This window comes from Notamacropus eugenii, chromosome 2 (assembly GCF_028372415.1).
Source record: "Notamacropus eugenii isolate mMacEug1 chromosome 2, mMacEug1.pri_v2, whole genome shotgun sequence".
In the NCBI taxonomy this organism is placed as follows: Eukaryota; Metazoa; Chordata; class Mammalia; order Diprotodontia; family Macropodidae; genus Notamacropus; species Notamacropus eugenii.
Genome location: NC_092873.1, coordinates 61,983,462 through 62,055,550, shown reverse-complemented (window position 1 = coordinate 62,055,550; position 72,089 = coordinate 61,983,462). Strand labels below are relative to the sequence as shown.

Sequence of the window (72,089 nt, the reverse complement as noted above, 5' to 3'; positions counted from 1 at the left end):
AAAGAGGGAGGTGAGAATGATCAGGACACTCAGTGGGGGAAGAAGTGATCTGCACATACAGAGGTAAGACGGCAGCCACCGATAGTTCTGACTTCAGGAAGCAGGAAGGGAATCTCTGCCTAGAGACTAGAGAGGGGTCGGTTCATCATCTAGAAATTTAGAGCTTGATCCTAGCATCCAGACCAGACAGAAGGCTGCCAGAATCTGAAAGCATGATGATGATGATGGTGGTGGTGATGGTGATGAAGATGATGATCCCATTGATATAGGGCTTAAACATTTTCAAATATATATAGATGCATGCACACATACACACGCATCTGTGTGTGTATATACATAAAGCCTTACCTAAGGCTCATAGCTACCAGGTACGTTCTAAAGAAATTATTGTCTCCATTTTATAGATAAATAAATTGAGTCTCATAGACGTGAATTGATGCAGTCATGGTCACACAGCTTGTGAGTTTCCAAGATGAGATTTGTACCTAGGTCTCTCTAAAATTCAAGTTGATTGCTCTTTCCACCATAGAAGAGAGCAAAACATCAGTTAGGGAAGAGTGGGAGAGACAAGAAAGTTTAAAAATCTGGCCCATGTATGTTTTAAAGGACCAAGCAAATCTGTATATTAACAGTTGCTTATTTGTTAGCTCTCTAATCAGTCATAGGCTGAGTTCTCGTTACAGCCACTGGTTTTCCTGGAAGGAGTCCTGGAATCCTGTTAGTAGCAGAAACCTAAAGAGTGTCTGGATATCAGTCCATGATGGTCTGATCATCCCTTGCCTCCCTTTGAATACCTGAGCCATAGTATTCCAGTCTGACTGTAATCCTCTGCAAGTATGGCAGTCTGTCTCAAAGATGTCCAACTCTAGTTAATCCTTCTTTGTGACAGGGACTTGCATTGAATCATGAAGAATTGGTCATGGGTTCTGATACTAAAACCAGAGGAAACTCTGTCACTGCTCCACCCTCCTTTTAGGGGGATCCGGTGTCCTTGATCCCAAGCAGCATAGAACCAAGTGGTAGACTCCATGTAACCCCCATGAAAGCCCACAGCTTGCAGCCTATATACTGCCCTTACAGTGGCATGGCAGAGAGGACCACACCCATCAAAACCTGGAAGACTGAGAGGGGAAAGCCTCAGACCTCCAGAACCCCTGGTCTCCTCCATCTTACACTAAAAATGCCAAAAGAGTTGGGTAAGTCTGATCAGAGGACATTAGCACCGACAGGACTGCAGAGCCACCTAATGGTGTGGAGTCCCTCATGTTCACATCTGGCATGCACACACACACACATCAGGTTGGCTTACTCTACTCACTGTTTGTCACTAATAGCAGGGTCTCCTTTCCCTACACAGTGGGATGTGGAGGGAATTAATAAGAAAAACAGTAGCTAAAAATTATGTAGCACTTTGAATGTTTGCAAACTCCTTTGCCTACATTATTGCCTTGTTTGTAAGCACTACAGGCATTATTTTCTCTGTTTTACATAGTCATAAGAATGAGATTTCAGTTTGAAAAGAATCTTCAAAGCCTTCTACCCCAGTCCTTTTATTTTATAGAAGAAAAATGAGGCCCAGAGAGACCAGGTGACTTACCTATGTCTACTCAGATATTATGTGATTTTATTGTCACCAACTATTGTCAAGTAAAGAGGATTTGAATTCAGGTTGTAGGGTCACAGATCGTGAACAGGAAAGGGTGTCCAAGGCCATTCAGTCCAACTCCCTCATTTTAGAGCTGGATTAACTGAGGCCCCTAGAGTCTCATAGGTAGTAAGCATCAGAGGTGGTATTCAAACCTAGGTCCTCTGATGCCAAAGAGCTCTGGATTTGTGCTATGCTACCTGTCTGGTGAAGGGATGCTACCATGGTCACAGAGGTAGGAGGGTCCAGACAAAAGATTTGGACATTGGTCTTCCTGACCCCAGCCAACTGTTCTATCCAAGCTGCATCATGGCCCTTGAGCTAGGGTTCTACCCTGAGTGTCTTGGTGCAGACCAGGGGATAAGAAGTTATGATCAGCTATGAGTTTTTGATCCAGGCCATGGCTATCTCTTGCCTTGGTTCTGCCTACAAGAGGTAATAATTGCTTTGTCCATGGAGACCCCACACCAATCTGTCTGGTCTTGTCTGATATTGCTTCTCCCTTGTGCCACATGACTTGGCTGTCATAAACTCTGGGATTCATGGTATTTTACCCCAGGCTAATCTGTGGCCTGACCTTGTCCATGACCTTTGGCTTCCTGGGAAGGGAGACTTTCAGAGTCTGTCAGGGAAGCCTTGCTACCCAGGGACACATTGGAATGATATTTTTTCCCAGAGGACTTCGACGCATTAGAAAGTAAATCAGATCACTTTAATTCCACAAGGTCAAAAAAGATACACCAGAGGGGTAATTGAGAAAACTTCTTAATAGCAACCACATGTAAAAAGAACGAAAAAGTAGAAATGAGTCTGTAACTGTAAGACTTTGATTTTATTTTTTCCCCAAAACCCATCTCCATTTCTCCCCCCAAAATTCTAGCTATTTCAGGAATTTCATTGTGTCCTCTGAATTCACTTAAGCCAATCCCAGCAGAAAGAGACTTGGTATACACTATCAGGGTGACTCTTACCACTAACAAGTCTGGTAATAATAAAAGCTACCATTCATACAATGACTCAAGGCATGTAAACTACTCTGTAGAGCACATACCTCATCTGAGCTGGTAACAGCCCTGTCAGGGTGTGCCACTACTATCTCTATTTTACAGATGAGGAAACTAAGTCTCAGGGACATAAAGTGATTTCATCAAGGTCACCCAGGGGCAAGAGTTGAAACCAGGCCTTCTTGACTAAGCCTGGTACTCCACCCATAACACCTTTATCTTGGGAAGGGAAGAGATGGTCACTTCTCTGTAGCATAAGGAAGTTTCAGACCCACTAAGGAGAAAATGTGCACAGAAAATCCTTCATATGGCCACATGGACTCGAGCATAAAACTTATTTCAACAGAGAGGCAAAAACTTTGTGGCTCCCAACATCCTGCTCTGCCTGACCCCTCTGAGAAGCAGCCTTTATGCAAAGGCCTGTTATCCACATCAATTTCAATAATTAGACATAGAAAGTGGGGCCCCAAGTGTCCCCAATGAGGAAAGTGGGGCGTTTATCTGGACAACAAAGATCCCATTGAGTCAGAGGTCCGATCACATGACAGACTGCCACAGAGCCATCTCCATCCCCCACTATTCCTTTGTCCCTCAGCATCAGATAAGGGGCTCTGAGCATGGCTCCATTTCCTTCTTGTTTTCTAGCTTCTCTTTACTGATTATCGGTGGAATGACAACCCTTGAACTTGGTTTTCTTCGCAGGGTCAAGAATAAATTCTGGGAAACTCTTGGAGTTTTCCCCATTTTCCACTCTTCCAAAAGCCTCCCCACCAATCTATTGAATTGATACTGGCCATTCAACAAGCATTCTCTGCCTTAAATTGGAAGACAGTTTATTCCTCTAAATTCTGTGACATTCTTTTTATAACTATATCAAGGAAGAGTGAAACATAGGAGAATGTGGAATCAAAGTGCTTTGTTTTAAGATGAATCCAGTGTTTCTATGTTGCTGCATCATTCATCAGTCAATCCACAAACATTTATTAAGAGCTTATTATATACCAGACACTGTGCTGATGGTGGGGGATACAAATCAGCAGTGGCATTTCTACAGGGCTTTCAGGTTGATTATACACTTTACATTGATAATTTCATGAGATCCCCCAGAAAACTCAGAAGGTATCAATCTGGGCATAGTTGTACCCATTTGACAGATAAGCAAACTGGGCTTGGAGAGCTGAGATGACTTATTTATAGTCACCCAGATATATGTGTCAGATTCAAACCCAGATCTCAATTCATTTCAGTCAGACAAATATTTCTGAAGCACCTACTATGTGTCAGAAAGTGTGCCAAGCACTGGGCTACAAAGATAGTCTTACAGAGCCTTTCTAATGGAGAGATGCCATGTGAATACCTCTCTACAGATACAATAAACAGGATACTTTGAAAATAATCAACAGAGGGATGGAAGGTGCTAGCTCTTAGGGGATCAGGAAAGGCTTCTTGTAGGAGGTGGGATTTTAGGGGGGACTGAAGGGAGCCAGGGAAGTCAGGAGGCTGAGATGATGGAAAAGCATCCCAGGTGTGGAGGACAGCCAAGGGAAATACTCAGATCTGGGACATGGAGTATCTTGTGCAAGTTATAGCAAGAAAAAAGTTGGCATCCTTAGAAGGCACAGGATAAAAAGACTAGGACTTAGACATCTGTCCAGGACTATTTCATGGAAATGTTGTCATTTGGGGCTTTGATAGTAGAAAAGATGACTATTTTTGCTAGAAAAGATATTTTAGTTTTTAAAAGGATGTTAATGTCCTTTTACTCCTATCTTTTCTTTTTATAGTTGAAGAAATTGAGACCCAAAGAGACAAAATTCCTTCCTCGAGAGAAAGGACTATGGTGCAGTTTGAACATAGTTCGTATTCTTTCCATTGTAGCATTCTGCCTTTATTATTTCTATTCCCATTCTCTTCATCATTATTATTTAAATCAGGCTGTGTTTCATCCCTGTTCCAGGCACACTGGTTTCCAAGTGTAACCATTTCCTCTATATGATGAATTGGCATTAAACCTGCCTTGACCCAAATAGGATCAGGTGGGTGACAGCTCATAGCTCTGTAGTGGTTTGTACTTGTTAACACAGGAAAGGTTTCATTGATTGATCAGGAAGAAGCAATGAACAGTCTTAAATCAGAGTAGTCTGAAACATTCTTTGAGCTACTAGAAAATGTCATGTAGATGTTTACCTGTGTCCAGCTCCCAATTCTCCTAAATTAGTACCACTGTCGGCATCAATGGAGGGTGGCTCCAACCTCCAGTGGAGCTTCATTTCTCCCAACCCTTCCTTCCACCCCCAATAATAAACAAGTCCTGAGAACTGTGGGGAGAAAGCTCAGACATGTGGTTCATGAGTCTGTTGATTGCATTTGCTTTTCTTGATTACTTCCAGGACTTTCACATACTTTCTTTCTCAGGACTATAATATTGTTTGTTTGTTTGCTGAAGATCTCTGCTGACTCCATGGAACAAACCTGAGCTATAAAGATGAGCTCTGATGAAGGGCACTAATATAGATGTGAGGGGAGCTGTCCAAGCCATGGTACAAGAAGAAATCAAGCTTCCTGCTCATCGCCTGGTTGATCAACAGAAAATGACTCAGAAGCAAATATGGACAGACCACTTGAAACATCTTCTCACTTGATTCCATTTCAATTAAATATTTCTTTTATTATTTGCTAAGAGGAAAAACACAAAAACAAATCCAAAACTCATGAGTGGAAAGAATTATGCTCCCTTTTCTTTTCTTCTCATGATAAGAGGTTCTTAAACTGAGGTCTGTAAACTTTAAAACTTTTAAAAAGTTTTGATAGGTATTTCAATATAATTGGTTTCCTTTCCAATCCTATGCATTTTAGTCTATATTTTCAAAAACAATCTTCTGACAAAGGATCTGAAGGCTTTACCAGATTGCCCAAGGTACTTGTGACATGCAAAAAAGATTAAGAACCCCATCTCCATAAAAAGTTTAGAATTTTACCAAAAACTGTGGTCAAGTTCACTGATCTATCTTTGCAGCTTCAATTTTCATTATCCTTTTTTAAAAAAAATTGGAATATTTGCCTTTTTTTCTGATTATGCCATACCACTACCTTTCAATGATCACTGATAGTCATTCAGCAATAATAGAAGTCATTTCTTTCAAAACCTGAGAATGTCAAGTCAGACTAATAAACAATAATTGTATACTATGTGCTAAGAGCTGGCATTACAAAGGGGCAAAAATAGTCCCTGCCTTCAAGGAGTTCATGATCTAAAGGACTTGAACTCATCAAAGGTAGTTGGAGGCCCTCTTGTTTTATGTCATTACTTACCTTTGGCATTAATTCCCAATTGGCCAATTTTGTCCTGGCTTTTCTAGAGAAAAATATTTCTTATTGCCAAATAAAAACAAAGAGAATGATGCATTCTATTATGTGCTTCTTCCATGAGTTTTATATTGATAGTATGTTACAGCTGATTTATGTCCAAGGAGATTGGATTGTCATATGCATGTAAGCTGCATTGGATGGGGGAAAGGGATGGAGTTGATATAAAATAATTCTGGAAAACAGGCTGGAAGATATCTGGTGGACTGATTTGAATTTTTCAGATTTCTCTTTTTTCTAACATAGACCCATTCAATATACATTCCCACTGCCTTCCTTGTTTTTTTTTTAATCATCAATCAATGGCATATTGGACAGTTAGGATTCAAATGCAGCAGCTCAAAATTTCATTCATGGAAAGAACAGTTTGCTGTAGATGTCTGTGCAGATATTTACCATTTTTTGCCCATCCATGGTCTTCCAGTTTGATCCTTAAGTGTTCTCAAGTTGATTTGTATTGTTTAGGTTTCTTGTTGAGTTTTCAGTTTTCCCTGCATAGCCTTTCATTGTTTTACGAGATGATCATCCTTATAATCTCTCATCATTCTCCTCTGCAAGATTTTATAAATGAGCTTATGTTCTCATCTGGTGTTCTCCTTGGCAGTCCTCTCTTTCTTCCTGGCAAGGATATGCTGAAGTCTTCCCAGACAGTGGTGGTTTCAAGGCTCTTGGGGCTCCCTTGTTGTACTGATTGATTTACATCTGTTAAACTTCTGTAGGAAACAATCATCATTCATGACTTTGTTTCCAATTTTTCAGTTTCACTAAATGAGTCGATTGGATTGCTTTAATTACATGCCACATTTCATTTTTGTTCTTTCCTTTAATTTGCTCACACCCCCTTCTGTATGTATAGCAGTCAGCAAGGCTTAGGTGAAAGCCTTGTTATGTTTTCTGTCCCCAATACTTATTCCAATGCTAACACATGCTTAGGAAGTGCTTAGAAAAGGATTGTTTGCTCGACTCAGCTTGTTATGGACCAAATAATGAATTCATGAAGCCCTGAATTAGTAAGCAGATGGAACAATGCACAGCTATTTTGGTTTAGTGTTTCTAAGAAAAGGGGGTAGGTGGCACAATGGATAGAGCACCAGAACTGAGTTCAAATCTGCCCTCAGACACTTATTAGCTGTGTGAGCCTGGGCACATCACTTAACCCTGTTTGCCTCAGTTTCCCCATATGTAAAATGAGATGGAGAAGGAAATGGCAAACCACTCCAGTGTCTTTGTCACAGAAACCCCAAATGGGGTCAAGAAGAGTCAGACACAAGTGAAACAGCTCAAGAACAACCACAACAAAAAAAAGTAAGAAGAAACATCTATTTCTATTTCAATATTTTAAAAGATCTGGGGTTTTATTTGCTCTCCTCCACCTCCACCAAAGGTCATCTCCCTGCCTTAGTGGAATTTAGCTTAGCTGCTGAGGGTCCCTGAAATTCATCATATGGTAGTCAACTATCCAGAAAAGAGGATCTCTGTCCCTAGCCACACTGGTTGTTTAAAGATGGAAATGCTGTCTGCTGCTGAACAAGACTTGGAACCTTTCCTGCACAGAAGGCCAGGAGGACCTGTAGCAGCTGCCCTCTGGCCTCAGAGCTCACCAGGTTACTTCCACATCATAATGGGGTATCCAAGGAGGACTTTCAGGGAATGGGTAAAGAGAGTCACCTTCCAGGGGCCCTAGGGAAGAGCAAAGACCTGGCCTGGCCACTCTGCTAAATGATTGGCAGAAGAGAATTTTTCTAGCCTGCATTCTTTAGACCTATTCTTGATTGAAAGAGACAAAGACAGAGAAAAACAGAAAGAAAGAGAAAGGTGCAGACAGACAGAGACAGAGAGAAATACAGAGAAATAGAGAATCAGAGAGAGAGAGAGAGAGAGAGAGAGGGAGGGAGGGAGGGAAGGAGGGAGGGAGAGAATGGAGAAAGTGATTTTTGGCTGCTGCTATTTCTTTAGCACAATCACATGGATCTCCTTAGCAAGCCTGTGAGATTGTTAACTGTGACTCCTAACACCCAAGAAGCTCAGAGAGGTGGATTCACCAGCCCCAGGGTAACCCAGCTAATAAGGGGCAGGTGTGGGGTTTCAACAGTGGTCTCTTCTCCCTCCATGTCTACACTTTTTCCGTGACAACATTTTGCCTTTAGAGAATGTAACATCACTCTGTGTTTGTTTCCAATACAGAAAGTATTAACTTGGGTAAGAATTTATGTCTCTTCTATCTTTAAAAAAAATGCCTTTGGCTAAGCCTACCTTTTGCTGTTACTCTCACCCTTTCATTATCAAACTTCCTGACCACTTTTCATTACATGGCTGGGCTATTTACCACATGTAGCCTGGGGTTATCCTTGTATGGATCAAAGAGGCAGAATAGACATCTCCAGCCTCTTCCTACCTCAGCCTCCTCCAAGGGCCACTTGATTTCCTACCAAGATGGGAAGCAGGACGCTGAGGTCAGCTACCTGGCCACTCTGTTCTCCTCAGACAGAGGGAATGCTGGGCCTAGAATTATATTGATCTGCTTCTTTAAATATCAGTCTGGAAAGTGTGGTTTTCAGCTTCTAGCTAACTTCTGATCACTGTCTCTTAAAAGCAAGGTAGAGAGAGGGGACCCAAACTTTATACCCAAGGCTTGACTTCCTTCCCAGCAAATACTAGCTCCATGATGAACACATTCAGCAAATAACAAAGAAACCTATTTATCAAACTAGGTAGCCCACAGAAATCAGAGAAGATACATACACGCACACACAGATACAGACTAGACAATCTATAATGAAGGAGCTCTCACACTGAGAGCAAGATAATTCAGTTCAACCCAGAAAGTCTCAGATCTCACCCAAGGAGAGGTTCCCCAAGTCTCTAGCAAATCAAGTTGGGCCTAGAGACCTGGAGAAGGTTGCCGCCTCCTCTTCAGCAGGATTGGCATGGTACATATTCTTTCTCAAAGTTAGAAGCCAGAAGTGCCCAAAGCATTGTCAGAGCCCAAAGAGACTGAGGAAACCTGAAGATACTTGAAGGATGTCCCAAAGCAGGAAGACACTGGAGACCTGACCCCTTCCTCTCTTCTGCAGTCACCAACCCTGCCCTGCCCAACACAGAGGACCAGGTCATTGATCTCCACCACAGAGGAGAGAATCTCATCCCAATGGGCTTTGGGACTCAATTTACATCCATCCATTTGAATATTCATTCAACAAACTTTTTGAAAATTCCTGTTGTATGCAAGGCACTGTGGTATATCCAGAGAAAAAGACAAGAGAGTCCCAACCATCAGGGAGCTTACCCTACACTCTAGCAGGAAGGAAGGTATAAGTATGTGGAATAGTGACAATACAGGCAGAATTCGAGAAGTTCTCATGAAAGGTCTGAACAAAATGCCATGATCATTCCTTGGAAGGGGACTCAAATCTGGTGGGGAATAAGAAAAGGTTTCATGAAGGTCACTTTCAAGCTGGATCTGAAAAATGGATGAAATTCCAACAGGTGGAGCCTCGAAGCAAAGGCAAGGAAGGCAGAGCAGATAGTGCGGGCACACGCTAGGACATGGCGTAGCTTTTAGTTTAACCCAGGACTTAGCACAGTGCCTCATATAATAGTCAATTAATGTTTATCGAATGACTGACACAAGATTATTTGGGGTACAAGGGGAGTCAGGCAAGAGCAGGAGAGAGACTGGAAGGTTTGGTGGGAGCCAGGTTGGGTGGGGGTTCTTCAATGCCAGGCTGAAGTGGTCTATACTCTCTGACTCCATTTCTACACTTCCTTTACCCCCCTGAAATTTGGCTTCCATCCTTCCCACCAGAGGCAGTCACAATGAGAGGCTACATTTCAAAAGGCAGTTAGGTGGCACCAAGACCCTCCTTACTTTGCCTACTTGAGTCCTTCACACACACAATAAGCGATAGTGCACAGAGCCCTGGGCTTAGCGTCAGGAAGATCAATCTTCAGGAGTTCAAACCTAATGTCAGACACATACTGCCTATGTGACCCTGGGTAAGTCATTTCACCCTATTTGCCTCTATTTCCTCATCTGTACAATGAGCTGAAGAAGGAAATAGCAAACTATTCCAGTACTTTTGCCAAGAATTTTTGCCAAATGGAATCACAGAGAGTTGGACACAAATGAAATGATTAAGCAACAAGATCACCACTAGCACTCCCCTGAACTTAACTAAGTGATCATGGCACCGACAGAGCCAGGGCTTCCATCTGATGTCACAGCCTAATGCCCTTCCCCCCACACCACAGCTGCCCCTGCTTTCCAGTTGGTCCTATCAGATGGATTTTACCCTCCACAAGGTGGGTGGTCATCAAAATTTCACATCTTGAAAGGCTGAGTCCTTTTAATTTTTTAAAAAAGGAAACCAGACTCAAAAGGTCTCCTTATGGCTCATTGGAGCACTGATGATGGATGGAGTCTTTTACCTCCTGGTCAGCCATGAAATCTGGCTGTGGCCTAAAGTCCCTAGAAGCCTTTGGTATCCGCCAGCTGTCCGTGGGTCATGATAAAATGGGTTATTGGCCTCAATCTGTTTCCCAGGGAACAGGTGGCCTCAACACAGTTATTAACCTTATTGGCCATTTGACTTAAAAGTGGAGGGACTAGGTGGTCTGGGAGATAAATCATTATTTCTGGATCAGGCATCTGAGGAGTGAACTGGGTAGAATTTCATAGAGTCTCAGAATAAGGACTGCTTTTGCTGTTCAGGGAAGAAAAGTGCTAGGTCTATTTCCCAAAGACATTCAAAAAATGAGGAAAAGACCTATTTGTTCAAAAATATTTATAGCAGCTCTTTTTGTGATGGCTAAAAATTAGAATTGAAAAGGATGTCCAACAAGTGGGGGAATGGCTGAACAAGCTGTGGTATGTGATTATAAAGGAATATTATTGTGCTGTAAGAAATGACAAGATATTTCAGAAAAACTTGGAAAACTTACATGAACTGATGCAAAGTGAAATGAGCAGAGCCAAGAGAACATTGTACACAGTAACAGCAATATTGTTTGATGAAGAACTGTGAATGACTTGACTCTTCTCAGCTACATAATGATGCAAGACAATCCCAAAGGACTAATGATGAAGCATATTATCTGCCTCCAGAAAAAGGACTGATAGTGTTTGAATACAGACTGAATCATTCTATTTTTCACTTTTTTTCATTTTTTTTCTTTCAGTTGAGTCTTCTTGTACAAATGACTAATATGGAAAGGTTTCACACAATTGAACATGTATAACCTATATCTGATTGCTTACCATCTCAGGGAGGAGAGACAGAAGGGATAGAATTTGGAACTCAAAATTTTAAAGAAAAATGTTTTAAAGTTTTTTTTGAGAAATAAAGGAAGAAATGCCTTAGTTAGGATGGGAGGAAAAGAAATGGTTGTCTGGTGTGTTGTCTTCCATCACAGGTGCCCAGCTCAGCCTTTGGACTGGGGCTGTTTCTTATTTACAAGGTGCTAAAACCAATGGCTTCATGGACTGATTAATTATTGGAGAGGTCTTTCCAGGGGAAAGCTAGGTTTTTAAAAATTCTCTGCAGATAAAGCAGTGAGGAAGGAAAGAGGTGACCAGTGATCAGAAACCACCCCAGGTTCACTGAGAAGAGGCCAAGCCCGGGTAAGTCTCCCTCCCTTGTTTGTAAGGTAGATGGTAGGAAGGTCCCGGGTTTTCTACAGTCACCAAAGCAGAGAACTAAGTTCCATATCTTACTCCTGCAGACAGGATGCAGGCTAGATGATCTCACAATTGGTTGGATTCAAAACTGGTTCAACAATCAAACTTCAAGAGAAGTTTGGTCAACCTGGGATGAATAAATGAACAAGCATTTATAAAGCATCTCCTATATACCAAGCCTTTAGCTGGATTTCAGGTATACAAAAACAATGGCAATGGCTCCCCTGAAGGAGCTTACATTCTAATGGGGACAAAGTACATTGGGGATTGGTGGCCAAGGAAAGGTACTTTGTGTAGAATGTCACTGAAATGTGCAGTGGGGCCACCAGGGAGTGGATGGACAAGCTTTGTTCAGGATGGCAGAGCAGCTTTGATCATGGTTCATGATATCTTAACTGGGGATGGAGGTGAGGGATTGAGGAGGGGATGGCTGGAGAGGAGAGAGTGAAGTAAAGCATGGCTGTTGCTGCTCCTTCCTTCTCAAAGAGGAACAATAACATCCTAAGGATGACCTAGGGACCAGGCAGAACTCCCTCTAGTCAATGGACTCTGGCCATGGAGTCCATTATGTAGGGCATTACAGAGAATGTGGCCATTATTGGCAAAGAGTTTGTCTGATGCTAAAGAGGTGGAACAATGGGTGAGGGTACCCCAGGTGAGGGACATCTTGAGCAAAGGTAAGGGTTGTGTTTAGGAGTCAAGACTTTCCTTATTATACCTAATAGAATCTTTCACATGCCTGATAAACAAATAATGTTTCTATGCAGCATCTGTGTTAAAAAGAATGCACTTTTTAACAAAGGGTTAACCCTAACAGAGGGAGAAGCTGCCAAACCCCAGGGAAGCCCCTCTACCCTCCAAACAAACCTAGGACCTGCCAGGATTGAAAATCAAGGCTTCCTCTTTCTCTTTCATCTTGCTAGGCTCTTTCCTTGATGCCTGGCAGGTTAGTCGGAAGGAAGGGAGGGGAAGTGAGTCTGGGACTGAAGCCAAGCCCTGAGATGTTGTTTGGTCGATCAGTCAGTCAAATAGCATTTATTAAGCATATCCCATGTGTGAGGCCCTCTAAAGCAAGACAAAAACCAAACTATTCCTTGACTCAAGGAGCTCATTGTATAAGGGTGGAGACATCATGAAACAATTATTACAAATAAGACATACACAGGATAAATTGGGGGTAGTTTCAAAGGGAAGGCACTAAGATCAAAGAGGGCTTGGAACAGCTTCTTGTAAAAGATAGAGTTTCAGTAGAGATTTGAAGGAAGCTGGGAGACAGAGATGAGGAGGCAGAGTGTCCCAGGTTGGAATGGACTGAGTCAGGAGAGGAGCGACTGCCAAGGGCCAATGGTGCCGCAGTGTCAGTGGAATGAGAGGCAAGCTGGGCAGGGGGCAGACTGAAGGTGTACAAAGATGTCAGGCTAGGCAGGTCTTTGAAGGCCAAACAGAGGGTTTGATGTTGATATAGAGATGAGAGGGAGCCACCAGCATTTATGAGGAGGGGCTGACATGGTCAGACCAGTGCCTTAGGGAGGTCAATTTGCCAGCTGAGTAGGAGATAGCTTGGAAGGAGAGGGGCTCAAGGAAGGGCCTTCCTGCCAGGGACAGATGCAGGTACCCTGCCTGCTTTCTCAGGCATGAGGAGGAGAAGAGGGTCCCTTGGGCCCCCAGTTGGATGCACAGCTGCTGAAGCTGACCCTGGGTCTCCTCTGAATTTCTCTTCCCTTCCCTGTATATCTTTCCTCTCTCTCACTCTCAAACCCTCCTCCTCCCCTGATCCCTCCTAGTGCCCAGTTACACTCACAGGGTCTGCCTACAGTGATCAGCTGATGAACCCAGGAGACCTATTCATGCAGCCCGTCCAAGCCATCAATGACTCTACTTCCACTTTTCTCCTAAGTCTAGATGGGCAGGAGTAGGACAGGTGGAAACCGAAGGGAGGCAAGTATGGCTACCTAGACTGAGCAAGGTCACAGAGAAGGTCTCACCTGGTCCAGTTTGGCTGTACTGAGGCCTTAGTGAATGATGAGACCAAGAAGGTCAAATTCCAAAGAGCCTTGAATGCCATATTAAGAGGTTTGACCTTGACTTAGTAGGCAGTAGGGGAAAAAACGAAGATTTTGGAGCACAGTTGGATAAAATCAAAGGCATGCTTTTAAGAATCAATCCAGCCCTGAAGAAGTATTTACTATGTACCTACTGCCTGCCCAACTCTCTACTAGGCAATAGAGACAAAAAAGGAACATTTGAGACAATCTCTGCTATTAAGAAGTCTACACTCTCATAGGCACAATAAGATGTCACTGTAGTGAGGGGACTGATGGAGCCAGTCAGTTACCCTCGTCACCCAGTAGCCCATTCCTTTATCACGTGAGAACTCTCCACTAAGTTGATCAATGAGCTAGGAATGAACAGGGCCTCATTTGCCTAAGGGGACAGAGATAGCACAAGAGCCCTTGCAGGAGCTATCTGCAGAGGAGATACTAGCTCCCAGGAAAAGCTTCAAGGAGTAGGGGGCACTGGACTGAGATCTGAAGGAAGCCTGGGATTCCAAGGGGCAGAGGAGGGAAGGGCACCCCAGGTGTGAACAGTCATGACAAGCTCACCAGGTCAACAAGTGTTTATTAAGGACCTACTAGGTGCCAAGCACTGTGCTAAATGCTGAGATACAAAGACAAGGCCAAAGGCAGTCCCTGCCCTTAAGGAGCCCCCAGTCTAATGGGGAGATGATATGTGAATAACTGTATATACAAGACCCACACAGGATAAATGAGAGAGTCAGCAGAGGAAAGGGACCAGCCTCAAAGGACATAAAGGAAGGTTTGTTATGGAGGAGAGAAAGAAAGCTGAGGAAACTGTGAGGTAGAGAGATGAAGAAAATTCCAGGTCCAGAGGTGGCCGGTAAAACTGCCTGGTCAAGAGATCAAGGTTCTTGTTGGTGGATCAGCCAGGAGGCCAGAGTGTCTGGAGGAGAGCAAGATGTTGGAAGAATGGACAGATGGGAAGGGGATGATTAGGAAGAGCTCTGAATGCCAACACAGAGCATTTTATATTTGTTCCTGGAGGTAGCTAGGAGGGAGCCACTGGAGTTTATTGACGAGAGGAGCACCCAAGGCATGGAGATGGGAAATCAAGGATCCCATATTAGGAAAAGCAAAATGTTCAAAGTGGTGGGAACACAGAAGGTGTGAAAGGGAATCGTGTGACAGACATGGGAAAATGTGTTGGATTTAGTTTTGAATGCCAAGCTAAGGAGTTTACATTTGATCCTAGAGGTAAGAGGCAGCTTCATAGTGACATGGTCCATATTGTGCTTTGATATGGCTATGGCACATAGGGAGGAGACAGACAGAGAGATAGAGAAGAAGTAAGAGAGAGACAGACACAGAGAGAGAGACAGAGAGTAAGAGAGAAACCGGAGAGGATAAATACAGAGAGAGACAGAGAAATAGGGAATGAGAAAGAGGAGAGGAGAGACACAGAGAGAAAGACAGAGAGAATGAGAGGGGGGGGAGACACAGAGAGAGACAGAGAAATAGAGAGACAGAGAATAAGAAAGAGGAGAGGAAAGACACACAGAGAGAGGATAAGAAAGAGAAGAGACACAGAGAGAGACAGAGAGACAGAAATAGAGAGATAGAGAATGAGAGAAAGGACACAAATCCCATCTTTTACTGAGCCTCCAGTGCCTTTCCTCTGACATTACCCTCCCCCACTTAATCCATATATATATTTCTTGTTTGCATATTTTTTGTAGGTTGTCTCACCCTCCTACTGCCTTAAGATATTAGTTCCTTGAAGGCAGTCACCTTCTGCTCAAATATTTTTTAACCCCAGCACTTGGAACAGTGTTTACTATATAGAATAAACTTAATGGTAAACATGTAACAAATACTCAATAAATGCTTGTAGACTGACTAATTGAGGTGCCTTTCGAAACAGTGGAAAGGAGAAGCCAAGAAAATCTGATATACAAATTAAAAGAGGCACCTACCTGTAGATGAGGATTGGGAGTTTGGACACATGGATCCCAAGTACATTCTCCCAACACGTTTTAGGAAGGACATTGATAAAGCAGTCCTGAGGTTTAGAGCTGGGAGGAATCTCCAGGATCATTTGAGAGATGGGAAAAGAGAGGCCCACAGTGGTTAAGTGATTTGTTCAAGGTCACTTAGAAGATGACTGTTAGCCCAGCAGGGGAGGCAGGGTGCAGAGGCAGATGGAGCAGGTGGGCCTCTGTCTTTAGACTCAACAGAAGCTGTGAGCGTGTTAAGCCCTGTCTGCCATGCTCCCTTTCATCAGGGCAGAGGGGAAGCAAAGGGTGTGACAGTCAGGGATAAAGAGCTAGAGATAACAAAAGGAAGAAAAGCATGACATTCCCATTACTGCCCCATTTCCCTCCCACTGTGTGTCACTGGCAAACCTCACAAGGAATCTCTCCAGCCCTTGTCTCCCAGGAAGGCCTGTCCACCATGATTCTGCCCTGAAGGCTTTCTCTAGCTCTCTCATCCCTGTTTCGACAGAAATACTCAGGAGAGGGAAGTGATATCTGGGTTTTTGTAAATTACCTTCTGTCTTCACCAACTTAGAGTTCATGCTGTCCGCCAAGGTCTTCTGATGAGGCTTGGGGACCAGCATTGCCCCTAAATAGAACTAAGCATTAGAGATACATTTGGGTGTTTATTTTTGTTTTTTCTTTTCTTTTAAATCTCAACTCTACTCTTCTCTGTTCCTTGAGAAACAGGTGGTCAACTAAGATTGATCAATCAGTGAATATTAAGATTGACAGTGAAGCTGATTAAAACAAAATATTCTAGGTTCTTAACCAGAAACATGTTGAAAAAATCCCCAGACTTGAAAATAAAAATCTAGCCAGATCATTATTGAATTTAGAAATCTTCCTTTTTAAAAAAAATATTTTTATTCTGAACTCAATCACCAAATAAAGCAAGCATTCCCTAGATATATTAGAACAGAACAGGTTGTACATGAAACCATCTCTATGAAGTACAGTTTGCTTTTCTTTTAAAATATGTTTAACACACAGCTCTCAAAGTAATCCTGCTCATCTGTACTTCTCTCTGGACTTTTAGAAACCATTCTTTTTGAATAAAAAAGCTCCCAAAGGCTATAGGGGTATGTACATGAAAGTATGCGGTATACAATTCACTTAACTCTTGCTTCTAAAAAGTTTTTGCTTTCCCAATGTTGCTTTTGGAGGAATCATTACCAAGTTGGCAGTGCCAGAGCTGAGAGACCTGAGTACCCTGAGCATGATATCTGGGAGTAATGACAACAGAGACAATGGTACGTAGCATTTCTATAAAGCTATAAGACTCCACAGCCCTTTACAAGCATTCTCTCAACCAATCCTCACAACAATCCTGAGATGTAAGTACTATTATTATCCCCATTTTACAAATGAAGATACTGAGACTGAGGAGGTAAAAAGGCTTATATAGGGTCACATATGTATTAAATATTTGGGGCAAGATCAGAACTCAGGCCTTTCTGACTCCAAATCCAACACTATCTAGTACGCCACCTGGCTAGCTGCCTCTAGCAATCTGAAGGGTAAGACACCATGCAGGGTGGATGGCAAGACCCCTAAGGGCCTTCTGGGTGCCTTCTTCTATACAGGCTCCAGTTTGCCCATGTCTTTCCTAAAATGTAATGCCTAGAACCACACTCCAGATGTGATTTGATTGGGGCAGAAGACAATCATCTCTTCCCTCATTCCTCTCTGAGTAGACTATAGGAGACCTTGGGTTGGTTTCCAGTTTGGAATGGGGGTTTTTTGTCTATCATGTCAGACTAACGTTCTATATGGATTGCACCTTCTCCATGGATAGATACTAGTATTCCAAAACAATGGATCTCTAGGAAATTACAAGAAATGATGAGTAATTTCTCTACAAGATATTAAGCTTGGGGAACGTGGGTTTGAGACAGGCTGAGGTATTTCCCAACCTGAGGTTTAATTCATCTAAATAGAAATGACTGGGCAGGGGGGAAATCATATATTCAAAGACAAGAAATGAAAAATAACTGAAGGAAAATAGAATATTGAATTGCTTCTGATAAATGTTCCTCAAGCAAGAAAAACATTGTGAGAGAAGCCAGGAGAATTAAACCAGAGTGTGTTCATTACATTTATAGGTCTTGGGGAAAATAGAGCAATCAGGATTCATGGCAAAATTGAATGTATGCAGACAAGTTGGACTGAGTGATCAGCCCAGCCCTGGGAATTATGGAAATTATATAGTAGAACTTCACTGCAATGCATCAGCTTAATGCGGGATTGGATAGAATGTGGGTCCTTCGGTGTTCTCAGAGCATCACTTGTTCTACCAAGCTAGTTCAGGGCCTGTCACTGAGCAGTACTGAAGACCACAGAACAGTCAGTTCTACACCTCTCCCCCACATTCAATCCAATTCACTTCCATTTGGTTTAATTAGTTAGTACATTCTATATTCTAGGCACTGTGCTGAGCCCTGAGGATACAAAGATCAAACAATTATTGTCCTCAGGGAGTTTATATCCTAATGAGAATAAACACATGTGCCAATATCAATAAATGAAAAGTAACTTCTGCATTGGGAATAGAGGAGAATACCCCCAAATGTGCAGGATCAGGAAAGACTTGTTGTCAACGGTGGTCCTTGAAGGGAATAAAGGTTCCCAGAGGAACTTAAAGAGATTAAAGAGAGCAGTAGAGGCAAAGGAAAGGAGGCCAGAGATGAGAGACATTTATAGGAAATGGCTGGGACAGTGATTATGGGAAAGGCAGTACTGTGCAGTCAGCCTGGAAACAAGGGCAGGGCCCAGATTGGGTCAGATGAAGAAGTCTGCATTTTATCCCAGAGGCACGTGAACTCCCTGAGCAGGACAGATACACATCACATCTCTGCTTTAGGAATTTCAATTTGGCAGCCATGTGGTGGAGGGGTAGCGTGAAGGAGACAGATGGAGAGGGTGCTGCGATAGATCAGGCCAGAGGAATGGGGTCTCGTAAACCCATAACAGCAGTAACGATTACAAGAGCTGGCCCTTCTCTCCCACGTGAAGGTTAAAGGATAAGCTTCCTTGACGAGCATCGGAGAGAAACAATCACAGAGGGGCTTCGAGAAGGGGGAGTACTATAGCTGTTGGGAGCATCCCCAAGGCCCTGGGCACGCATCTAGATCTTCCTTTGGGAGTGCTCCAACCATCCCTGCCACCATGACAGAAAGCAGCAATCCCAAGATGCTGTACAACTTTGAGCACCTACCTTCCCCTTTCTGAGTCCTTAAAGCAGAGGTCTAAAAAGATGAACGCAAAGTTCCCTCATGGCTCTCCAGATATGAGTGAGTGTGTTTGTCCTTCGTTGCTGAAGAAGACCATGCCATCAGAGAAATGATGACATGACTTGCACTTGACTTTGTTTTGAGTGAGGGAGGGCTGTGCAGGTCACCAGAGCCATCTGAATCCAGTGACCAGATATTCATCAGGATGACTGGAGATAACCCAGGATGAGGCAGTTGGGGTTAAGTGACTTGCCAAAGGTTACACAGCTAGTGAGTGTCAAGTGTCTGAGGTGAGATTTGAACTCAGGCCCTCCTGATTCCTGCACTGGTGATCTATCCACTGCACCACCTAGCTGCCCCCAGATATGAGTCCAGTAATATAGCTGAAAAGATCCTAGGCCCCAAGGTCCAAAGTTGTGGTGAGTGACCCAATACAAATTTCTATAAGGAACCTCCGTTCCCTTGGTGGCCAAAGGAGCAGCCTTGGTTACTGGGGGAGTGGGGCTCATGTTGGGGGAGGGTCTTCACAAACTCCTTTCCCCAGTTGTTTGGGGTTGCACTGGACTCTGAGTCATAGGTAAGATGTCTGAAAAAGAAGGGCTCAAATGATATGGGTGGGTCCTTTGGAGCTAACTTGGAGTTAGTGAAGACCTTACGATGAGACTAACTTTCCCCTACTTTGGCCAACTGAGTTTTCCCCCTTTCAATCTTCAGATTCCTATGCCTCGATGTAATATCACTGTTAACCATCAAGAAAATAAATAAGTGAGCTACCCATGCAGGGAAAGTGATAGGGCATTAGCAAGGGGCCAAGGGGGAAAGGCAGCTGGGTCAAAGATAGGAGGGGTTAAAACAACATTTTCCTAAAGATACCAGAAGATGTGGCAGGCTTTTTCTTTCCTTTTTTTTTTTTTTAAAGAAAAGACATTTGAAACGGGCCTTTTATAAACATTTACAGGCAAGTAATTGCATTAAATAGCAGTCAGGGTCTGGCTTGAGATGTGAAGAGCCTGGGATTATAGAGTTAAGGCAAAACCTCCATCCTCCTTTCTCCCTACTGCGGTCAGGAACACCACTGACTCATGGAGAAATGTCTCCTTCCAACCTGAGGCCTCCTTGAGAGAGGATGGGGAGAGAGGAGAGCGGGGGCGATTCTTCCGAAGTTCAGAATTCTTCTAGGCCTGGGAGTGCAAGGCCAGACTCTGGCCCTTGTCAGATGTCCTCCTTTACACCTGTGCTTCCAGCCCTGAATGATACAGATAGAAATTTCAGAAGGGAACGTTGTCTGGGCACGTGTTTCTACAGGAAGCTGCTTCTACAGTGTGTCCTCCTTGCACCACAACTCTCTTCCAGAGCCTTGATTGATGAGACTCTGACAGGAGCTCCTCATGCCAGGGACCATGGTCCTCTCCAATGGCCTCTCCTCATCCCCTTATTTTTGGGGGGATTCTTTTTTCTCTTCAGGACAAAGCCCCCTAGCTAATTCTTGACTCTAAATGCCTCCTGCTTGGTAACTAAAGATGGTACTAATCAGTGCATTATCAGACAGACCTGTCTATGACACACCTCAACTCTCAGCAGAGACATGTGGGACAAAGGAAGGAGATAATGAAATTTCTCTAACCAACTCTCCTTCCCTGCATGCTGGTCAGCTGTTACCAATATGCTGGGCTTTCTGTGGAGAGGGCAGCAACCTTTTCCACTTGGAATGCATCCTGTGGCCATGGCCTCCCTGTCTGCATAGATGTAGGAAGGGTGGGGGACTAGAAACCTCCAATGGAAGGATCTGCCTTGGATTTGGGGAGACTAGAAACCTCCAACTAAAGGGTACATTCCCAGAGAGTGGGATAATCTTTACATGATGTTGGAATGGAAGATGATGTTCTGGAAAGGAAGGAATATGACTATTTCACTTTGGATTATTCTAAAGTGCAGAACAACTGTGATTGCTGCAGCCAAGGGGGCTCTGTGAGAAATCTCAGTACCGATGCAGTTCCCAACCCCATTTATGACAGTAAATAAGTTAGCCCTATGGAGTTTTCTCGAGGCATGTAGTGATTAAGCGCTTCATCTCCAGCTCCAGAGCTGGTAAGCATCAGAGGGAGGATTTGAAGCCAGGTTGGGTGACCCAGCCCCAGTCCCACCTGGCTCCTTGGTTGTCTGATACTCTGATCTATCTATCTTACTCCAGCTTTACTAGTACCACCCCTGCCACTGCCCCCTCCCAAGACATACCCACCTAGAGGGGTTTACTCCTCCCACTTCTCTGTTCCACTGTCACAGGTCCCTGCTTAACCCAGTCAGAAGGCCCTGATCCTTCCCAATAGCTCAAGAGAGATGCTGACTTTTTCTCAAAATGCCTTTCCTAGCATTTAAAGGGGAATCTCCATTCCCATCCAACCACATACATAGTATTGTGTTCCCATTCTAGTACCACAAGATAGAGAAGACACTGATAAATTAGAGTCTCTAGAGGAGGGTGACCAGAAGATCGAAGACCTCAAGACCTTGTCCTAGGATGATGAATTGTGGGAACCATGGAAGTTCAGCCTTGAAAAGAGACTTAGAGCCTCATGGCAGCTCCTATTATATCCCTGGAGGCTGTCATGTGGAGGAGGGATTCGATACGTTCCACTTGGCCCCAGGGCACCAGATGATCTCTTTAGGTTTGGTGTCAGGACTGGTAAGCATTGCTTCGTAGATTGTACCCCTGAGTCCAGAGCCTAGGAAGACAGTCACGCATTTACCATCATTTGTGACAGGAAATCATAAGAGCTGGTGTGCTAGAGAGGTGGATTTGTAGGCAGAGGAACAGGCTTCAAATACCTCTTTTCCACTTCCTTCCCACATTTATCTCTGTAGTCCTTATCTCTGCAGTCCTCAGTTAGTCCACTTGGTTTAAAAAACAAAGGGAAAGGAAGGGAAGGGAAGGGAAGGGAAGGGAAGGGAAGGGAAGGGAAGGGAAGGGAAGAGAAGAGAAGGGAAGGAAAGGGAGGGGAAGGGAGGGGAAGGGAAGGGAAGGGAAGGGAAGGGAAGGGAAGGGAAGGAAAGGGAAGGGAAGGGAAGGGAAGGGAAGGGAAGGGAAGGGAAGGGAAGGGAAGGGAAGGGAAGGGAAGGGAAGGGAAGGGAAGGGAAGGAAAACAAAAGAGAGGATGAACCAGGTAACCTCTAGAGAGCCTCTTAATCTGAAGCCTTCAGTCCTCAGATCCTACTTAGGAAATCCTTTATAGCAAAAATACCTGCCCTATTGAACTGATGGATTAGTCAGAAAACCCCAGCAAGTGTTCCAGCATCACTTAGTAAGGAACTCTGGCCAGGTCTTGTGACTAACCCTTGAGGCTGTTTTGAGACTTTGAATCACCTTCCTAGTAAGATATCTTAACCATCGGGGAAGCCCTATTTGTTGGCAGAGGATTTGGCCACCCTTTGGATATGATCTGAGAAGTTTTGAAAGGCTCAGAATCATTTCACCAACAGTATGACCTAGGGAAAACCACTTAACAGCAGCACATTTTTACATGACATTTTAAACAAAGAGCTTTCCTCACAGCCATCCTGAGACATCAGTGGCATAAGCTGTCTTATTACCACTTTTAATAGACGAAGAAATAGACTCTCTGAAAGGGTAAGAAGTTTGTCCAGGGTCACAGCTGCTAAGTGTGAGGCTTCAAACCTAGATCCCCTGTTTCTGAACTACTACTTTCCACCAAATTGCCTCTCCTCCATGGATCTGCCTCAGTTTCCCCATCTGTAAATGAGAGAGTCTGGATGGCCTCATACCAGGAAGGTATTCAGAGCCCAGAGAAGATTTAAAGGGAACATGATAAATGTCTTCAATTATTTCAAAGGCTGCCTCAGGAAAGGCAACTCTTAGCTCAGTCTTGTTCTTTTCAATTCTTAATGGGGAATGGAGGATAATGGGGGGGGGAGGTCAGGGAAGGAGGGGAAGGCAATGGGAAAACATTGAAAATAGGGAGATTTGAGTTCAACATGAGGGAAAATTTCTTAACCATTAAATGTCTGAAAGGGGAATGGTCTGACTACAGAACATAAGTTTCTTGAGGGCAAAAACTATTTCATTTTTGTCCCTGCAACCTGAACATCTGGTACAGTACATGGTACATTCTTATTGTTAGGTCTTTTTCAGACATGTCTGACTCTGTGACCTCAGCTGGGGCTTTCTTGGCAAAGATACTGGAGTGTTTTGCCATTGCCTTCTCCAGCTCATTTTACGGTTGAGGAAACTGAGGCAAACAGAGTGAAGCGACTTCCCCTAGGTCAGGTTGGATTTCAATTCAAGTCTTCCTGACTCTAGGCCTGGCACTCTATCCACCTAGTAGGAGCTGGTGGAATGCTTGCTAATTGATTGTTTGTCTGAGGAAGCAATCTCTCCTCCCTGGAGGCCTTTAAGGAATGGCCAAATGACATGTTTTCTGTCCTATTACAGAGGGAAATCTCTTTCTCACATAGATTGGGTCAGATGATTACTGGGAATTGCAAATTTTGTGATTCTGTGGAAAACACTGTTAACTCTATTTCCCCTTCAGGTTACACTGTGGTATGGTTCTTTCTTTCCAAACCAGTCCCCCAGGAATAAAAAGTCATTCTTGGAATAGAGGTTTTTGGTTTGTTTTTTCTCCAGAATATCATGTCATAAATGAATTAGGTTGGATAATAAGAAGAAAGAGCAGATGTAAATAGAATCCTTAATGCTTTATGTTGCCTCATCTGATCCACAGCAACCCTAGGAGACAAGTGCTGTTGGCCTTATTGTATCCATTTTACAGAGGAGAAAATGGAGACTCAGAGATACTAAGTGCTGTGCTCATGATCCCATAACTAGGAAGTGTCAGTAGTTTTAAACCTAGGTCTCTCTGGGTTCCTGGTCCAACTTTCTTTTTGCTATACCCAGTTATGTAATACGTCCAGATAGTAGAAAGGAGAAGGAGATGGAGCTGAGTGCTGGCTTTACTTTTAAAGATTTGTAATTAGGGTATGATGCACAGTGTAGAGGACCGACCCCTGGAGAAGGGACAAGTTACATCAATCACCCAGGACTAATGCAACAGCAGGAAACAAAGAATTAGATCCAGTACACACTTCTGCTTGGTCAACAAGTGGGCAGTTTGGGTGAGGACACAAATTCAGATGGTGGGCTGGGCCATAAGGCTGAAGTGGGAAAAGGTTGAGTCAGTGAACAAGGACCAGACTGGAGCCAGATTGAGAAGGTTCTAAAGACTAAACCAGATTTGTGTTCCATCCTCCAATGAAGTGGGAGCTTCTGGAGGAGAGTGACACGATCCAACCTGCCCTTCAGGAAAATCCTTTCGGCAGCTGTTTAGATGATGGATCCAACAGGGGAGAGGCTGAATATCAAGGGGTGTCCTGGACACAATGCTTTGGCATCACCTACTTTAAATGAATGCTTTGCCTGGCCCTGCCCTGTACATTACAGATGTACAGATAAACCTAATGAAGCATTCCAGCGACCTGCCAACAAGCAAGGCCCCTGGTGCATTCTGGTTTTTTATTCACAAGCACATGACAGGGATTCTTCTTCTCAGGCACTGGGCTCCTAGACTCGGCAAATGACCTCACGCAAATGGGGTAAAGGGTCCTTGGGTAATCGGGGCCCAGTGGTGGGCGTAGCCAGGATCCCACCCAGAGGGGCTTGAACTCAAGATGAACTAGCGGGGAGGAGTTCAGTTGTTCTTGTGAAAATAAAGCGGCTAATTTGATAAATATGTCCGAGGAGGGCTGAAGGGAAGGGAGTTTCCTTGTCCAAGATTTCCCATCTAAAGGGGCTCTTGGATTAATCTTTGCCGTTTTGCTCTCTTCTTTTGTAAAGACAGTGAGTGAAGGGGAGGGGAAAATCAGAGACCTTTGGGGGTGACTTTCTTCAAGGGGAATAAAGAATTCCACCCTTCTGGGAGGTGGATTCAGTAATCTAATGAGGACAATACCTATTTTTATAGCCCTTTCAAGCCTGCAGAATGCAGGGTCCTAGATTTAGAGCTGCAGGGGACCTTTGAGGCCATGTGGTCCAGCCCCCTCATTTTACAGGCTGGAAACTGAAGCTTAGAAAAGTAATCATTTACCAAGGAACACACAGCTCCCAGGGAGCAAAACCGGGATTGATGCCCACAGCCTCGCACCCCAAAATTCCAGCACCGTAAGGCAAAGAGATAAGAGGAGTGGGGACTGTGAAGTCAAAATTTCAACTCTCCGGAGTGAACAATGAGTGTTTCCAGGTTGGTTTGGTAGATGTGGCCAGAAAGCCACATGGTGATCATGGGTCACACATCCCTTTGGAGCCTAGATTGGCTAGGCTGTCTCTCTTATTAGTAATGATAATAACAAATAATCCCACCTAACTTTTCAAAGATTGCAGAGCACTTTATAATGCATACATTTCCTATTCAATCTTCAAAACAACCCTGGGACGTAGGTACTATTATTATCCCTGCTTTAGGGATGAAGACATTGAGACTGAATAAGTCAAAGCTCAAGGTCATAGACTTCATGCCAGAGCCAGGATGGCCACCACCCTCTCCACTAAACTGTTCTGCTGCTTCTACAGGGAAGCTGCGGCCGCTGGCTCCAGAAACTCTTCAGACAGGGAATCCTTTGGAAAATGACCCCCACAACTTACTCATGGTCTACTTCACTTGTCTACTTCAACATTTATTTCCCTGTGTGACTTAGGACAAACTACTTAGCCCATCCAGTTCTCAGATTCCATATGTTCAAAATGGCAGGGCTGGACCAGATGAACCAATGGATGTCCTGCTATGATCACTGTGATCAATCCTACATGATGAAAAAAGAACTGGTCAACTGCTTTAGCTCATTCAAGAAAGAAGAAAACATGATATTTGGTCACACCACTTGGTGGATGTCATGTAGAGAAAGCCACCAGGTAACTGAATGGGGGTTTCACCTTCTTACTGAGTAGAAAATGTGTGGCCACCCCCTCAGAAAGGTGGTAGCCAATAGACAAGAAAGCAGGTGACCAGAGGGGGTGTTTTGGCTTGGAAACTTACAGGGTGATGATGGGGACCAGAGCAGGGTAGAGAGGCACACCCTTTTCAGTCACAATGGAGTATTGATTCGATTCTGGTTTCAGAACTGCAAAGTTGAGGAGAAGAGGTAGACAGGGCAGTCATTCACTTCCACTCCCAACTTTCTAGGAAAGGACAAGTCTGGAGAATGAAGGGAATCTGGGTATAGACAAGCCCAGAGGTAGCTACTCTTCCTCAAAGGTTAAGTGTCATGTTCAAGGTCATAGATCAAGCATCACAGTTAGGACTGGAAACCATGGTCTCTGACATTTGAGCCAGAGTATTCTTGGCCACATTCTACAGATTCTGCTAGTACTAAGGGATCCCAGGAAGCTTTGATCAGCATATAAGCATTGAGCACAAGAAAACTGTCTGAATATGGGAGCTCAAGCTGATGGACAGTGACGGAGAAACCAGGATTACTCCCTCCTGGGCAGTGTGGTGCCATCGGCAGCTTATGCCTGAATCAGAGGACCTGCTCACTGTCACTTATCTGGGGAGAATCAACCAGCTTGCATGGGCCCTCCCTTTCCCCATCTCTAATCTGGGGCTGTTAATGCCTGAATTCTGTTCCTGGATCTAGTATGGTATTTATGACCTATGTGATCCAGAACAAGTCACTTCTGATTTGTGGATCCCAGTTTTCTCATCTGTAAAATGGCAGGATCAGAGCAGAAGGTCTCTAAGGCCCCTTCTAGCTTTAAATCTGTTATCCTTGGTTACTTCTGATCTGTATTTTGCTGAACTGTTTTTCCCACCTTACATTATTTTCTTTGTTATAAAGGCCAGCTCTAATGGAGAGGAAGGATATACTGGGGAATGTAGGCTTTGAAAACACAACCGTTATCATCGGTGAATACCTAAAGACCAAGTTAACTGAAGATAAGTGCCTCCATAATGGCATTCAATTGTGGGACCACAGAAGGAGAACTGGATCTAGACCTCCCAGGGCCCTGTTTGAGCCCAACTTTAGTGACTTCTGACTCAACATCCAGTGCCCTTCCAGTTGTGACACTGTCTAGGTCACTGGCATTAGTCCATGAGCACCTTGAGAACAGGCACAGCTATCACCCCTTTTTGTACCCCCAGCTTTTAACATGTACCTGCCACATAGTAGGTGCTTAGTAAATGCTTATTGAATTGACTTCCCTCTTGTGTTCTCTGGTTCAGCTAATGTATGGAACAGAAGTTAGAATTTTTGGTTTGTTTTTATGTCTGCTTTTTAAACAAGATGAAATGCACATAATCATTAAGTAGCCTATTGTTTTGAAAATAATCAGTGCCTTGACTGAATTCAACTAGTCGAATCTTCCCCCCACCTCCCTACCATCTTTATTCCCCAAATTATTAAGGCTTAAGACAGCACTAAGAGTTTTGGGACATTCTGCATAGTTCTGGTTTATTGTCCTTGGGATCCAATGATGATTATTCAGGGAAGGCAAGTATCCCCAACTCTATGGGTGTTTACACTTGAGTTTGTCTAAGAGTTGACCTTTCCAAATTCAATCTCATGGGAGCTGGACAGAGGGAATTGGACAGAGCTTCCATGTGAGACTATCTTTGCCCCTGACCAAACCCTGATTCCTAATTCTCTAATGCCTCCATCTCTGCCAGATGATTCATTTCAACCCTCTAAAAGAATTTCAGGCAGCAATCCTCTCCTGACCTAAAGAGAGTAAACAGATGTCCTCACACAGTAAACAAAACAGAGGCAGGACAGAGGATTTCTAGATGGTGAGTGGGACAATTTAACCTATGGCCCTTCGTTAGAGTTTGGCCCTGGGGCTTCATTGTACAATGGCCATGACCTTGGGCTGTCATTGTGCCATGACCAAGAGTTATGCCAGACCACAGACTCTGGAGATGTCAATCAAGCTCATGATATGTCTCTTGTCTGAGATACCCCAGGTGATGAAAAACAGCTTCAAATGCGTTGAGGAATTTGGGGGATCCATGTCTGTCAAGCGAGTAGTAGTCATATTGCTTAAATCATGGCTTTTTTCAAGGGATTCTTACTGTTATATGCTCTTGACTTCTTTGGCAAGCAATCTGGTGAAGCCTATGGAGCCCATCTCAAAACAATATGCTTAAATTCATAAAGTACGCAGGATTATAAAAGAAATCAATCATATTGAAATACAGTTGTCAAAAGATTTTTTTAAAAGCAAGTTCATGGTCCCCCGATTAAGTGCCCTATATTCTTATACCTTAAACTGTTATATTGCTCTCTCTTGCCATTTTTAAATAATGGTTTATAAATAAATCCTCTGGAAGGCCAGTAAAAGGAGAGATCATAGATCCAAAGCTGAAAAGGACCTCAGAGATAATTTATTCCAATCCTCCCATTCTACAGATGAAGAAACTGAATGAAGGAAGTTAAGTGACTTGGCCATCTCGCTAAACTAATAAATGACAGAGGCAGGATTTGAACCCAGATTCCAAATGAATCATTGACTGACTACATAGCACCAAAGGCTCCTTGTTATGATCCCTGGGTATTTTGTTTGTTTGTTTGTTTTTGGTTTGTCTTATTTTCACCATGCTCAGGTTCATGACACTACAGAGGGTAATTGTTCTTTCGAATGGATGTTCCTCAATGAAGCTCAAGCCAAACTCATTAACTCAAAGAAAACGACATTTAAACAGAATTGCAAAATAATCTACACCTCCCTCCCTCACACACACACACACACACACACACACACACACACACACACACACACACACACACATAGCTTTGGCATTTCAAGATCATAAAATCACTGATTTAGAGATGAAAAGAACTTTAGAATTCATCATGGAATGAGATAATACACATAAATCACTCCACATTCACAGGCTGCTGGGGCAACACTCCTCCCTACCTTACTCTTGAGTTTAGAATAGCATTCTAGTTGGAGCTCCCCCTTGCCTGGGAAGCTGCTGGTCACTACTTCCCCTCAGGACTGCTACTGTCATCTGCCACTTCCTTGCCCTTAGTTGATATCCTGCTCCTTTTTTTGAGTCATTGATGTCCTTCCCCTACGGAGCTGTTTCTGTCCATCATCAGCAAGGTTTCTTCTTAGAACCCTTTAGTGAGAAAGCAGGGCCTCTGGCTATATCAGCTCTTTTGTTAGTCAGTCACAGCTACACCTAGTCAGTATAGAGGAGTGTCTCATTCTTTGAACTGAACTCCCTAAGCCTGCTTAATATTGAGAGTGGAGTCAATAGGGACCTTGGGATACCTTGTGACTCCTGGTTCTGGGAGGACTTTTTTTCCATTTGGTGAGTCCTCATCAAGTCCATTTCTATATATGGGGTCCATAGTGAATGATTAGCTCCTTTGTTTGACTGTTATGACTCCTCATGAGACTCAGGGTCTCTGATACTGATTCTAGTGGCTACTGGGACCTCAGATAGTCCTTCAGATCTTTCAAATCTTACAGTAATATAACTTGATCAATTGCATCTCCAGTTATACATTAACTGGAAAGAATAAACACCAAAGAGACAAAAGAAATGGGCATCTGCATTCAAGAACACATGGTAGCCAAATGTGAAGGTAGAGTATCTCTTGACCCTCCTCCCCACCTTGATGCTCACAGCAGTCCTGTTCACCCAAAAGTTATCAGGGAAGAGAGTGGAAAGTAGTCCATTCCAATCTTTTTGTATATCCTTCCAGCTCCTCAGCCAACTAGAAGATATTTCATCATCCCTCTTCAGGGAGTTAGTGCTTGAGCTGAGTTTTGAAGAACATTTGGTATTCTAAGGGATAGGGGCAAGGAGGGAGGCATCAAAGCATGTAGGACAAAGCCTGGAGACGCAAGGTTCTGAACAAGGTTCTGAACAGCAGGCAGGGCAGTCTTACTGGAAGATAGATTATGTGAAAGGAAGTGAGTTGCAATAATTCCAGAAAAACAGTGTGGAGCCAGTTGGGAAAGGATTAAGTGCCCAACAGAAGAATTTGCATTTTATTCCAAAAGAAACAGGGGGTCACGGAACCTTCCTGAGCAGGGGAGTTACAGTCAGAGTATCCTGATGACATGTTAATTTTCTATGTGGTTCTGAAAATAGTCAGCCTCCTGTGTGGCCTCCAGTTTCACTTCACTTCATGCTTTTGATTAAATTAATCATTTAATTTCTCATTTTCTTCATTCATGTCAAAGAAGCATCATTCTTTATAATCAATGTCTTGTCATTGGATACTTTTATTTGAAGAATGAATGATTGAACTATCCAAGTAATACGTTATTTACTTTCTTTGGGTCCTTAGTGATTGTAAACAAACAAAAGGCACACCCTGGGCAAAAGAGAGGATGAGTGTCAAAAAGTGGTAGGGATGTTACCCAAAGATTCCTCCAGTCTTGGAGTCATTGATTTATTTTTCCTTTCCAATCTGTGTAGGAACTTCTGATATGGATACTCCCTCTCCCAGTGGAGGCTGAATCACCAAGGGGGACTGAGAGGTTAAGCAACCTGCCTAGTGACACATAGCCAGTATAAGACAGAGACAAAATTGGAACCCAAGATTTCCTAGCTTCCAAGACCACTTTCAATTCTCTGTGCCATACTGCACCACCAGCTATTGACTTTAAAAACATCTTTTTTTCTGAATATTGACAGCTACTCAGATACTTTCCCTAAGAGTCAAGGAATCTGAGACATTTCTGAATTAGACTTATTTTGCCTTCAAGATGAAGAATGATGCTTTGTCACATCTGTTGTTGATAAGACCAATTAGAATTTAATTCTTGGTTAAAATCAAGGACAGATTATTAAAGGAATGGTGAGTGATTAAGCAGTGATCTGCAAGTATTAACATGACTTCTGCAAGGAAAAGTCATGACATAATAACTTTGTTCCCTTCTGTAACTGGCTTCGTTGTTGAGAATATTGAGGGGATGCCAAAACTAAGACTTAATCTAGGTTTTAGTGAAATATTTGACAGAAGCTCACAGGAGAGATTTCATGAGGGAAAGATGGAAAAATGGACAGTTGGTTGGACAGTTACGTGAATTTGGAACTGGTTAGGCGACCAAACTTGCAAGAAGGTTTCCAGTGGAGTGTACTTGGAATTTCTGCTTGATTCTGTGCTGTTCAACATTTTTTTTTATCAATGACTTGAAAGAAGACATCGATATCAAGTTTACCTAATACATAGGAAGTTCCAGAGCTAAGTGTACTTGAGTAACTGTTAGGTTTCAAAACCTTGATCCATTAAGACACTGGGCTAATCTAGTAACATTAGTAAGTCAGACACATGGTCTCGTGGAAAGAGATTGAATCTGAAATCAGGAAGATCTGAGTTCAAATTGGATCTCACACATTTCTCAGCTGCATGAATCAGAGCAAATTACTTAATATCTCTCTGCCTCAGTTTCCCCATATGTAAAATGAGGATAACAATACCACTTACCTCCTATGATTGTTGTGAGGATTAAATGAGATAATATCTATAAAATATTTTGTAAACCTTGAAGAAATATATGAGTACTATTAACAAGAAATTCAATAGAAATAAAGGTAAAATCTTACAGTTAGATTAAAAAGCCAAACTAACCAATGTTATAAATACAAGACAGGAGAGGTTTGACTAGATAACTGTATGCTTGAAAAGGATCTCAGGATTAATAGTGGTCTAAATGCTTAATATAAGTCTGTTTTAATAGTGGGCCAACATAGTGTCCAGGAAATGAAATGTTATTTTTGGCTGCATGAAGGGAAGCAAGACTTCCAGAAATGTGGTCAATATTGTCTCTCTATATTCTGTTCTGCTCATACCAAATGTGGAATCATTTTTAATTTTGAGGATCACATTTTAGGAAGGCTGTTGAGAAAATGGAGGGTGTATCTCCAGACAAAAGCATTCAGAATGCTGAAAGACCTTAAAATTGAGTTAAGGAACTGCGGATATTTGGACCAGAAAAGAGAGGACTCGGGAGAGATGTGATGGGTACTTTAAAGCACCTGGAGATCTGCCACATGAGAGAGGAAAGATAATTGTTCCAGCTGACCCTAGAAGGCAGAACCAGGAGATTTGGGGGAGCTTCCAAAGCGCCAAATTTGGGCTAGAAAACAAGAAAAGTTTCCTAACACTTAGAATGGTGAAAAAGTGGAATACACTGCCTCAAGAAGGATTGCACTTTTCCTCAGAGGATGTCTTCACTCAATGAATGGCCTCTTGCCAAAGCTGCCATCCACGGAATTCTTTTCCAGAAATGGATTGGAATAGATGTCCTCTGAAGTCCCTCCCTAGGCTGAGATTCTGTAATTATATATAATCTGTAATTACAATAATCAAAATAGTTGATATTTATATGGTAAGTGACATATTTCATATCAATCTGTTATTAAAACAAACCTACGATGAATAATCAGAAGAATATTATCCTCAGCGTCTAGATGAGGATACTGAGATTCGGAGAGGGAAGATATCATGCCCAAGCTAGCAAATGTCAGAGACCTGATTAAAATCCATTTCCCTTGACCTTAAGTCTGACTTTTTCCATTACCCCAAACTGCCATGGAAATAAACCAGTAACAAATAGAAACAGTTAAATATTTGTTTTATTCATGTGGGCCACGGAAGTCATACATTAATGGGATGGTGAGTGAGAAAGTCAGGAAGGTTTCATATTTAGACAGATATTTATTCTCACATTTATGTGTGTATAGATGTGTACGTGAGTAGACAGATGATAATAATGTAATATATAACATAAAGGTAAATCATAATAATGATGAAGTGCTATATAAATGCTGGCAATCGTAGCACTTCTAAAGAGCATTAAACTTTGCAAAGTGTTGCAAAGCACTCATCTGATCTTCACAACAATCTTGGAAAGTAGGTACTATTATTATCCCCATTTTACAGATGAGGAAATGGAGTTAGGAAGAAGTAAAATGACTTGCCCAGGGTCACACCACTAGTCAATGTTGAAAATCAGATTTGAACTCAGGTCTCCCCAGTTCCAGTTCTAGTATTCTATGCCTTGCACCTATCACTCTGGATGAAAACATAGATTTATGTAACATTAAATTAGTTTTGCTGGAGCAAGGAGCTGGGAAACTGAACTCCACTTTTCTCTCTAAGGCACCTGCCTTCTCTAGACCCATGTGCGTCTATATGGGGGTTTAGTTTTTGAGGAAAACTAGTCTGTAAGGGAGAGTACATTACAGTTCCTTTTCTGACAGTATTTACCTCATTAAACCCCCAGCCAGGAGCCTTGAAGTCAAATTATTTAAACCTTAGGTTTAGGCTGTTTAGGTTTCCCCAAAGTGTAGAAGAGTATGCATGTACAATATGAATTCCGATATGGGACAGCTATTAATTTCTTACACCCAAAGGCTCATAGCACATAATGAAAGAATGATTTAAAACAGGATTCAGTAACAACTTGTGTAACCCACACTTTCTTTCTCTTATGGTTACGCTGAGATATCTTGCTCAACTAAGAGTCTTTAAATCCCACCCAATGGGTAATTCTCTTCATCCTCTAGTGTGGAAGCTACAAACAGGGACATGCTCAAGGCATCAGTTCTTCTCTATGTCAGTCTCTTCCTAGAATCTGTCTCTCCCTCTAGGACCTCTCTGTAAAGGAAGCCTATCTCTATGTGTCTCACATCTCAAATCTGCAAACCAGAAGAAATAAGCTCTCCCAGATTCCTGCCCATTCTGTTCCTCATGCAGGGAAAGAATGTTGACTGACCATTCTCAGTCAATGAGGAGAGCATTATGTAAATGAGTTTGAGCCTTGGCTCCCATTTATAACTTTCGTTACAGTCTCTCAAAAGGTTGAAATTTAAATCTCATCTAAATATGAAGCAGTTTGAAAGACTGATGATTAAGTACTTTACCTTTCACCTTAGTGCTGCACTGTCTCTCTCAAAATAAGGGCTTGAGAAATTCTCTATCATTTCCTCATTTTAGAATAGACATAGATATAACAAAACTTTGTAGGAGAGGTAGTGTGGCCCAGTGGATAGAAGAACTAGGTTCCAGTTCCACACATGACATAGACTAGCTGTAGGACTGTGAAGAATTTACTTAATCAGAAAGTTAACTTTGCCATTTTTCAGACTTCAAGTCACAGACAAGGTGTCCATCTATATTGGTAGAGGGAGTTTATAAACTTGGAAGTCCTTACTTTGAAAAAAATGACAGTTCTGATCCAAAGCCACACAAATACACAGTCATGTGCATGCATACGCGCACACACATACACACAGGCATACATACAGAGTAAAAGTTAAGAAAGAATGAGAAGAAAGGTGGAGGCACCTACTGTAAATATCCTTCCCAAGGAGTATGACCTGAAAATGGAAGAGATAGCTATATAGGATGATGGCTAGTGGAGATGAGCAATGAGTGGACATTTTTGAGGATGAAGGAGACATGATGTCTTTTGCCAAGAAGGAGGGGAAATGAAGGTAAATAAAAGTCTTCTCCACTAAAGTCTTCTTCCACTGTCTCATCATGGGTGGCCTGGGACGAGAGGCAGAGCAGGGAGGGATCAGAGGATCCTAGACTAAGAGTGGGAAGAGCCCACTGAGCATGTCTAGAAGTGACTTAGCCATCAATACACAGACAGCAGGTAGCAAAGGTCAAATTCAGCTCAGGTCCTCTTACTTTAAAATGACCCATATCTCAGGTGTCTCTTGTATCCTCAGTATTTTATCTTCCAAAGTGAAAAAGAAAAGCACTTTAAAGAAGAGTTCAAAGTTCAAAACCCACTTTATTTTCATCTCCACTGACAAAGGCCACAAGGTGATTTTGTTTGCAGGATTCAGTCCCAGAATCCCTGATTCTGAGCCACCAGTAAGCCCTTGAAAAGTTAATTAAATAGCCTCTGTATGGTTGTGCTGTCTTTTTTTAAAAAAATCTTGCTGTCAATATTATTTATACATATATTTTTTTCATTAATAATGCTTATGATAGGAATTAAGTTGGATAAATATTTATTTACCTCCTGTCTTCATAGGGCAGATGGATTAGCCATTTTCTGCTTGGGAAAAACTGCTTTTAGCTTAATGTCTGGGAACAACCTCTTCCTCAGTGGTATTTTAGTCAACAAATGGCAGTGTCTTATTTAAATTTCCCACAGAAACCATCATGCGTTGGTCTGCGGAGGGCTGACTGGCTCTGGGACTTCAACTTGGACAATGGGATGGGCATGTAGCAGGCACTGTCACCTTGAACATGGGGTGCCTCCTTACCTGGTCTATTCTCAGAACAGCCTCCAAGTTCTTTGGTTAGACATCGTGGTTTAATCAGAGTCTGTGGGGTGGAACTGACTTACAGACTATGCCAAATAGAATTATATACTTCCTAGGTTTAATATCCATCTTGCGTTCCCATGAAGAAATGGATTAAGAATGATTTTTACAATATTAGATTTGCATCTGCTCCATCCAGCTCGATGGAGTATGTCCCTGAAGTTCTGTTGCTATGAAAACTGGTGGTTATTTCAGGCCATTTGTCAAGGGCTAGCATACACTAAAGACAAAGCAGAAATACCAAGGATTTTGTCTCTGGCCAATACCAGCTACATGACCTTAGGAAAGTCTCTTGGCCTCTGTAAGCCCTGATTCTTCATCTGTAAAATGGGCATAACAATACCTGTAGAATGTGCCTCACCTGTTCATACTGAGCAAAAGCTTGCTAACCTGCATGAGGCTTTATAATTCAATTCATTTCAAGTCGTCAATTCAACAAATCTTTGTTAAATCCCTACTAAGTGTCAGGTACTATTCTATACAAAGAGAAATAAAATTAACAGATCCCCATGTGACCTCTCCAATCTTATTCACATAACTGGCCTTCTTTTACAATTGAAATCTGACTTCAGAGCCTCACTCATAGGTTTATTGTAAGGCTCAAATGAGATAAGGTCTATAAAAGCCCTTTCCAAACTTTTATGTGCTGGTATGACCTGCAATTGATACCATTCAATGAGTTGTTGATGGCCCCATATTGTCTGCTGTTGTTTCATTTATTATTATTTCCTCCTTAACCAGGCTGGAAGATCCCAGCTTAAGTTTTATATCCCCAAACAGTGACTAGTGCTATGTCAAGTACATAGTAAGGTAGTAAATGAGAATCGGTTGGTTGATCAACCCACTTTATCATGGTTACCTCTCATTCTCAGCATGTTCCTAAGACATTTGCTGAGACTCATTTACATCAATGATGTGCTGTTCCAGACCAATATCCCATTAAGTTTTGCTTATTTTTTTTTAAAGTTGGTACTGGGGACTTACAAGCTAGAAAATAATTCATGTGCAAAAGATCTGGGGATTTAAATAGATCATGAGCTCTACAGGTGTCAGAAGTGTGACATGGTAGCCAAAGAAAGCTAATGTGCTCCCAAGATTCATTGAGAGAGGGGGAGTGTCTAACACAGACAGACGTTGGTCCCTCTATGATCTGCCCCATCAGATCGCATTTGGGTACTGAGGTCAGTGCTGGGCACCTCAAGTTAAGAAGGGTGCTGTTGAGCTGGGGAGTGTCCAAAGGAGAGAGAGTTCCTGGGATGATGGACAGCACACAATGTGATCATTGGTTAACCAAAGTAGGCACATTTATCTTGAAGAAAAGCAAATGGGGGAAGGGGAAGGGGTAAGGACAACAGTCTTCAAGTATTTGGAAGGCTAGCATGTAAAGGAGGGATTAGCACAGTTCTGCTAAAATGCCTGAAGGCAGAACCAGGAGTAATGGAGGAGCTACAGTGGCTGATTGTAGTTTCTTGCCAGGAAAATCTTCCTAACAATGAAAACTATCTCAAAGTGGAACGAGCTGTTCCCTAATAAAATGGTGCTCTCCATCACTAAAGGTCTTCAAGTAAAAGCTGGATAGATTATTATTGAGGAATGCTGTTCAGGGGGTTCTGATTAGGTATGAGTTGGGCCAGGCTCCCTCCACCTGTGAGATTCTGTAATTCTGTGATTCTTGACTCTTTCCTCCACCCATATCCTAATAGAGACGCTAATCTCAGGCTTTGACCTACTGCAACTTTTTTCTCCTTTCACATGGTTTCAGATGCCTCCATCTTGCAGCTTTCTGAGACCTTGCTCAGATTCTTAATGGTGTGTAACCTGAGAGACCTCCTCTTGTAACTTGGCTGCCACTTCCACCATGGAAGCAGGGTGTGGGGAGATGTCTTTGAATAACACTGAGACAGTATAGTGGCTGGGGCTTTCAGTCTCTGATTCCTGAGAAGAGAAAGTCACATGAGAAACTTTCCCCAACCCAGACCCTTTTCTGGGTCAAGTAATCTAGTTTCTGGGGTTCCCCATCTCTACTACTTGAACACCTTTCCTATGATGGATTTGGGAATGGTCTTTGCATTGGCCAAGATTCCCAGCACCTATACATGGGGGTACCTGATGATTAGCTCTCACGGTCCTTTATGTCTTTACATCATAGGAACATAGAGGAGATCATGTGGTTCAGCTTCCTCATTTTTTGGTGGGGGAAGGAACTGAAGATCAGAGAGGTGCCCAAGGTCACATTGCTAGTAGAGTCAGGATTCTGTGCATAAACGGGCAGGTATTGTCGCTGTGAGTGACAGATGCAGTGTAATCAACCACTTGGCATCAAAGAAGAGCATGGGCACCTATGCATGCATGGTGGGTCCCACCTGCCTGGCTAGTCCTTCTAGGATGAGTACAATCTATCCTGGTTCTATTCTACTAACTTATAGAAGCAGAGATATTGTTTAAAGGGACCTGGTGTCTTTCTATCTTGATATCAGAGGTGAAAGTCTTGAATCAGTGCAGGATGGAGGAGAGTGAAAGCATCGGCCAAGAATGTCTTCATGCAACAAGAATGTTGAAATGTGATCAGATGGTATTCTGACCATAAACCATTCAGGCTCCTGGTTAGCTTCTGGGAACTGAAATCTTTGGGTTTTATAGAGAAAAAAAAGGAAAGAGAGAGACAGAGAGAGAGAGAGAGAGAGAGAGAGAGAGAGAGAGAGAGAGAGAATGGTCTGGGCCTCCTCCTTGGCTAGTCTGGAGTTGGAGCTGAAGTGGAATAGCCCACATCTGTCAGAGGCACCTTGGAGGACAAAGGTACATCCTTTGCAATGGGAACAGAGTATGGAGAAGAAGTATTCAGAAGAATCTGAAGGGTCCAGATCTGTGATTTCATCAGCACAGAAAACTCCCAGGTAAAGAAACTCCCTCTTCCAATGCAGACCATCAACTCTTCAGCAAGTTATACTCTTAGAAAACTGTCTGGGGTACTTAGAGAATGAGTCATCGATAAGCATTTATTAAGCACCTACTGTGTGCCAGGAATACAAAAATGCAAAACAAACAAAAAACCCAGGCCCTCCTCTCAAGAATACTCACAGTCTTACAGGAGAACATGCAAACACAACTATGGACCAACACTATATAGACGATGGGAATGACCTTCCAGGACTGGCCCTAGAATTCAGGGCAGTTGGGCAACTTCCTGAAGAGATGGGATTTTAGCTGAGACTTCACGGAAGTCAGGGAAGCCAGGAAGTGGAAATGAACAGGGAGAGAATTCCATGCATTTGGGTAAGCCAGGGACAATGCCCAGAGCTGTGAGAAGTGACTTATTTGATGATCAGCAAGGAGGCTGGATGGCCCAGCATCAAGCCTAGAATCAGGAAGATCTGAGTTCAAATTCAGCCTCCTGACACTTACTAGCTATGTGACCCTGGGCAAGTCACTTCACCCAGTTGGCCTCAGTTTCCTCATCTGTAAAATGCACTGGAGAAGGAAACAGCAAACCACTACGGTATCTTTGCCAAGAAAACCCCAAATGGGGTCACAGAGAGTTTGACAGGACTGAACAACAGCAGAGGCTGGGGTCTCTGGATCACAGAGTAAGCATAGAAGAATAAAGTATGAAACTGCGGAAAAGTAGAAAGAATCCAGGTTGATAAATGATCCTGAAGTTAATAGGAAGACATTAGTATTTATTGGACAAAGGGGTCAGATGTAGTCAGATCAATTGATAGATGAAAGGAGATTGGAATGGAGTGAGGAGCAACTGAGGAAAGTAGACTAATTAGCTTTAATTGATTGTTTGAATTAATTTAATTAGTAATTATTGAAGTAGTCCCTGTGTTAGGTGATGGGGGCCATACCAAAATGACAGCAGTAACAGCAGTAAGGTGTACAGAAGAGATGTTCTGAAGGTAAAATTAACGGGACTTGACAACAGTTTGGGGGATGGGGGATGGGAGTGGGGGTGGGGGGAAGTGCAGCTGGATGAGGCACACATTCAGTCAGTATGTGTTGAGGCAGGACTTGAACCCAGATCTCCCTGATTCATGGCCCAGGTCCTTATCCACCAAATCATAACTGCTTTTCTCAGACCCATTTTAGAGAAAGGAAATTGAGATTCAGATGCTAAGTGACAAGATTTTGTTGAACTGACTACTTGAAAAGGATTGAATTACAAAGCCTGATATGGCTTAGGAAGCTCATTAAGAGGAACAGTTCCTCCTGATTCCAAAGTCAAAGACTCTTCCACTCCATCTCACTGTTTTTAGAATACTGACCTTTGGGTCAGGAATTTCTTAGGTTAAATCCTGCCTCCAACACTTAACTAGTAATTAAACCTCCCTGAAACTCAATTTCTTCATCTGTAAAATGGGGATAATGAGATCAGTTGTGTGTAACTTGCAGCCTCAGATGGGATTTTCTGCCAAAAATACTTTTCTACCATTAAAGCACCCTGTAAATATTAGCAATTAATCATCTCCTTTGGGCAGCTGAGGCTCCCTTCCCCTGAACTAATTATGGTCATTTGGCACATATTTATCTGCTTAAGGAACTAAACCAACCAAGAAAGACAAGTCTTTCCATGGACCTGGAGAATATGGACCCATCCCCCATTTCTCCTGAGCTGTTTTCTCCCAGCACGAGCCCACTCTGGCTGTAGGGACCCATGGCTGGATACACATCAGAAATAGTTTATTGGTAGCAGCTGACAGAAAGATTGTTTCCACTTCATGAATGGGGGTGAAATTGTAGCGGACCCTCAGGAGTCATTCACCGGAGCAATGGGTTAGTCATGGTCTCCCACTGTCCCGTTCCCTTTGGATCGGTGTTATTGGAGGAGAAAAAGCAAACAACAGGGAGAAAGGGAATACATTCTTTAGAGACCGAGGGAAATTCTGTCCAGGAGAGTTCAGGTCCTTGTTTGTAGAAGCAAACCTCAGCAGGGCTGAAGGAGCCGTCTTGCTGAAGGGGAAGGAAATATGGCCTTGGAGTGCCCTATGTGGATGGAGGCCCCAAAGCTTTCTTCAGTTTCACATTGGGATGTTCCCATGGTGGCTTGGCCAAGCAATGAGCTTGCCTTAGTGAAGGGGAGGATATGCTGGAGTTCAGAGGGACAGGAGTCCAAGGTCCAGCCTCACCTCAGTCAATGACATGGGCCTTTCTTGGGGGATGACAACTTGGGAGAGCTTTGTGAGGTCTGAAGTGAGAAACATCAGCCGATTCTGTAGCCAAGAGATTCTCCAGGGGTGAAATCTGTTACTGGTTCTGTCTGAATGAAGTCTGAGCAAGAATGAGTGCCACTGCACTGGGAACCTCTCCTACCGTGGGTCACTGATCAAAGAGACAGCCTGATCCCAAGTCATGGACTTCAAATTTTAAGTTCATGAGGAACCTTAGGACAGTCAGTGTTATATACATTGGACAGAGAACAGCAGTGTGTCCTAGTAGATGGAGGACCTTGGAGTCCTGGGTTCAAATCTGACCTCTGTCACTTGCTACCTATGTAACTTTGGGAAAATCACTTCACTGGGCTAAGCTTCTATTTTCTCTTCTGTAAAATGAAAAGATGACCTCTGAGGATCCTTCTAGTTTTAGCACTAGGATTCAGACCTGAGAAACAGCAAAGAAACTGAGGATGTTGATAGAGCCATCATGGAATTTACCTTCCCCAACCCCAGAAGCAGGGTTGGCAGGGAGCAAGGAAGATTCTCTTTTTTTCACATTTAATTTTTATTTTTTCTCAATTACATATGGGCAAAAATTTTAAACAGTTTTGTTTAAGGTTGAATTCCAAATTCTCTCTTTCCCTCCCTTCCTTTCCCTCTTCTTAAGAAGGCAAACAATTTGACATGGATTATACGTGTTCAGTCATGCAAAACGTTTCCATTTTAGCCATGTTGCAAAAGAAAACTCGGACCAAAAAACAAGAATAATGAAGAAAGCTTAAAAAGTTTGCTTCAGTCTTCTACTCGGACTCCATCAGGTCTTTCTCTGGAGGTGGAGAGCATTCTTCATAAGTTCTTTGGAATTTTCTTGGATCATTGCAATGTTGAGAAGGGTTAAATCATTCATTAATCATCATAAAATCATCCAAGGAGATTTTCAAGGGTTCCTGGGGCTTTCTCTCAAGTTTCTTGGCTTCACTGTGCCTGTGGGTGCCCTCCAAGAAACACCCGACATTTCTTGCCCAAGACTGATAGTCCCCATTACTCTGTTCAGCATTCACAGTCCTTGGTAAACTACCTTCACCCCATACACATACAAACAACAGCATGCTCAAGAGCGCACACCCACACCCACACCCACACACACACACACACACACACACACACACACATCTTTCCAGGCTTCTTACACCTTGCTCCCTGCCATGTACTCTTTGATCTAGTGACACGGGTCCTCAAGCTGTTTCTTAAACAAGAATCCCCATCTTCCAGTTCCAGACAATCTCTCTGACTGTCCCCCAGGCCTGGGATGCTCCCTCTCCTCACCTCCCCTCCTGATTTCCCTGACTTCTTTCAAGTCCAGCTAAAATCCCACGTCCAGCAGGAAGCCTTCCCCAATCCTTCTTAGCTCCAGTGCTTTCCCCCTGTGGGTTATTTCCATTTTTTTTCTGTCTGTAGTTCCTCTGTACATAGATGCTCTCATATCTTCTTCCCCAGTAGATTATAAGTTGCTTGAGGATTTTGAGGGCCCCTTGGAAGCTTACCTTTCTTTATATCCCCAGTTCCTGCCCTCAAGAAGTTCCCAATCTACTGCAGTGTATTAAATGTCAATAGGTACTTAATAAATGTGTATTTACTGGACTGACTGATTCCCCCTCCAATTCGCCAAATAGCAAGTCACCATCAATGCTGGCCCTTTGATACACTGGTTGAAATGCTCAGATATCCCAAGAGCAGGTCAACATCATTACCAACTTGTTGAAATATCATCTGATGCTGCCCTAACCTTTTAATCAATCATTCAGCAACCTCTAATTAAGCACCAACTATGTGATATTCACTGTACTAGTAGCTAGGGATACAAGTACCAAGAATGGTGAGAACCCTACTCACAAGAAGGGCATGGGAGTGGAGAAGATGTCACCTTTTCCACAGGTTCCTCTAGGTTCATTCTGTGAAATGGAAGGATATGACACAGGACACGAATATCCTGTAGGGGAAGAAATGGGAAAGTAGAGGTGCTCACTTCCAGTGATGTGCAGGCAAGGGGGACTCTTCTTTGGAATACTATTTGTAACCTTAGTGAGAATTACTAACGTGTCATGCCTTTTCTACATCATCCTACTATGCCTCCAGGCAGTTAGGGGACTCAGTGGATAGAGGGCTGGGCCTGGAGTCAGCAAGACTCATCTTAAAGAGTTCAAATATGGGCTCAGATACCTATTAGTTATGTGAACATGGGCAAGTCACTTCACCCTGTTTGCCTTAGTTTCCTTATCTGTAAAATGAGCTGAAGAAGAAAATGGCAAACCACTCCAATAACTTTGCCAAGAAATGGGGTCATGAAGAGTGAAGCATGACAGAAAATGACTGATCAACCATAACACTATGTTTCTAAGTATGATTTGTTTGCCAGCCACTCCCTACTGATCTTGTTGCCTGTTTGTACAGGTGTTAAGTGGAGTATTTTTGTAGGTTAGGACAACTGGGCCTTCCTTCAGCTCCTAGAACCTTGGAATATTCATACACCTCCTCATCCTCAAACATCCCTTTACCATGCCAGCCCCCTTCTCATTTGGTGAGTTCTTCCTAAGGTCTCCACTCTGGGCTTTTATTCCCTACCTGGCTCTGTTTCTGAGATTGTAGACTTCAACCCCATGCCCCACATGTGGGTGCCTTCCTATCCCCTCCATCTTATCAGCTAACTTTGGTGTGTTCTCTCTCCCTCTGCCTTATTAAAATATAAGCTCCATGAGGGCAGGGTCTATCTTTCTTTTCTTCGTATTTGTATCCCCAGCTCTTTTCACAGCACCGGGTATATAGACTTAATAAATGCTTCTTGCCTTCTGAATAGAAGCCAGTCTCTTCCCATGCTGTTCTTGGGTGAACACTGCTGATAACTTAGTCTATGTAGAAAATGCACACAGGTTTAGAATATCTTAGCTATGAGACCATTGTAGGATCACAGAGAAAGGGGTCCCAAAGTTCATCAAATCCAACTTATCTAAAGATGAGCTCTAAAGAGACTGAGTAAATTACCCAAGATTACACAAGTAGTCAGCATAAGAGGTAAGATTAGAACCCAGAACCTCTGACTCAGTGTTCTTTCCACTGTACTACATGGACTCCTTCAAGACTTGAAAGAATCTTCCTGCTCTGGTCCCCAAGACTTTTTTTTTTCTTTTAAGTCAGATTATACATATGCAGTAATATATTATTAATCATGAGATTCTATTAATCATGAGTTTCCTAGAATAAGCAACTGTTGGAAATTTGTAATTCCAAAAAAGTACAGTAAGGATTTCACCCTGGTGGGTGCCAGCCTGTCCCATGTGGACTCCACATCATCGGAATCCATTTTTAGTTGCTCTGGTCCAAAAATAAGCCACAAGAAATGGGTTTGTTTCACTGGGAAAGAATGCATTTTTCCATCTTAAACATAAAGATGAAACTGGGCTAACATCTTCCTTATGTGAGAGAAGGCACTTGGTATGAAAATATCAAAATGACAAGGTGAAGGAAAACTCATTGATCCATAAGGTCAGCAAGAATCTCATGCCTTAAATACTAGAATATCAGTGAATAGACTAGCCCCAAAGTCACAGTGCTCAAACCTTAGGGGATGGAAGCTGGTCTTTCACCATCTACCACCATATTATTCACTCCCCTGTCCTTCACAAGCTGACCCCAGGCTCTCTTTCTAGGCAGATACACTTTTTTTTTCTCTTCACACACTCGGTGATCTATCCTCATATATAACAAATGTTCCTCATACATAACAAATAGTTGTATTTATTACAAGCTCTTGCTTATTATGTGCCAGGCACTGTTCTAACCACTGCCCATACAAAGGAAACCAAATCAAGGTCTTCCCCTCTCTCAAACAGCTCCCATTCCGTTGGGAGACATGACAGGAAGATAATTAGGTACATGCATATTATAAGGGGAGCCCTTTGGAAATCATGGGGGGAGGGGTGGTACCCATTAATTACCTTAATGGATCAGAGAACTCTTCAATGTGAACATTCCCTGACATAGTCATGATAGCCACTCCTTTCCACCTTGTCCATTTGTGTTGTTCTATCGATGCTTTTCTTCCATGGCTCCTGCTTGGGGCCCTTTCTGATTCCTCTCTCTTTGGGACCTGGCAGACAGTGCATCATCAGGTGATTTCAGTCCCAATGGCTCGTCATTCCTTGGATTTCCAAGAAACAGCCCCTGTTCTGCTAGTGTCCAGAGAGTCTGGACTTCATCTCCACTCCAAGGATCCTTTCTCATCAGAGAGTGCATTTCTTGAGATAAAATACTAACAACAAATATAATGAGGCTTTTGCTGTTCAGCTGTGTCTGACTCTCTTGGAATAGATGCTGGTGTGGTCTACCATTTCCTTCTCCAACTCATTTTACAGATGAGAAAACTGAGGCCAACAGAGTGAAGTGACTTACCCAGATCACACAACTAGCAGTTCTAAAAATAAGCTCAATGAAGCTTTGATTTTTTTCTTTTTTTTTTCAAAGCCTTGGAAACTGGAGATGGAATGCCATGTGGGAAGAAAGCATTGAGCTGGTTCCGCTGGACCAAAGAGTTTGTGAAAGGGAGTCATGTCTTAAAAATCCATAAAGGTAGGTTAGAGCTAGATTGTAAAGGATTTAAAAGACAAAGGGAGGGCTTGAGCTGATCCTGGCAAGGAAGCTCCCTCTAGAGACAATGCAGATCAGCACCTGCTCTGCAGCAGCTGAGGGCATTAGAGAGCTGACTTGGGCACCCAGAGGTTAGGTCTGCTGCCCACAGTCACCCTGCTAGTCGGCCTCAGCATCAGGACTTGACGCTGGGTCTTGGCTCTGACTCTGAGGCAGTCTCTCTATCCATTACACCACACCGCCTTCATGGAGTCATAGATCTAGAACTGGAGAATCATTTAGCCCAATCCAGTAGCTTAATTTGAAGAATTGGAACTCATATTTTCCTGATTTCAACGACTGTGCTCTCTCCATTGAACCTTCTAGTCCAGCTCCCTTTCAAATGCTGAAAGGAGGAGAAGTCAGAGGAGGGAGTTGAAGCCCCCCCCCCCCCAATTTCCCCCTCCCCCTCCCCCCCCCACCTCCACAGTGATTTGGTATTCACTGATCTCTGTACATAGAACAGAATGGCCCGGGAAGTCTCCATTTCTCCTATGTGTCCACAGCACCTGAGGTTTCATAGAGCAGCCTCAGGAAATGTTTGCAAACTAGGACTGAGTTCGATTCTGTTGCTCCCTCATCCGGCCATTCCACCGAAATGCGGGAGATGCCTCCAGGACCTCTTGGGTTGGGAGAGGCTTTCGCTAGTGCTGCTGATGAACAGTCCAGCCCTCTGGTCAGGCAGCGCCTACCTTGTCCAGACTTGAGGAATGTGGCCCAGTGCATTCTTTTCAAATTACAGGAGGGGTGAGGAAGGAAGGAGAATGTTTTTGTACATACCAGTCCAGAAGGCGTTTCCTTTTCTAAATGAGAGCAGAGGCTCTTTGGGGCTGCCTTTAATCATCCTTTAAACATCAAGGATTTTTTAAAAAATCATCTATCTGCAGTAAAGAAAGATAAAAAGATAAGGATCGGTAGCATTCTGTGTCTTTGAAGCCTCCTCAGTTGGAATCTGCCATAGCTGACCTTTGTTTAAAATGAGAAAGAGGCAGGAGGAATGTTTACATTCGAAATGAATTATTGCATCTGCAGGCATGCCCAGGGCCTGACTGTGAAGTAGACATGGGTCCTACAGCCTCTCCTCTTCCCTTCTGGGGGCCCCAGTTTCTCTTCCCCTTTCTGGGCACTTTCCCTCTCTCCTTGGTAATTCCTCTCCTCCTTTAACCTATTCATAGAGAGAACATTGATGTTAAAGTTGACATGAGAGATCTCCCTTCCCATTTTACAGATGAGGAAAGTAAAGCTCAGGGGGAAAAGGGAAGTGCTGCAGACTGCACTGCTCATGCCTCAGCTCCAGTCTGCCTTGCATTCCCACAGAGAACATCATAAAGAGGGGAGGGGTCCTTGGAGAATATCAATTCCTGCCTCATTAGCAGCAAGAATCCTCACTGGGTTGGGGATCATTCAGCCTTTCTGGAAAGACATTCAGTGAAGGACAGGGGGGCCATGGCCTCTCCAGGCATCCCATTCCATTTGAGGATGCTCCAAGTATCCAGAAGGGGGTTTTGTTTGGGTTGTGGTGTTTCCTGATATCAGGCCTTAGTTTACTCCTTGCTTAACTTTCAAGCCAAGTCACAGCCTAATCTCTTCTTAAGGACAGATCTAGAGACAATGTCATGGACCACTTGTGCTTTCTCCCATCCTTCTAGAATCTAGGATATGAATTTGAGACCAGACTTCTCTGCATCGTCCCGCTCTCCCCTGGCTCTGTGGCAGAAGCCAATTCACAGAGAAGCTTCTGATATCTAACCTGACGGGGCCCAGAATGGTAGAGTAGATGGAACCAAACTTGGAGTTAGGATCTGGGTCAGATTAGTTAGGGTTAGGGTTAGGCCACCTCCGCCACATACTGGATGTGAATAAAAAGACAAGTAGTTAGAGATCCTGGGTTCAAATTCTTGCTCTGAAACTTATTTTTCCTTCTCTGTAAAATGAGGGGCTCAGACGACTTTTAAGAGACCTCTTAGATCCAGGATCTCAAATGCCCTTTTACCTCTGACATTCTATTATTTATTAAGGTATAACAGATTAAATCCCATTATAGCAAAGTCCAGAATCATGCCCATATCCTTTTATTTTATTGGACAATTGTCCTAGCACAGTACAAAGATAGCCAGCCCCTTTATCCAGGCCAGTTCCACACTCCTTCCCCTCCTGTGATCGGTATTTCATCCAAACTGGCCTATTTACTGCTCCCTCCACAAGACATAGGTTCCTCCACTGTGACTGGCTCAATGTCCTCAGCTCCAACTTTCCTGCCATTCAAGGCTCTGTTCATAGGATACCCAAGAAGCTTTTCTTTTTAATGACCCAAGGCAGGGGAGAATTGAAGTATTGATTTTGCATATATCCTGCATTTACTTATCAGGAAACGTATCTCCCCCAGTAGTGTAAGCTCTTGGAGGCATTTTGTCCTCTGTACCCCTCAGCATCTAGCCCAGTACCCAGCACACAGTAAATGCTTAATAAATGCTTGTCAATTGATTGATTAATATGCTTGAAATAAGTGAGGCATTGTCTGGGGCTTCTGGGTATACCGAGATAATGGCTACAGATATTATGAGATTATTGTTATTTAGAGCTTTTCCCCCCTATATTAAAGCTGAGAAGACAGCTTCCAACAACCATGCCTTCTCCTCCTGTCTGCTGCACCTTGCCCAGTAGGGGTAGCTAGGTGGTGCAGTGGATAGAGCACCAGTGCAGGAGTCAGGAGGACCTGAGTTCAAATCCCACCTCAGACACTTGACTCTCACTAGCTGGGTGACCTTGGGCAAGTCACATAATCCTAATTGCCTCAGCCTGGATCATCTCCAGTCATCCTGATGAGTATCTGGTCACTGGATCCAGATGGCTCTGGAGGAGAGGTGAGGCTGGTGACCTGCACAGCCCTCCCTCACTCAAAACAAAGTCAAGTGCAAGGCATGTCATCATTTCTCTGATGGCATGGTCTTCTTTGGCAACGAAGGATGAACATACACATCTTGCCCAGTACATCCTCCACAAGAGGGGCTCCAATTCCCAATGGGGATTCTGGGGCCCTTCACATCTCCTTATTACCAACAGAGCAATGGTAAGGCTGTTCATCAGCTACACTTTTGTTCTTGGTACCCAATTAGCTGGCCTCCTTTCCCATATGCCTTTCTGATAACTTATTCAAGACCTCTCCTGGCCAATCATTCTATGAGGACACACTGAAATCTATGCCTGTCCATTCCCCTCTCCTCCTCTTCTCTCCTCTCTTTTTTCCTTCACTCTATCTTCCCCTCCTTCCCCCCTCTCTCTGTCTCTGCCTCCCTGTTTTCCTTTCTCTGTCTTTCCCTCCCTCTCTCTGCCTCTCTCCCCCCTCTCCCTCTCTACCCCTCTCTTTCCTCTGTCACTCTCTTCCTTTATCTCCAACTCTCTTTTCTCTCCTTGTCTCTCTCTCTGTCTCTGTTCCTCTGTCTCTCCCTCTCCCTCTCTCCCTCCGTTGACCTCTGAATGACTTTGCCATTTGAATTCCTTGGAAGCTGTCCTGTTCTAACCCAAATTCTGGCCCACACAGAATCACCCAAAGACTGGAATAGAATTGAAAGGCTGCAATCAAACAATCCTATAAAGAGAGAAAGAGCCTGACAGCCCCAGCCCCTGGCACACACACCCCTTGCCTTCACCTCCCACCTTATATGTCCCATGGTATTTCAAGTTACAAGCACCCCCTGCCTCCCACCTGTGCTCTTGCTCACTAGAATAGGAATGGTTCCCATACTTGTCTGGGGATTAGGCAGCTGCTGGGAAGGAGGGGTCTCCTTTGTGTGTCTGTCACTTTGAGTCATTCCCAGATAAGGCCTGTCCAGCCATGTCTGTACAGTTGCCAAGCCCATGTCACACACTCCGAGGATGAAAAGAAATGATTTTTTTTCTTAAATCTTGATGGCTTCATGAATTTCTGAACTGAAGTAAACCAATACAGACTCGTCCTCATATTTGGGTCAAAAGCAGGAGCCAAGACTGTTATTATTGTGTTTTTTTTTTATTATTTTTCTTGAGCAAACACTGTTGGTCTTTGCTATTTTATCCTATTTTCTTTGTGATTGGGGAGAAGGTGAAAGGAATGAAAAAAGGGACCAAATGTTGGAAAGGAAGATGAAAGTTATCAGGAAAAAATGGAGATGGGATACAATAAAAAAGAATGAAAAGATTGGAGATTCGTGGAGGGCAGAGAAAGATGAGGGCAGCTTCCATCATAAGAATATTGGGAGGATCTCGACTGCCCCCTTCTCTTCTCTCCATGTGCATGTGCCTGAACATGAAGCTACCTTCATAGAATTCTGGAGAATGGAAACTCCCTGAGGGCAGGAAATAAATCACTTTGCCTATGTTTCTCCAGCACCTAGGAATGGGCCCTATACTTGGGAAACTCTTGGTCACAATGACTCTGTGGGCTATTTATTGAATTTACAGGTTTCCCTGCCTCATTCTAAAGGGAGATGGGTGGGAAGCTGGCAGCCTGAGGGGAGCAGGACACCCTGGCCCAGGGTCCTGAGAAGCCCAGGGAGCAGGAAGTCAGGACCTCAATGAGGACCTCCTCACTAACATTTTGTGACTTGTTGTCAAATGTTGGAATGATCCAGGAGATATTCCATGAGGACCGTATCCTTCCTGTACCCATCCCATCATGGCATGGACCAAGGACCACTAAGATGACTTCCTTTCTGGTTCAGTTATTTGTAAAATCATGAGACAACTAATCTGGACCTAGGGCCAGTAGAATTTTCCTCATTTTGAAGAAAAAAAGGCTTTGAGGTGTTGAGTAAATTTCTCAAAGTCACATAGTAGTTAATGGGGGAATTGGGTAACCAGAAGAGACAACATCATAGGAGAAAAGAATTCTGAATTTGGTATCTGAAATCCTGAATCCCAGCTCTGTCAACTTGCTGTGAGATCTTGGCCAAGTCACTTGATGTCCCTATGCCTCAATTTCCTCATCTGTAAAACGAAGGGTTTGAACTCAGTTATTTTTAAGGCCCCACGATCCTATAATGCTATAAATTACTCAACCCTTCCAAGACTCAGTTTCCCCATCAGCAAAATGATGGGTGTGAACCACATGCCCTTTTAGAGTGCTTCCAACCCCAAGTCTATGCTCCTGTGGACCCAGTGATCATGACTCGATCTGTCTAGAAATTAAGGGTGCTGCTTTGCTACCAACAGATATTTATATGACCTTCGGTCTAAGTCACCATGGAGATAAGACTCTTCCTCATCATCTACCAGCCCTGATTTGTGGAAATGGGAAATTTGTGATACTCTTTTCACAGAGAATTCTAGGACAAAGATGCTAGAAAGAGATAATACAGAAGCAAGGTCAAAGTTTGTGTGATGTGTTCCATCTATGGAGGCAGATGCCAGGCACTCACGAGCTTTGTTCCACCACTTCCCCTGATCCCCACCCCCTCACACCAGCTTTTCCCTTCATAGAGACTATTCTGAATCGCAGGCTTGCAGCTGCTGAGACCAGCAAGGCTGTTTGCTGCACTAATAAGGACTCAAGCATGATCCTCAGAGATGTCGTCCTTCTCCCCTGCTTCCTCTGTAATCCCTCTAACTGAGAGACTTCTCTGATATCTGACATTGCCTCAGCCCTGCAAGGGGAATTTCTGTGTTTCTATAGGCACTGCTTGAATTCTCTTTTGACTAGTGGGAGAGTGCATTGAAGGACTCCACTTCCTCGTTCTTCACTGGTCACCTCCATGGCCAGCAGGTCCCCTTCGTAACATGTGGAGGCTGCCTTCCATGAGACTGTGTTGCTTTCCTTGCAGAGCCCCTAACCAAGAGCACCCTTACAAAAGGCTTAGCCATCTCTGCAAACCCAATTAGTGGTTACATACTTTCTTTGGCTAGACCTAATCGGTTACTTTGTATCTAGCAGCTGTTTTTCTGACCCGCTCTGTTCAGACTTTAAGACGAACAATAAACAGAGAAAAAATAGGCAAGTTTCTCTATTCCAAAAACAACTGGAATGAGGATTCTGGTGCTTCATTAGACACATCCTAACACTGCCAGTTAATGGTTCTTTGGAAATCACACAACTTTCCTTCGGAGTTTAATAGCAACAATGTTTAACTAATACATTTTATAGGCACTCAAACCCAGCTTGCACAACCTCAGACAAAATATACGCTCCAGATATCACCATTTTGAAAATACTTAGGGATTAGATTTTAAGCTATGGAAAGGTGGGAAGATATTTGGAAAAGATCACAGATGATCTTATCATCCATCAGACAAGGAGATACCAACTATTGATCTATGTGCCTACTATCCCATGTCTATCAAACCTTTATGAAAATGCTCTACATGAATTAAAGGTCTCCTTGATGGAAATATGTGAGGTGGATGGGAAGACTTTTATAGTCAGCTGGAGGTCATCCATCTGGGGAGAACCAGAAGGAAGAGTCCTGATTCTATGCCATGGAAGAATTCACTGAAGAAATAAGAAATGTTTTGCCTAGAAAAGACTTGGATATATGATTGCTTTCTTCAAATATCTGATGGGCTATCATAAGGAAGATATATCTGACTTGCTCTGTTTGGTTCAGGAAGGGAGAACCAAGAGCAGTGCAGAACAGTCACATCAATTTAGGTTCAACTTTAGGTAAAAGTTAGAGTTATACAGAAATGACTAGCCTTGGTGGGACATTGATTTCCTGTCCTCGGAGATCTTTGGTCAGAGACTGAACAAGGAAGGTTTAAGGCATGTTGGTTGTAGTGGGGATTCCTGTTGAGTATGGGTGGTTCTAGATGGTCACTAAGGTCCCTTCCAAACCTATAATTCTGTGACTCTATGATTCTATGAATCAAAATAGGCTCCTTCCCTGAGATTGGTCTTTTTTCTTAAAAGAGACCTTTCAAATTAAGAAACGAGGTCAAATCTTCTTTTTGAAGTCAGATTTAGCTCAGCACATTTCCGAGGGACAGGGTCCAGGGTTCAAGAGTTGCCAAAGACATTATGGAATAGAGTTGATCCAGCCACCCAGGGTGGAGGACAGGGGTGCCTGGAGCAGACTGGCTCTGGCCACAAAGCTCTGGCCCAGACACAATATCTATAGTATAAGTATGGAGGGGGTAGAGGGAGAGGGACTTGAGACATTCAGTCCCCATCTCTGTGTTTATCACTTGATTTTCCAAGAGTCACTGAAGGATGTCACAACTGGACTCTGACACTGAGCCTATGACTGCCTCCTCCCTGGAGAAATGCTGATGCTCTGGTTCAAAAAACTCAAAGTTTTCTTGAAGCGGATAGAGCAGCAATGGGGGCTTCAGAGATAAAGCATCTATGGCAGGTTTGCAGAAAGGCCTGGACAGGAGTTGCATAGAAAGGCATGATGGAATAGGCTGCAATCTACACCTGTAAAGAGTCCGCACACTGATGAGACCATAGATTCCTCCCAAGACGTTAAGTGTAGGCTTACATCTCATCTGCTGGATGAGAATCTCTCTAAGTAGTGTGTAAACTTCCTGTGGTCTGAGGTTTAATCTTTGTTTCTCCAGAGCTCATAGTGTAGTAGATCCTTCAGAAATGCTTATTCATTGATTAATTGATTCCCTGATAGAATTCGCTCCCCAAGGGCAAAAACAATTTTATTTTGTATTAGTCTGCTGCACCTGGCACGGTGCTTGGCACACAGCAGGTGCCTAATCAATGTTGAGTACATAGATGGAGGAGCATAAGCATGAATGCAGGTGAAACTTTGCCTTTGTTCTTCTCAGTAGAACAAAAACTTCTTGAGGGCAGGCACTATTTAATAGCTATCATTTAGGTAACTTAAAGATTTCCAAAGTACTTTACACATGTTTTCTCTCCCGATATGCCTTGTATTTGTATCCTTCAGTGCCTAGCATATAGCCTAGTAAATAGTAGGTGCTTAATAAATGCTTGCTGAACTTCATTATTGAAAAGCTCTAATGGTGGCATCTAGCTGCAAGTGAGGCTCATGCAAGGTGGAGATTTGAATTGCCACCTGAGTAAGAAAATGACGAGAGGAAATCCAAAGGCCCACAGGTATTTTCAATGTGCCCTTTCTCTTCTTTCAAGTTTATTTTAAATGCCTTTGTACCTTCCTGCTTTCATCTAGTCTCAGGCAAGGCGACCCCCAAAGGTTGCACAGTTTCTCCATTTCAGAAGGCCCGATTCATCGGTGGGACTTACCTGCTTTTCAAGGGGACAGGCACCAAAAGACTGAACCCTGGCCTTGGTCCTCTCATGTCTCTGGGAGGAGACTTTCTTTCTCAGTACCCAGAATTATTAGCCCCAAGCACCTTCCTGATGAGGAGCCAGTCTGAATCTCAAAGGATTCTGTGTATTTCATCCTTCACAGAGGATCACAGACTTGGAGCAAGAAGGGACCCCAGAGGCCATCTGGCCCAACCCCCTCATTTTACAAAGGAGGAAACTGAGGCCCAGAGAGGTCAAGGGACTTGCCCAAGGTCACAGAGGCAGTATGTGGTCGATCTGGGATTTGAACCCAAGTAAGTTCTGTCTCTGTCCAGACTCCAAGGCCTTTATCAGACTTGACTGAAAAGTCTCTTATTTCCTGAAGAGCTAAAAGTATTTCAGTCCCTTCTGACCAATGTCGTGTGATCCTCAAAGGCAGGGTTTCCCTTGATGGCCAGACTGTAATCGGAGGAACTCAAAGATAAGAAGCAAATGCATATGTTGAAGTGAAGAATTACTGTGACTCAGAAGTCACTGAAGTGGGTTTTGTGAAAGAAAAAAAAAACCTTCCTCGTCTAAAACCAGTTCTTTTTAACTCCCCTACTGCCCCATCCCTACCTACTTCTCTCAATAGCATTCCGGCCTCACATCTTCTCTCCTATGGGAGGCTGGCTACGGGCCACCATGCCACCTAGCATGATGGAGAGGACTCTCCATCCCCCACCATTTCCTTCTGGGGCACCACCACTGGTCCCCCCCTTTAGAAATTTTCTCTAGGGTCTCCTTCTCCTCAGTGGACAAAGGTCTCTCCATCCCCAGAAAAGCAACAGCAACTTCCCTTCATCCTTTTGTCCTCTCCTGGGATCAAAAGATCATCAGTCGGGAATGGGAAAATATCTCAGAGGTCAGTCCTCTCATTTTAAAGAAGAAGAAACTGAGGCCTGGGAGGAGAAAGAACATGCCCAAATTCACCAAGGCAGTATGTAGTAGAGCCAGGATTTGGACTCAGGTCTTCTGATCCCCAACCAAGCATTCAAGTCTTCTTTGGTGTCAGACTCCTAGGAAGAGGAGTCCTCACTGCCCTCACCACTTACAGCCTGGCCTCCATATTTTCCTTCAGTTGAAACTATCTCCCTTCCCCTCCTGGCACTAAATCATTTCTTTGATAGTATTATATCTTTTCCAATTATAATTTTATATTTTTATGTTATATTACATTTCTCTATTTTTTCAGTTATGCATGAAGACAATTTTAGCATTCAGTTTCACAAAATTTTGCATTCTAAATTTTATTCTATCTTTCCCCTCTCTTATTCCTAAAACAGTAAGCAATTTGATATGGGTTATGTATGTACAATCATATAAAACATTTCCATATTAGTCATAGTTATGAAAGAAGCAAACCAAAAGGGAAAATCATGAAAAGAATAGAGTGAAAACAGTATGCTTCAATCTGTATTCAGAGTCCATCAGTTCTTTCTCTGGATATGGACAGCATTTTCCATCATGGGTCCTTTGGAACCGCCTTGAATCATTGTGGTGCTGAGAAGGGCTAAGTCATTCCTCGTTGATCACCAGCCCTCAGTCTGACAACTTTGCAGGGCCTGATCCTCACTGACCCTGCTCAGCAGCCCCCTGTACTATGGCTCACCCCCTCTTTCTTGGTCCACTCATCCCCTCTTCCTTCTTTGAAAATGTACTTCCATAGTTCCCTCTTGCCTCTGGAACCACTCACTCTCCTTTTCTACCTCTTCCTTCTCTAGAATTTCAAATTTAAGAGCTCCCCAAGCTTTTATTCTGGACCCTCATTTCTTCCCCTTCTATGCTGTCTTTCTTGGTGATTACATTCATCCCCATGGCTTTACTATCATCTCTGTGCAGGTGACTCCCATGACTACAGATCCAGAACTAACTTCTTCCTAACTGTCCTATTCTATATTTTCTGCTGTTGCTTTCCCCTGGGCTTCTAATGGGTTCCTCACACATGTTACATCCAAAATGGAGTGCTTCATCTTCCTGTTCTAATTGTACTAACTTCCTGTAGTAATCAGCCAAGTGGCCTGGCCTATATAGGGATAGACCAGGAGAATGATTGAGCAGGGTCAATGGTGATCCTCAACATCTGGTCCCTTCTTTGGGGAGAGGCAGGGGAAAAGGCAAAGTAGCATGGGAGTTCTATTGTACAGAGAGATCTGAAACAGAAGGCAACCAATGGCCAACGACTGGGAAAAAGGCAAAAGGAAATAGAGAGAATCAAAAGTGATCCTAAATGGGAACAGGAAAAAATCAGAATCTCTCCCCCCTCCCAAGCCTAAGAGGAGGTAGGGGTAGGAAGCATTGGAGGCCAGGGTCAGGATTCAGGCCAGACAAATGTGGCATTGGATACTGGGTGAGGAGATGAACCAGCCCAAGAATCTCGGAGAGTCCCATGGGCACCAACAAGTTTTGTGCCCAGCTTTTCTCTAACAGGCTTATTCACTCAGTCAACAACCACTTGTTAATTACTTATGCATAACATTCGTACGAGGCACAGGGAAGTAATATCAATAAGCAATTACTGACATTGGTTAGAAGCGCCTCCAAAGCTGGTCCTTAAGATGTTCCAGCCCTGTAAGGAATATATTAGCAAAGTATATTAGCAAAGTATACTAGCAAAGGAATAAGTAGGGAGAAAGAGCACAAAGCAGATAACAAAAGTGCAGACTAGACAAGAAGGGAAGATGATTAATGAAAAGAACAAAGCAATGAAATTCTACTTAGGGTATGTGCAGGGGGAAAAACAACACACAAAAGAAGTGGAGATGGATAAGAAGAGGAGAGACTTTAGACTAACAATTTAAAGTGGTTTAAAGGGGGAAGGGGCCAAGAGAGGGAGAGAAATATATGGCTAAATAAATAAGAGAAGGAAAAATAAATCTATAATATAAAGAAAACCCTCCACCTAGGGAAAAGGCTAACAAGTCTAAGGAGGGATGGTGGGTTGGAGAAAGAGCCTGTGAGAATAGGGTTAAATCAAAGTAGTTTAAGGAAAATTGATCATAAAAACAAAGTGCTGACAAAAGAAGGAAAAAATATGTGTGCCTATATACAGACAAACGGATGGATAGAAGATAGATAAATGATGGACAGATGGACAGACAGACATAGATAGATAGATAGATAGATAGAGAGAGAGAGAGATAGAGAGATAGAGAGATAGAGAGATAGATAAAAGCAATGGTTGAGATTCAAGTGGAGGAAAACATAAGCCTAACTCTCTAAGCACAAAATGTGAATGGATTAAACAATGCAATGAAAGAAAGGGTTAAATGAATAAGAAAACAACCCCTCACAATTCATTGTTTTAAGAAAAAGCAAAGAGATTATCGAGAGCTTGGAGAGAGCAGTTTTAGCTGAATGATGAGATCTGAAAACTGACCTGGAAAGAATTAAGAAGAAAGTGAAAAGAGAGGAAATGGAGGCATCGACGGCTGGCACTGAGGAGAGGAGACACCTAATATGATAATTGGAGGAAATGACAAGATTATTGAGGGGTCTTCTTTTTTTTCATGAATGGGGAAGACAAGTGTGTTTTTAAGGGAAGGAACCAGTAGGAAGAGAGATTGAATATTCAGTATATCATGGACATGATGGTGGGTACAATCTGGCAGTGAAGTGGTTCAGTAGAGAGAGGACTGGACTCAGAATAGGGAATTCCTGAGTTCAATTTTAGCCTCACATACTTATTAGCTGTGAGACCCTGAACATGTCACTTAATCTCTACATCAGGTTCATCATCTTTAAAATACGTATTATAATAATAATAATATCCACCCCAAATATTCACATGGACTATCTGTGCCCAACCTGTGGTAGTGCATTCTGAGCTCATATTGGTCTGAGCAGCCACAGTCCGACACACTGAAATTTCACTTTATCATAGTGATGTCATTTTGGTCCTCTTCAAAGATGAAGGACAACAACCAACCAACCATTGGGGGATAAACTGAGATATTTGTAAAGTATGCACAAACCTTCAAAGAACTATATAAATAGTAACTCTTGTGATTAGTATTATTATCTGCTGGAGAATATTGGAGGGAATATAATGAAGGTTATATACAGAAGAGACGGTCTTGGCAAGGAGATGGGTAACATCAGAAGGATGCAAGATGAGGAGGAGGAGAAATGATCAGGAAGTTCAGAAAAAAGAGTCTCATTTTTTCCAGCAAAGTTTGAAGTGAGGTGCCCAACTGAAATGATGAAAGGGGGGACAAGGTCAAAAGGGAGGCTGGACATCACTAACAACTTTAGCAGAAAAACTGGAAATAACTCAGATAACTGCTGACTGGAGATGACTTGGACCATCTGCAGTAGAAGAACAGATTAGAATTATAAAGTAGGGCATGATGAGAAGCAAGAAATGCAAAGAATGATAAGCAATATCCGGGGACTTGGGTGAAGGGACACAAAAAAAAGCAGCATCTGAAGAATGTTTTGCACCATGACTCAGACGGTATTAAAAAGCAAGAACCATGCCCTCCAGCCTGCAGAAAAATAAGCAGAAGTAAAAGAAATCAGAAAAGGACACACAATCCAAATGCACATTTTTGGCATTGTTCTGTTAAAGTTAATAGATTTTTAGGAAGCTGTAGATGACTTGGAATTTATTATTTTATGTGTTTTTCCTCCTTAATGGCGATGAGGGATGTTCTGGATTGGAAATTTCATTACTATTGGGAACTTCCAGGATGAAAACTCCCTCTATAGATGCAAGTCAGCACTTTCCCATAACTTGCAGCTTTAGAGATTGACCAGTGAGGGGGTTTGAGGGGTGGGGAAGGTAATGAGGATGGTAGGGAGAAGAAAGGGCTGAGAAGTACAGTGATTTACTCAGAATCGTCCACCCAGTAATTATTAGAGGTAAGATTTGAACCCAGGTCAATTTGACTCCAAGGTCAAACTGAGTCTCATGGTTTTCTGTACAATTATTTTTTTTGTTTATTTTCTAGGAATGTTTTTGGTTTTATCTACTTATTTAGGTTAGAATGTTAAAAATACAACAAGTAATAAATTTTTAAAAAAGACCTAGGTGTAGAGCCCCCAGGAGTAGGGAGGTTATAGTCCCTGGGATCTGCTACTCCTATCAGATGTGATCTGTCATAGGCATTCAACTCTGAGTGCCACATTTGAAGGAGGACATGAACAAAGGACTGAGTGCCCAGAGAAGGGCAACAAGATGCTGGAAAGTCTTGAGATTGAGCCACACAAAACTTGTTGGAGGAAGCAAGCACGTTTGAGCTTTGGAAGATTTTGGAGTGTTGAGAGTTGTCTTCAAACTGGCAAGTGGAATGGGCATCAAACAGATTTATTTGGCATGCCCCTCCACCCCAGGGCAGCTCTGAGGGCAATGGGAAGAATGGAGCAAGGAAGCACATCTAGGCATGAAAGAAGGAGGGAGCCCAAAATTTCCTGAAAATTGAACTGGCTTTTCCAATAATACCAACAACCTGATCGCCAAGTCTATTGGTCTTTTTCTCACTCCTCACCTTCTCTGATGCCCCTTCTGTTGCTTAAGGTTTTGCTGACCATGGTCTGCCTCCGCTGGTATCTGCTCTCCTCCCTGCCTTTCTCTCTCTGAGCTCTCTTTCTACCTCTCTGACCTCTCCTCAGTCTCCTTTGCTGGCTCTTCATCCTTATAAAACCTCCCTCCATCCCAATGTGTGTGCTTCACAAAGGTCCTCCCTAGACCTTCTTCTCTTCTCTCCATACAGGTTGTCACCTCATCAGATGGAGGGCTTTGAGGAAGCACTTCTATGCTACTGTCTCCCGGATCTGTTTCTCCAGCCATAGTTTCTCTCCTGAGCTCTAGGCCTCATTGGGTATTTTCATTTATAACCAATGCCTTGAAGAAAGGCCAAAGGAGATGAATATTTCATCTTATTTTGGGGGTGAGAAGAGGTAAATATTTCAATTATTTATTGTCAAGTTAAATCTGGAAGTCAACAAGTATTTATTAAGCACTTACTATGCACCAGTCTTTGTACTAAGCACTGAGGATACAAAGAAAGGCAAAAATATTGACCCTGCCCTCACAGAGATTGCACTACTTTAAGGAGATGATGTGCAAAAAACTATCTGTGAGAGATCTGTGAAGGATAAATGTATTCACATGGAATGTTAAATGTTTTGAGAATTACTGTGTCAAGATAGGAATGTAGAAAGACAGAGACAGAGACAGACAGAGGCAGAGAGAGAGAGAGAGACAGACAGACAGAGAGACAGAGAAGGAGGAGAAGGAAAAGGAGAAGGAGAAAAAGAGAAAAATGGAGGGAGAGCGACCAAAACAAATCAGAATGAAAAACAAAGAGAAAACTAGAAAGAGGCAATGAGAGTGAGAGAAAAAAGCAGAAACAGAAAGGGAGAGAAACAGAGACAGAATCACAGAGACAAAGACAGAAAGCATATTTTCTAGCTTTTCAATGAAAAAAAGTTCTAGACCAGGATTCTTGCCTGTCACAGATCCCCATCAATAATAAAACAGGGGTGTCTCTTTAAGGCAGTGGCGGGGATGTTTCAGGCAGCCTTAAAGAATGCTTAGCCTTTGTCAGCCAAGAAGTATCCACTTTGGGTTCCAAGAATGCCATGATGTGAATTCGTAGCTGCTGCAGATGACCATCTTTTCTGTTAACCATTTAAAAAATCCATTATTCATGATGAGATCTTTGTTCCAAACCTTCCATAATTCTGTCCCCCACAGACTTTTCTTTCCCTCTTTCTCCTTGACCTTTCATACACCCCATCTTCTGTCAATATGGATTTTGACAACCATAGAAAAATCATCCATCCAGGGCTGTGTTCATCATTTTCTCAATGTGTGTTTATTTTCCTTGATTTGAGGCTCTCTGGACAGCAGGATGGGGGTGGGTGTAGGCAGTTTCCATGAGCTATGGAAGCCAAATTCTCTCCCTACGTCTTGGACATCTACCATTTGATTAAGTTGGACATTCTCTAAGAATACGATGGTGATTTTCTGCTGGATGTCAAGCATATCCGTAATCTTCTACTGTGTGTTTAGACTCTTTCCAGTCCTTGGCAAGAAAGCAGAGGAATGTGCATACTCTACTCAGATTTCATTTAAAAAAGAGGGCTTATGGCATCCCATGCAGTTTTATGCAATATGTGATTGATGAGACGTGACAGGTACCATCAACTCGATGGATTTGAGTGATTTTGATCCTAGATCTGGAGACTGAAGAGACCATCTGCTCCAACTCCCTTTCTTTGCAGTGCAGAAAACTGAAGGTCCGAGATGTGAAGAGTCTTGCCCAGGGTAATTGAGGAGTTCATTGTCATAACATCAAATTCAGAGTTTGAAGGGGTCTCTGAGACCATCTAAGTCCAGCCCCTTTATTTTATAGTGGAGCAAAGTGAAGCCAACAGAAATTAGAGGACCTGCTTAAGGTCACCTAGATCTTACACGGAAGAAATAGAACTCTCAGTCAGTCTAATTCCAAATCCATCACTGTCGCTAATGGCTCACCCTCCCCTCCTTCCTATTCATATAGTGAAATAATAAAATCATGGGATTTGGGATTTAGAGACCTTCTACCTCTTGGTTCTATATTTTTACTCAGGCTTTAGATTGAACTGGAGATCTCTGCTTTGTTGTCAAACATTTGCCAAGATAACAGAGCCCAGAAAGTCTAGGCTACACAGCTTTCTCCGCCACATGCTTGCTGTGGGTCTGGATGGCTAGTGGATCACTGAATCTCTACACAGCAAACCACCTATTCATTGTTAAAATGTAAATTTTAAATATAGCCAGCCTTCTGAATTCAAACTCCATCTTCCTCTTCCTTTCATTTCCTGATGTGGTAGCAGAGAGTCTTAGACTACAGGGCAGAGAACCCCAGTTCAAATCCCCAGTTTTCCTCCCTACTGATCTTTGGGAAGTCACTCTCATTTCTTCTCATTCCTTCTCTGGAAAATGAAGGGGTTAGATTAGTTAATCTCCTAAATCCCCTTACTATCCTCTATCTATATCTTGTAATACCTAATTCCCAACAAAGTTTATTCCTATGTCTACTCAGAAACTTCAGTGGATATTGGGATAAAATCCAAAATTCTCAGCCTTGTTTTTAAACCCTTCCACAATTTACCTTCCCCTACCTTTCCAGTCATATTAGTTCCTTTTCACACACTCTTTCTTCTTGTAAAACTGGCCCACTGGCTACTTCTACTTGTATCTCCATCTATCACATCCTGCCTTTGCACAGGTGTTTCTCCCATATATGGAATGCATGTTCTCCTCACCTCCATCCCTTAGGATCTCTAGCTACCTTCCAAGCACAGCTCAGGTGTCCCCTTCTACATGGGGCCTTTCCTGACCATGCATCAGCACCACACACATATACACTATTTCTTCCAATGGTTAGTTTTCTCCCCTTCCTAAAATGACTTTTTATAACTTTGTAAACACACCTTATAATTCTTGTTTTGGTCCTCTTAACTTGAGGGCAGGTATTACATTATCCTTGTCTCTCCTGTCAAATCAAGTCAATTGGCATTTAGTAAGTGCTCAGTATATATCAGGCACCATGCTAAGCTCTGAGGATACAAAGAGAAGAAAAAATGATCCCTGGCCTTACCTTCTAGTGGAGCAGTAACATACAAGCAACTCTCTTCCTCTTTCTCTCCCTTTCTCTCTTTCTCTTCCCACCCAACGTCTTTCTCTCTCATTCTCTCTTTCTCTATATACAGTGTATGTGTATATATGTGTGTGTGTATATGTGTGTATACACATCCATATCTATAGATATATACACAATACATATAGACAGTATATTTATATGTGGGTAGATATATATATTTATATATTTTTATATGTATATATATATACATATATACGGATAACTAGGTGACACAGTGCACAGAATGCTGGGCCTGAAGTCAGGAAGAGACTTGTGTTCCTGAGTTGTGTTCCTGAGTTCAAATCTGGTCTCAGGCACTAACTAGTTATGTGGCATATATAATTATATATAATATATACACGTGTGTGTATGTGTAGATATGTAGATATATGGTGTTACTATTCATTCGTGTATACATACACATGTATACTCTCTTTGTGAATGTAGCTATGTGTGTGTACATATACATTTATATACACACATATACACAAATGCACACAAATTATAGACAGAGTAAGAGCTACTCTCAGAGAGTACTCTACACATAGTAGGCCCTTAACAAATGTTTACTGAATTGCATCCAATTGAAGTGGGCTCCTCCCAAGTAACTCTTGATGCAGTCATGGCCTTTTATGGCCCGGTAAAAGCCAGAGTCTTTACATATTATATCATCAGATTTCAGTGAATTCCGTGGTCTAATCCAAACACTTTCTTCCCAAAGGCGACATCTCTCAATTTAACCTAATCCATTTAGTCTAATCATAACCAGTGTTGATTGTCAAGGCCTGCCGGGGCATCACTTTAAACAACCAGATGGAGAACGTCTTGCTTCCCGTCTGAGCCAGCTGTTCTGCAGCTGAATCCAGTCTGCTGAGGGCAATAAATGCATATATTTTTATATATGTATACTTTTTTGATGGATGTTTGAAGGGAGGAAAAAAAGCTGTTCCAATGATTAATGAGCCTTTTCCTCTCTAATACACAGCACATTTAGTCATCAATGAGTTAGACTTTGCTAAAAGTCCATTCCACAAAAGTTTCCTCCCAAGATCAGCACTGTTTATCCACTGCGGTAGACTATTTATTCCAGTATCAGGAAATTGAAGGATATCGTTACAATGGGGATTACATTATCATTTGGGCTTTCCTGTTCCTTGGGGACCAGAGTTAGGACTCTGAAGTGAAGGATGAATAAATGTTTGTTTAATGCTGAAGGTTTGTTGGATCAAAGAAAAACCTAGAGAATAAGGATTTAGGGTTTCAGTCTTGAAATGGTAGGAGACTCAACAAGACCTGAGTTCAAATCCTGTCTCAGACACTAGCTGGATGACCCTAGACAAGTCACTCCACCCTGTTTGCCAAAGGGCCAGGATTTGTCAACATTTTGGGAAAAAAAATGAAATGCCAAAGGGTTCAAACATCAGAAAGTCAATGATGGGGTTATATTAGATACAGAGATGCTGCTAGTCATTTTGGTGCCTGGTCCAGGAATTACATTATGTTCCCTCAAATCATATTTTGAACATAAATTTCCTTGAGTAAAAATCAAGGGGCAGAGCTTAAGCCAAAAGGCCTTGTGGAAAGTGACCCTCAGACTTATTACTGGGGAAGCCAACATTGTGGGGAGGAAGAGTGGAAGACAGAGCAGGGCAAAGATGGATAGGTAAGGGGGATTCTCCCATGCGCCATGACTGCCACAGGATTAATCACTGTTTGTTTGTAATTTTTTTTTGCTAATTAGGGGAACATTTTGCAATCTTATTGGGAAAAGGGATATTTGTGCTGATGAGAATATAGGTACATTTAATATTAGGTATAATATAGTTGGGAGCTAAATTCATTTATTTCTAGGCTGCTTAAGATGTGCAATGTTGACCAAAACCTCCAAAATAGGATGCCCTGATGAGGTTTGGCCATTTATGACCTGCTCTAATGAGTGGAGATAATCATTTTGTAATTAATACATGGATAATTTGTATGTTGGGCATGTTTCCAAAGGACTTAGAAAGTTTGGTTTCTGAAACAAGCCCAAGTATTTCAATGACGGTCTTATTTCTGCTGCTACAGTGTTGAAAGAGCTTCCTGTCACTGGATCTTCAAGCAGAGGCTGGGTGACTTTCTGATAGGTGTGGAAGAACAGGGGTTCCTTTCATGAATGGATCAGAATGGATGGTCACTGAGGGTCCTTGTGATTCCCTGATTCTCTAAAATTTGCTCAGTGTAGAAACCATTTTTCTATTAAAAATGTAGATTTTTACCTTTGTTTCTTCTGTGGGTCTCCTCTTGTTCTGTTTCTTTTTAATGCTTTGTTTTAGTCTCTGGGATCTTCTTTCAGCTCCCTTATTTGGTGACACTAAACATCTTAGCCTTCAGTAAATGTTGCGTTAAGTGAACTTTTATTTTGTGGGAAGCTGTGTGAACACCACTGAAAGCGGAAAAGTGTGAGGACTCCCAAGGAGCAAATTGTAAACAGGTGGGCACTCTCCAAACCTTTCACCTTCCATTGTGATTTTAGGCCCTGAGGCATAGTGTTCCTGCCCATTCCCATCTCAGACGTGATCTGGGAGAGCTCAGCATACACAGTGATATCACACACACACACACACACACACACACACACACACACACACACACACACACACACACACACACACACTGTCCTCTAAACTCCAGAACCTCCTCATGTCCACTTTTCCATCCTTGGATTTCATCTTTACCAGGGACAGCAGCCCTTGTCAGGATTCCTCTTCTCCTTTCCAGCTGAAAGTCTTTTGTTGGAGATGAACTAAAATATCTCCATATACGCATATGTGCACGCACTCCCCGGCTCCATTTTCAATCAACTTAACCTCCTTTCTTTCCTGTCTCGCTGGTGCAATAAACATGTTCACACTGAGCTCTCTCCTCTCTCCTCCATCTTCCTTGGTTCACACCCCTCTGCCCAATCACATCCCAAATGAAAAAGGACAAGGATCAGAACCACGCTTGCCTCAAACACACAAAGGAAAACTCTTGTCTTTGTCAAAGAAATACTTTGAAGCTCATCATGCAAGGATATAAAGTAACAGTGCCACAAATGGCTAGCTGCTTAGACTTGGAGGACCTGGGTTCAAATTCTGACTCTGACCTTTATTGATTGTGACCCTAGGCAGGCCACTTAACCTCTGAGCCTCTGTTTCCTCATTTATAAAATTAATATTATAATACTGGTGTCTCTCAAGGCTCTTCACTCACTCTCTATTACCTCTGAGCTTTCACTCAAACTCCTCTGGTTGGTACTGCCATACCATCACAGACTCATCCAAACTGTCTCTCCAGGTGGATCACAGGTTCCTCACCATCACTCCCATCAAACTGACCACTGAGTATGTCCTGTGCTCAGTACACCATAGCCTGCTTCTTCTCATGCAAGACCCCCCATGCCTGGAGGGCTTTCTGGCCTCCACTGATTCTTGGAAGCCTGAACTGCTTTCAGGGCTCCACTCGGAAGCTACATCTTGCAGGGGATCCTTCCTGACTCCCACAGGAGCTCTTCAGAGTTTAAGTACAATCACTGAGGGGTGTATGTCTCATTTACAAAGGAACCCTGAGGGTCTTCCCCTACCAGTTTGATTTTTTTCATTTTTTTTTTTAATTAAAAGGGCTATCCTTTGAGTAACATAAAGAAGCCTATTCACCGAATGAGTGTATCTCACTCAAAGTGAGAATATGATAAGACCTTAGCTTGAAAGGGCTAAGGTCTCACATTGAATTCTGGGCCATCTCCAGTCTTCCTGATGAATATCAATCAGGCCACTGGACCCAGGTGACTCAGGAGAAGAAACTGAGGTTGGTGACCTTGCACAGCTCTCCCTCACTCAAATCAAAGTCAACTGAAAGTCATGTCATCATCTTGATGTCACAGTCCTCCTTGAGACAAAGGACAAATACACATCTCATGTATCCTGCATGTGCTTAGAATGATCAGATCATAGATTTGGAGCTGGTTAGAATCTTAGAGGCCATTTAGTACAACCCCCTTGTGCGGAAGAGAGAGAAACTGAGGCCCAGGGAGCTGATGTGAACTGCCCAGGGTCATGAAGGTGGTAGGAGACAGAGCTAGGATTTCAGCATTGAAAGTCAGATCTTCCTGCCTCCAAGCCCAGCACTCTACCCACTGAGCCACTTGGCTACATTTTCCACCTTGAGTTCCAGTTGTGCTTATAACACTTCCCACCCATGTGACTGTGGGTGAGTCAGGAGTGATGATACTTTCATTGCCCCCACTCTCACCCCCAAAGGCTGAATTGAGGGATAAATGAGATAATATACAGGAAGAGCTTTGTAAAACTTCAACAGGACTGTGAATGCCAGCAATTCCAATCTCCTTACAGAGAACTGCCAACCCTCCCTAGTAAGCTTGCATTAGCAGCTCAGGGTCAACGGAGAGAGAATCGTGGCCTTGGGGCCACTGTTTATATAAATTGAGGGATTGGGCATCTCTCACTCTGGCTGTCTCCCACAGGATGCGAGATAAAAGTCCTCAGGCTGCAGGAAAGGCTGGGTCCCAAACATGCCTACCTCCTACACGGAAAGGGTGAGAAAGGGGGCAGGAAACTCCAGCACTCAGCAGTTTTAGAGACAATGGGGAAAAGTCCACCCAATAGCCTTTCCTTGAGCCAAACTTAATCTGATAACCGCATGCCATGGGCACTCCCACATTGTCTCAGGGACAGGGCACTCAGCTTGAGTTTGGAAACTAAGAACCTGCCTCCCCTCAGCAACTAAGTAATTGTGTGAGTTTGGGTAAGACTCCTCTCTTCTCTCAGGCTCAATTTCCCCAGTTGTAAAATGTGGGTCTTGGACTAGTTAATCTCAACTCTTCTATTCTGTCCTCTTGTTTTTGTCAGTTTTTGGTTTTGTTTGTTGTTTTTGTTTTGTTTTTAATCTCGAGAAATGAAAGAACTTTCCAGCATGGGATGGAGGAGTAGGGGTAGGGGGCTAAAGAATTCATGGAACCCAGATGCTGGACTTCTAGAATTCTGAGATTTCATCTAATCCACCCTATCATTTTTATCTAAAGTCTCCCACTTTAGAAGATAACCACAGAACTGTGCACACAGTAGGCATTTAATAAGTCTGTTTACCTCTTGACTGCCTCTGTTCAAGGCCAAAAGAGGAATTAGAATTAGAGAGATTCCCTCACTGACAGATGTGTTATAGGGATCAGTTTTTCTGCGTACACACAACTAGTGATGGGATACCAAATTTGGATGGTACGTTCCTACAGCTTGGAGCCAAATAATAGGAGGATCTTAAAGGCCAGGCCAAGAGACTTAAATCTTATCCCAGAGACAATAAGAAGCCAACAATGGCCTCTAAGCACAGGTGTGCTGTGGTACCTTAGGAGGATTACATTGGAAAAACAAAATTAAGAGAGTCTGTGATAGCATGAGCCATTAAGGAGACAGAATGAGAAACAGAGTCAGTAACCCAAGCATAACTGGAGCCAACAGTCCCAGACTGGGATTTTAAACGTGGCAGATGTTTGGGTTTGTGCCTATGGCAGCCCCCATCCGTTCTGTGGGAATCTTGACTTCTGAGCTTTGACTGAAGTCCACCATGCTGAGATCAAAGATAAGTTTCTTTTGATAGATTTGTTGAAGGTTGGCATCCTTCCCTTAGCAATGAAACTAGTCAATGATCTGTTTTCTACAATGAAGGTCGTGGATTAGACTCCCATAGAGGAGGCTTCGAGCTCTGAGTGTCTCATCCTAGAGACAGTGGCCAATCGGAATAAATATGCAACTGTGGAAAGTGGTAGCCTTGATGAGGCAATGCCCTCCCAAGTGGGCTACCACAGGTCCAGAAGGCTGCATACATTCTCAGAGAGGGTCATTGATTCTGTCTGTATTTTTTCTTCATTTCAAGGAAAGACTGAGTGAGTGGGTGAGGACTTGGTATATCTGTAAATGTCTATACTGCAGAAACAAAAACATTAATATAACTCTACCTTTAAAAGAAAAAAAAAAGAAAAAATGCTGGCTTTGATGTCAGTAGGCCCAAGTTCAAATCCCAACCCTTCTACTTGATCATTACGTGACCTTGGGGGCAAGTCACTCCTTTGAGTCTTTGTTTTTCCTCAATAAAATGATAATATGTTTGTTCTGCTATTCTCAGGGTCATGGTGGAGCAAATGGAAGCCTGGATATGAAAGAGTTTTGTAATACTGAAAATCTTTGGAAATATTAAGTGGTGGAAATCCATTCATTCTTAGACAGTTCATTTATAGGAGGGTCTAGCTTTAGGCACTACCTAGGGACTCTGGACAAGTCATTTCACTACTGTCTGTCTCAGTTTCCTCAACTTGAAAATGGGGGTTGTTGTGATGATCAAATAAGACATTTGAAAGGTGTTTAGCACAGTGCCCAGCACATAGTGGGTGCTCAATAAATGGGATTTCCTTTCCTTCTTTCCAAACGCTCTGATTAGATGTGGTTGGGCATTGCTGTACAGGTAGAACATCAAATCAATTTCCCTTACATTTATTGTCTCACTTGTCCCATACAACAAGGCTTTGAGGTAACTGAAATATTTATTATTATCCCCATTTTAGAGATGAAGGAATTGAGATGGAGAGGTTCACTGACTTGCCCAAGGCCACAGAGCTAAGAACTGGTAGGACTTCATCTTGAACCCAAGCCACTTACCACCAAGTCCATTGACCTTTCCTAGGATGAGCCATCCATAGATCTACAAGTGTTTATCAATCAGTAAACACTTATCAACCATCCTACTATGTCCCAGGCATTGTCACTGTTGCTATGACACAAAGATAAAGATGAAGTACACCCTGACCTCAAAGAAATCACATTATACAGAGGAGACAGTGGTTTATGTGGGCTGTGTTCTGGTGGGTGGAGAGGAAGACCTTGAGTGATCACTGCTTCTTCCAAACACTGGGTGTGTGTATTACAATAATAGTAATAATGGTAAATTCACAAGCATGGATAGATACACACCATGCATCTATATGCACACAATAAATGGACATATGCATGATAATTTCAGGGGAAGGACAGCAGTGCTGACTAACCTGCTCTAACAGGCCCTATGGGCAGCCCCTCTCACACCCCGACCTGATTCACTACTTCTCAGCATCCCTTTGGATAAAAGGGTTCTGGTGACAAGGTCCCAGAAGAATGTGGCACCTGCCCCATGGCTCAAGGCCAGCTTCTCCCTGGTCCAGCACTGTCTGCTACTTCTCCTGAGTGTTCTGGTGGCAGTGGTCCAGTCAGACTTCAAGAAAGACTGTCCTAAGGAAGTAGGACATGAAGGCTAAGTGGCCCTAAGAGTAGACATCACTCCATCCAACCTGAACAGAGTCAGAGATAACGGGTTATCTCTGCGAGCCACAGCATTGATGCAGGACAAGATAAGGCAAGAGTCTGGCCAAGGGTCCTTTTTCAAAATGTGAATACATCCAAACAGGATTTCTTAGGCTGACAACTTCTAGTCTACTTGACATTTGGCCTGCAGAGAATTACACAAAGCAGATCTGACAGGAATCTCTGACAATAGGAAGGGGGAGGAAGGGTTGGCTCATCAAGGGTGATTCTCCCTGGCATTCTTGGCTGGGTGGTCCAGTTCCCTAAACTCATACCTTTGTGGCGATGGAGCCCCTGCTGGGAGGAAAACAATGAGGGGCATGGGAGGGCTACCACCCTCCCCCTAATAGAATACCTGGCAGGATTCTAGCTGCCTCTCTCCAGCTGGGGTCCACCTCTGGGAGCTGGGAATGAACCCCAAAGCAAAGAAAAATTAGTGCTTGTGTTGGAAGCCTCTGAAGGGAGAGGGCGAGGGGCTAATGGGAGCTCCACTGGCCTCGCAGGGAGTTTGGCCGCATCAAGGAGCTACAGGGAACCTTGGTTCTGGGATTCTGGGATAACAGATTTAAAGTGGGGACAGGGGGGTAAGGAGGAAGGGGAGGGAAAACTTAATCATCAAATCCCACATCCTCATTTAATGGAGGTTGAGTAAGCTGCCCCAGGGCCACACAGTAAATAGCAGTCAGGATTCGAACCCAGATCCTTAGACTCCAAATTCAGCAGAGTTTAAAAATAGCAAAAAAAACAACAAAATTAAAACCAGGGGATGGAGAGTAAGAGCCAAGGGCATTTTGTGAATCTGGGGAAATCTGCCAAAACAACGCTGTGGATCCCTGTCCAGTGGTGGAATCTCTAGCATTTGCCCCCTTTCTACTCTCTGCAGCAGCTGCCCAAAATGTCTCTGCTTGCGGTCTCTCCCCTCTCCGACCCATTCTTCCTCACATAGCTGGTGGAATCATTTTCCTACAACACAGATCTGAACACATCATTCCCCCTGCTCAAAGACTTTCTATGGCTCCCTGCCTCTGGAGTAAAATGTGAACTCTCCAGTTTCCTGTTTATAGCCATTTGCACCATATGTTTCCAACAAAGCCCAGAAGAAAGAAAAAGAGAGATTCCATTTAAAACTCCAGACAGCATAAAATACTTGGGAGTCTACCTGCCAAGACACACACAGGAATTACATGAACACAATTACAAAACACTTCTCACACAAATAAAGACACCTCTAAGTAATTGGAGAAATATTAATTGCTCACGGTAGGCCAAGTCAAAGTAATAAAATGGCCACACTACCTACTTATTTTTTCAGTGCCAGAACAATCAAACTACAAAACTGCAAAAGCAAAAAATTATTTTATAGGGCTAAAAAAAGTAAAATTATCTAGAAGAACAAAAAGTTGTGAATATCAAGGGAATCAATGGAAAAAAAAAATGTGAAGGAAGGTGGCCAAGCCATACCAGATCTCAAACTATTATAAAATGGTAATCATGAAAACAATGTGGTACTGCCAAAGAAGCAGAGTTAAGAACTAGGGGAATAGGTTAGGTACACAAGACAGAGTAGTAAATAATCAGCAATCTAGTGTTTGATAAACCCCAAACCGCAGCTTTGGGGACAAGAACTCACTATTTGACAACTGCTGGAAAAACTGGAAAACAATCTGGCAGGAGCAGTTAGAACAACATCTCCCCCTGCTTACCAAGATAAGGTTAAAATGGATAAATGATTTCAACATAAAGGGTAATATCATGAGTTAACTAGGGAAGCATGGAAAAATTTTCCTGTCAAGTCTATGGATAAGGGAAGAGTTTATGACCAAACAAGAGATAAAGAGGGTCGTGGGAAGTAAAATGGATAATGTTGATTACATGAAATTTAAAAAGTTTTGAACAAATAAAACCAATGCAGCCAAAATTAAAAGGAAAGCAGGAGGAAACTTACACTGTTTTTTTTTCCACTAAAGGCCTCATTTTTCAGATGTGTAGGAAATCAAGCCAAGTTTGGAAAAAAGAAAAAGAACCTTTCCCCAATTGATAAATGGTCAAAGGATATGAATAGGCAGTTTTTAGAAGAAGAGGTCAATACTATCAATAGTCAGATAAAAATGCTCTAAATCAGTAATAATGAAAGAAATGCAAATTAAAATAAACCTTATGTACTGCCTCATGCCCATCAGATTAGATAAAATGACAGAAAGGAAAATGACAGACACTGGAGGGGATGTGGGAAAATGATTAATGATGGAACTGTGAACTGGTTCAAACATTCTAGAGAACAATTTGGAACTCTCCCTGAAGTTCTGTACATAATCTTTGACTTCTCCTCATATGTACCCCAAGAGATAAAAAAGGGATGGCTCCATATATACAAAAATATTTATAGCATTTCTTCTTGTGGTATTTTTTAATTTTTGAATTTATAGTAATTTTTAAAATTGGAAAGTGAGGCTAAACAAGTTATAGTATACAAAGGTGATGCAATACTATTGTATTACAAGAAATGATGAAATTGGTGGTTTCAGGAAAACCTCGGAAGACTTGTATGAACTGATGCAAAGTGAAGTGAAAAGAACCAGGAGACCATGGTACATAGTAGGAGCAATATTATAAAAATGACCAACTGTGAAATACTTAGCTACTCTGATCAGTACAATGATCTGTGACAATTCCAAAGGACTCATGATTAAAAATACTACCCACCTCCAGGTAGAGATGTGATGGACTCTGA

General features: G+C 42.9%; 1 long non-coding RNA gene across 1 annotated transcript; it reads left to right on the top strand.

Moving 5' to 3' along the window:
• Positions 1–44,967: 44,967 nt before the first annotated feature.
• On the top strand, positions 44,968–64,248 carry LOC140523495 (uncharacterized). The gene is made up of 2 exons (XR_011973416.1): positions 44,968–45,068; positions 64,059–64,248. It is a non-coding gene; the product is annotated as an uncharacterized lncRNA (long non-coding RNA).
• The last annotated feature ends 7,841 nt before the right edge of the window (positions 64,249–72,089 follow it).